This window comes from Poeciliopsis prolifica, unplaced genomic scaffold (assembly GCF_027474105.1).
Source record: "Poeciliopsis prolifica strain line A6 unplaced genomic scaffold, Auburn_PproV2 SCAFFOLD017, whole genome shotgun sequence".
Classification (NCBI taxonomy): domain Eukaryota; kingdom Metazoa; phylum Chordata; class Actinopteri; order Cyprinodontiformes; family Poeciliidae; genus Poeciliopsis; species Poeciliopsis prolifica.
Genome location: NW_026562392.1, coordinates 7,481,305 through 7,536,701, shown reverse-complemented (window position 1 = coordinate 7,536,701; position 55,397 = coordinate 7,481,305). Strand labels below are relative to the sequence as shown.

Sequence of the window (55,397 nt, the reverse complement as noted above, 5' to 3'; positions counted from 1 at the left end):
TGACACAGCGTAAGTATTATCCAAACACTCTAAACTTTCAATATTTGTTGAACATTAACTGAAAATTTAATCAGTGAGCTTTTTGGAGTCTGTAGCAAAAAAAAAAAAAAAACCCGTGTCCTAATGTGTTTGAGTCTCATCCATGGAACCAAAATGACATTAAATGTTTATATAAACGTGAGTTATAACAGTCTTGGAGGTATAACTTTTCAAGTTCATCCTCTCTCAGCCTGTTTCCGGGTTATCCTGAAACCTGGCAACCCGATGGTCAGCCAGTAAAATGAAATGGGCTACATCTCTCCTCTGAGCGGCGTTTCTACACAAAGATTGCGTTAGAGAAGAAGCTTCCTTTGGGCGGTTGTGACCTGCAGCTACTCCACGAAGTCAGGTCTCCTGTAGGGAGAAGTACCATCCGTGTAAGTCGCAGTACTTGTCACACTGTGTTTACTGAGTTTGTCAACTGTTCTAGTTAGTGTGAAGTTGGCTAGCATTGGTGGTAGCGCCTTAGCTTCCCAGCTAGCGCGTGCGCTGACGTTCGTACACGCAGATGCTAGCGTCACGGGTTTTTTTTGTTTTGAATACCACATTGCTAACGATACTCGTGTTTTCTCATGAATAGCAGCGGCGACAACAATCGGAGTGGTCTGCAGCTAAACTAGACGAAGGTCAGTGAATGTCTTTATTGACCAGAAATGTAACCAGGACAGAGCGAATATCGAGGGCTTTTCATTGTGACAACATAACACGCTGACAGTTGGAGCTAGCGAAAATGGTAAACACCACTCGACACGAGAGGGTACAAGGCCCACATCAAGAGTTCTGTGAGAAGTTGAAGCTCATCAGACAAATTGGCATTTAATGAAAGCGAGATGTTTAGATCGCTGAGATGTGGCTGGTTGGCGCTGTTTTGGGGGAGTGTCGTTAACTATTGTCAGTCGGATTCATTAGTAATACATCTGTGCAGTAACTCTTCAAGTGTTTTTTTTGTCCATGAAATGATCAAGCCTGTCTCTGCTCAGCGTGTTGTTTCTGCAGAGTGACTGTTTTGTCTTGTGATCGTGTGTGATCTCTGTCCCCACATGACACGTTTGACACTTAACGTGCTCCAGAGCAGCAGCACTGTTTAGACAATTCATATTTTTGTCCTCAATTGTAAGCACATTATCTTTGCATATTCAGTTAAAGTGCGCAATGGAAATGAAACACTCAGAGATTGTGTTGCTGATTTCCTATCCTATCACTTTGTAAATCTCTGGCCTCAAGAGACAAGGCAATCCTACAGGTTATTGGACTTCCACAAACACAGCACAACAAAAAGAGAGAAGAAACCTAGCTATGCCCCCTTTTCTGGAAACCTAAAAATGAAACGAGCATGATATCATTTGGTATTTCTTATTTCAAGATTTTTTTCAACACCAGTGTTAAATCAGTTATTCATATGCTGTAACTACAAAGGAGCTAGCGATGGGTGGATACCACTTTGAGCCCCAGTGAGGGCAAATATGAACTGAGTAGGCATGATTTTCCAAACCAGTGCCTCACCTGGGGCATGTCCTGTATGTCTTGTTCTAAAATACTCTGAGGGTTGATTAAAACATACCAAAGTTGTGTTGATTGCAAAAAAATGTAGTTTAAAACAATGCAAAAAGTCAATAAAACAACAGATTATGATAAATTTTAATGATTATTTATGAACTGTTACTTATATAATAACATCCAATCTCCTTTATAGGTCGTTTCTGACATCCTATCACTGAAAAATGCTTTGCTCTCTGTTTAACATGAAAACTCAATCTTCCCTGATGACTGTCACTGAATGCACCCAGTCCTTAAACTGTTTTTTACATCTTATTTTATTGACGTTAATATTACAAATTATAAATAGCAGGCTGTGTGTATAAGTCAGTACCCTTATCTTAAATGTGATATTTCCCAAACATTTCTCAGTCCAGCATGTGTCGTGAAACACAGAAATTGACTCTTCCGACAGATAAAGCTGGACAACTTTACTGTCACATCTTCAGCTTCCTGTTACCTGTTGATATCTAACTCTCCATTGTGGCAGCTGAAATAAACAGGTTATATGCCTCTGTTGAAAATCCGGTTCACAACTGATACTCCCTTTTGTGCCATGCCTGCATAGTTCATTGAGTTCTGATTAACAAACTGGAGTGTTTTTCTATTGGTAAAGAAGAAGATGCACTCATTTCTTTGCCTTGTCTCCTCTCCCTCCATTGCTTAAATACAAAGCACAAGATTGTAATCAGATAACTGAATGACACGTGACATGACTTGAGGTCATCGGTAGTCACATGACTAACAACTGAGTGTTATTTTTATTGTTGGTGGAGTTTTTTTCTTTGTGTGTGTGTGTTTACACTTATCTCAAATGTTTTCCCTAAACTCCACTTAGCTCCATTCCAACCAAAGACAGAAATATGCTGGACAGAGTTTACATGAACATTCCTGGCATCCATAATTTTCATGCAAGCTCTTGATTCGCTCTATCAGAACAAATTTCCGAGCTTTCCCAGCCAGCATTCTGCCTGCTGATAACAAGCACCAAAGCACTGAGAGGTGTAGACAGTTGAAACTGCAGTTCAAGTTCTGTGTCCCCAGGGAGCCACATTTATCCTGTCTGTATGTGCCTGGTGGTGGGGGAGGGAAAGAAATTTGTGTTTTGCCAGTTCTCATGTCAATGCATCTGAAATCAAATTTTACATTGGTGGACTCTGTTTTCCTTTATCTACGTCAGTAATTTCAGAAGACAGTAGATTGCAATTCTTTTTAATCAATGCCAATGGGACTGAATATCCAAAACAATACTTAAAAAACTTATGTTAATGTCCTTCCAAATGACATTTACACACTGGTTTGTGTTACTTTACCATATAAAATCCACAAAGTATGTGGTTGTAATCTGGTTGTAATCCGACAGTGAAAAGATTCAAAAGGTTGTGACAAGGAAGTACACAGTATAAAACTAGTTTCTGGCAATAGTATTTTCTATATGTGGAGAAGCACATATAGCACATGCATTTTGTCCCCATGATGCAATTCTCTGCATGATGTCCATCAGATAGATACCATGTACATATCAGCCTCTCGGTGCCCAAATCGTCAGGACCATATGGTGCTCTGGTGGAAGCAGAATGCTGACTTGCTGCATGTTATTCCCCATGTGGAGCTATGGTGCTTTATTATGAGTTCTGGCCTCTGTGGGAGGGGCAGCGTTGGCACAAGGAGGCGGAAGTTCCTGGTGATGCTAAAGGAAGTCTTGTCCTTCGCTCTGTGTGAGCTTTGTGCGCACTATGTTCAGTTATACAAAGGGGGGGAAAAATCGACAGAATTTCAGCGCACTGATGATGCTGACACTAGTGTTGGTCGGAGAGAAGCTTGAGCAACATTGAGGATGTATGCTTATGGTAATTTTTGAGTTATTAAGGCCTTGTTGAACTAAACAATATTTTCTGTTGTCTCCTTTAGGGCATGCTGAACATGCAACATGCTGGCTTATTTGACTTGAACAGCTTGAAGAAGAGTTAAAACTGTGGCTGTGCTTCGGTGAGAGCTTGAACCCACAGCTGGTGAAGACATGGGGAACACTGCGACCAAGTTCCGTAAGGCTCTCATCAACGGGGACGAGCTGCTAGCCTGCCAGCTCTTTGAGAGCAACCCACAGTTCAAGGAGGCTCTGGATCCCAATGCCACATATGGAGAGTCCTACCAGCACAACACTCCACTGCACTACGCTGCCCGGCACGCCATGATGCGCCTACTCAGGTCAGAACTCAAATAAAAGTTGAATTGTAAAGAAAACTATTTTTTCACAAAGTTGATTTAAATTTCCAGTCTCGTTTTTTTTTTCACTAGGTGAAGTCAGTGAGGATTGATTGATGAGGAGATAATTGCCTTTGCTTTATTTGAATAATTGTCTGGCATATCATTATGTGTGCAAAATGAATGTATTATAAGAGAAAAGTGTTGGTGTTTTGTCTCTATACGTCCCTTTCCCATCTGTCCTGTTGTACAGCCATCTGTTCTCAGGAATGCAACATGCTGGGTTGGAAAAGGTTTGGATTCCAAGAGCTTCTCCATCTTATAAGCTAACAGCCTTGTATTCATTTGTTGTTGACTCACTAAGACCATTCTTTTTCTTCCTGTAACTAAATTGCCTACACTGTGTGGCAATTTTACCTGTCTAAAATTACTGCAAGGTTATAAATTTGTTTTGTTTTGTAGTTTCCATATGAACTAAAAAGGAAACTAAAAACAATTTCATTTCTAGTTTTCAAAAGATGTTTTTGTAATCAAAGTAGATGTTTCTGTGAAGTCAAGCACAGTATCAACTTTTAAAGACCTGGATCTACAATTACAACCAGTGAATTAATCGCTAAAAAAAATCAAGTTTTTGATAGAGGGGCTTAAATAATAAAAGCATAATAATGGGTATTGAGAATTGCAAACTGTTTCAGGGTTTCCTCCAAGATTTTTTTTTAAACAACAAGGTTTCAATTGTGGGCATTTCAGACTGAATGTTTTCTGAAAAACACTTATTCACTGTATTCACACTGTACAAATTGTACACTGTGAAATTACAACTGTGCTCTAGTAACTTAACACCATAATTTGCAGCTTGGCAGAACATTGTATTTTTCTGGATTTCTTGAAAAAGAGCTCTAACTTTGTGTTTTATGGGAACTCATAATTTCTATATTTCTCAAAACTTGAGAGAACTGCATCCCAGTAAAGAACATTGAGCATCTCCATCCAACCTCAATGTTTTCCTCAGGTCCCTTGCTCTCAGGATGAGAAATGAGTCTCAACAGAATTATTATCAGATATTAAGCCATGAAGCCTTTTCAAAGTGTATCTGAAACATAACGCATGAAGGTCAAACTCCATTAATTAACTACTTTACTGTCATTGAGATGTGAACTAAACATCTGAACACCTTGAACTGAAAATGCATTCAATTCAACCTTCCTTAGGTACATTTCTTTTGACTTTTGTCTCCACCTACTTAATAGTGTCCAGAGGTGTTGCATTTTCAAACTAAAGTAAACTTTAAAGTTTCATGATATTTATATTTTTAAAAAAATTAATCAATTCTGGGTGTGGGAGCTTTTATTTTGCTGTGGCGGTGCGCCGCGATCGATTACATGTGGAGGAAACTCTGCGCTTATTGAAAAAATACCAAACCATATTTCCCTTTATGTTCTAGGTCGTTTCTCATAAACAAAGATGGCAATCCTAACAAGCGCAATGTGCACAATGAGACATCTCTGCACCTTCTCTGCATGGGGCCTCAGATCCTGACCTCTGAGGGAGCGCTGCAGCCACGGATCTCGCGGCCCTACGAGGACGAACAGCGTCGGACGGAATGCCTCCAGGTCGTCTTGTCTTGGACTGGGGCAAAGCTGGACCATGGAGAGTATGAGAGTGCTGAAATCAATGCCACTGACAACAAGAAAAACACCTGCCTGCACTATGCAGCCGCCTCAGGCATGAGGACCTCGGTTGAGGTGAGGTTTTAAAAACTTACTGTCTTAAACATATTCCCAGCGATAACCATAATTTAAAAACCTGAGTGTTAAATTACGTCGTTTAACTGACGTTGCTCATCATAAAAGTAACGGTAAGATTAACTTTGATTGGTCTTCCAAGAAAGAAGAAGAAAAACATCTATCTCTACGGTTCCTTTTAGTTCTTTATGCACAACAAGTGCACACATGCAATTTATTCATGTCTGGACATTTTATTGTTTATCATAAAAAAACACACTGCACTTTCTTATTAATCTGAATGATGTGTTATATTGCAGCTATATGTTGCATTGTTTTCAGTTTATTATCCCTTATACCACTGAGCTGAACTGAAAAGATTTTACAGAGAAGCACCAGGAGGAAGAATTTTTAAAAAGGCATATTCTGACTAGATGAAGTGAGAGTGACTCCTAATGGAGCACATAGATGAACCCTGCAGCTGGATCGCTAATGGATGCAGGGCACCACTTTAAGTCAGGCGCCAGATGGGATGGAAGATGGCAGTTTTCATTAAGAGAGAGCTTGTTGGGCATTTTTAGGTCTAAAAAGGACTGAAAATCAACTCCCAAATCTGTTGTCAGCATCTTGAAGATGCTGCCCTGAAGCAGTGGTACAGGGGAGAAATGTACAGCACTCAAGAGAGTGGACTTTTTATTTCAAGACAGTACTCTACCGCTTGTCTATCTCTTGGATGGGCTGTATTGATGACGTCTGTTGTGAAGTTGCAGTAGTATGTTCTTATTTTTGTTCTGCAGTGGTAGAGTAGCGCACAGAGTGTTGAATTAAAAGTATTCTGGTTTATCACATATGTATTCACAAGACAAAGGCCAAAATCTTGACAGAGTTGAATTCAAATCAATCAGACAGATTTAACACTTAACCGTTGCACTACGTGACTCGATGCCGGTTGAAGTTCCCACTAAAACAATGCACTTACCAAGTGTCGGATTTGACATTGAGTTGTTGCAAGATTGCACTGGTTCTGCAGAAAACATTTGTCAGATGCCGAGGTGTGTCTGGAATCTCAAAGAAACACATACTGATAGAATGACTGCTAAACCACATTATTTACCACAGAATTTAGTGCCAAAAATGATCAGCGAGAAGCAAAGAAATACCAGATGAGCAAAACTGTAGTCCGATTCTCTTAGGATGTTATCATTTTCTTTATCTACGTTGTGCTGGAAACTAGAGGGAATATAACTGTGTCAAGTACTGGCACTTTGGAAAACTGCATTTATTTCTGTTATAGAATCACCAAAAACCATTGGTGCTTAATTAACCTAAGTCACATTAGATCTGTTTGTGTTGTAAGTCCTGACCATTTCACCACTCACAATCCCAGAAGCTTTTTGCATACCTAAATTTGTATGTCATGGGGACATTTGGGATGGGCTTTGAGTTAAAGTAACATTTTGTCATCTAGTGGTGTTCAAACTTTTTAACTGTCACCTTATTAAAAAAACAACCTTTGACCTTTCGGGGGCTGAATAAAATAATTTTAAGGGCCGAAATCTGGCCATTGGGAAGAATAATACATTAAAATAGGGTGTAATATAAATCCAATACTATTGGATTTCATTTTACATATGATTGGATTGCAGTTGATTGGTCAAGATCTGATATAACCAACAATCCCAGTTTTCTGACTAAGTTGAACTGGTTGCCCAGTTTTAGGAGCTCAAGGCCAGACACAAAGCTTCCCACAGATTCTGTGTAAGATGTGTAAAGTGATAACAATTTGCATCGCTTGTTGTGCTGTAAGTGTTTTCAGTCATCTCCTATAATTCAAGCCATTTTTTTTCTTTTCTTGTTGCTTGCTCAGTTACTGCTGCAGAGAGGAGCAGACCTGTTTGTGGAGAACGAAAACCGCGAGACTCCATGTGACTGTGCCGAGAAGCAGCACCACAAGGATTTGGCCCTGAGCCTGGAGTCGCAGATGGTCTTCTCTCTGGCCCCTGAGGCGGAGAGTATAGAAGCAGAGTATGCAGCCCTCGATCGAAGAGAGGTACAGAATAAAACCCGCAGAAACAGTTCATTTTGTTTGTCACTGCCTGATTTGATTTACAACATTGCCTGGACCATTGTTTAGTGTAGCTTTGTCTGTAGTGCTGAGAATCTAACAAAGCACTAAAAAAACGTTTCAGCTTTTTGCTCTTGCTCTCTCAGACACAGCTCTTTTTACAAGTTAAATCATACTGGATACCTTCCACTTGCTAAACCCAAACAGTTGGGGTCACTTTGTTTGTTGGTGGTGTAAAATTATTTATTTAGACCTAGCATTTCAAATGTTTTCTTATATTATCTAAAATTGGGTGTTGCATTAGCACACCCATGAACCCTGCTGCTAGTTAAGACAAACATCCAATACTAAAAATACAAATTACTGCCATATTTCTGTGTCAGATGCCTTGTCTAGACAATTCAACAAAAATTAGTCTGCGCTGATGTTTGTCATCTGTATCTTCTGTCTTTTATTGTGTCAATGTCCATGACTAAGTCATATCCCAGTAATCATTTACAGAGATTGCTCTGTTCTCTCTTTTTCTCAGCATTTTTGTGGAACTTTGATCTGCTTTTGTCACCTATTATCAAACCAATTCTCTTGGTTTTTATTTGGCTGCAGTCAAAGTTGTTGTTTTAACCTTCTAACCACTTTCAACACCTATCTCTTCCCTTCCCATCAGTAAACTTGGTAATTCTTCTCTTGTCTCTGACCTTTTTTTCTTTTTCAGTTGTATGAGGGTCTGCGGCCTCAGGACCTGCGGAGGCTGAAGGACATGCTGATAGTGGAGACGGCGGACATGCTGCAAGCCCCTCTTTTCACTGCAGAAGCTTTACTACGTGCCCACGGTACTGTGAGACACAAACACCAGCACATATCTGAGACCTCTGTTCTTTATATTTATGGAGCAATGGATCTGAACAAGTAGCTTATATGTCTAAATAGATTGCATGTCTAAAACTACAAAAACAGGAAACTTTTACTGAACATGAGCTTGTACTCGGCTACATGGGTATGTAAGGAACAGAAGTGTATCACACTGGGCATATTTGAGAGAAGTTCCCTTTGTGAAGGTTTGCAAAATTTTACTATTTGTCTCTGAGTGTTCACATAGAATCCTATCTTAATTTGGCGATTTTACAAGCATTCCTGCTCCATGACATTGGCTGAATTCTCGAAAAGATAAGAACAGACCAACTCTGGGTTCAATGTTTCTGTTATAAGTTCAAACCAGTCACTAATACTGAAAAAAACATTTTTCTACTTTCAGCAACAACTTTTACACTGTAGAGTGATGTTGCTAAGTTGAAGTATTTGCTCAGCTATATTAAGTTCATGGACCAGATTCTGACCAGCTGGGAACACATAACGGGACTCATGCTGATTATCGCTTGTTTCCCGTGTCCAGCCTGTTTTTCAGTTCCCCCTGCAGTACCATCCAACAAAAATACTGATCAGAAAAATGACCTCAATCAATTTCTGACTCAAATGCTCAACTCTTCATCTATGCTGAAAAATCATGCTCAAGGTTGATATTTTTGTTATTTTGCTTGTTAAAAAAAGTCTGGTTCACATAACATGTTGGTGTAATTTGAATCTGAGCTTTGACAAGCTGATGACCCATTCCTTTGTGGGTTTGTGGATATGGGCTTTGAAGTATGACCCTATGTAAACTATCAACATTGTCTGATACAAAGCAGAATTATTTGAATCCCTGAGAGCAACCTTTAAACTTTCATGACATCATAGTAGCATCAAGATTGCAACATATCAAGTTTCTTACTCTAGTCAGATTGTTTTCAATACCAACCCAAAACTTGTTGAGCAAACTCTGACCAGAAATGTTTAAATGTCTGTTTTTAATAGATTTGTGAAAAAAAAAAACCCATCATCACAGATTACAAATTTGACTTTCCGAAACTAAGATATTTATGGGTATCTTACAGGTTTTGAAAATATTGTTGATTTATTGTTTATTTCTAAGTTTCTTCATCTTCATCAGATACATTTGTGGTAACATAAGCATCCACAGACTTAATCAGTTAATTAGAATATTATTGGAAAGTTAATAAATTTCAGTGTTTGTTTCTCACTTACAGATAATAACACATTTAAGATGAGAATATTACATCACACTAATAAAAATATATATCAATACAGATATATGGGCTTAATGAGAAGTATATTTAATTTAGGTATGTTTAAAAGTTATTTTCAAAATGCAATTGTAATTTATTGAATATGAATGTACATATATTTGCTTAGGTATGTTTCCAACTAAATTGTCCTACTTTTACATAATTACAAAAAAGGGAAGATTTAAAAAACTTATTTGGCTTATTTTTGTCAGAATCTCTGTGTGAACTAGTTCACTCATTCCCTTATCAAGTTGATTTGGACTAACTACTGAGTCCGGGTGTTAGAGCTCAGATTTAATTTGCAGCCTTTAGACACCAATTCTCAAAGTGGATTCACTTAACATCTGCCATTTGATACAACTTCTAAAAAGCTTGTAATGTTTAAAACATTATTCAATTTGAAACTTTTCAAAATTGTCGTCTTTTTTTAATTGAACCTGGTTTAAATGCAGTAGCTGTCTGTTGAGTTGCAGACGCTACATGCAGGACACGCCTGTGGGAGCTTAGAGAAAATCAAGCAGTGCTATATTTACTCGCCTGTGTCATGGGAATACCGCCTGTCGGTCGGAAGAGGATGAAACCTTTCAAGATTTTTGTTAACGTCTAAAAGAACGGCTTATCGTTTGCTGCTTTTGGAAACTTTCACAGATTCCCACACTTACTGACTTCTGTTTCATTATCAGTCTTTTTAGTTGACTTATCAAGTTTCCTGCTGCTTGCCTGCTTGTCAGTCTTTCTGTGCTTCTAATAATTTACATTTTCTAAATGTGAAACAAAACTTTTAATTTCAGACTCATATTTAATAGCTGACGGCAGGAAGATAGGGTTATGCTCACTGATTGGTTTTAATTGAATGGAAATGGGGGGATTGTTGCGACATTCATTATCTAAATGAGGCCATTTGGAGTCGGAGGCATTTGATTGCTGCTGAAGCGTGTCTCGAGGCTGATAGTGTCCTAATTGGAGTTGACCCGGTCATGTTCCTTATTTTAAGAGGGGAGAATATTTGGACTGAGGCACGGTCTGCAAGTCACTCCCAGTTTATCCTCAAAGACTCTCAAATTGCTTTCTGTGTTTCTATAAGTTGGGGAGCTGTTCTAAAACACAAAACCAGGTGGCAGCAAGTTTCTGTCCAATGAAAACACTAAATTATGTCAACTTTAATTTAGCATCGCCCGAGCAAAAGGGCTAAAATGAATGTCTTAAGATGACTTTTTTGTGAATAAAATACAAGCTTCTTCATGAAACCAATTTCTTGGTTTCATGGGCCAAAACTAAACTGGGCCAACCCAATTTAGTTTTTTTTTTTGCATTGTAACATTTTTCAAAACACTTGATTTGTTTGTAATCTTGTTCGACTGCATTATGTCCATTTTATTTGTAGAAAATTATGTAATTGTGAAGAATTTTGAACTTAAATTGTAGCTTGTGCTATTAAAAATAGTTTATGGATTTATACCTCTTTGTTTAGTCTGTCCTTACAATTGCTTATAAAAGCTTGAAATCATTTATACTCTTAATTCTTCTCTTGCTTACTTTACTTGCTTGTTTTTTTTTAGAGAAACATGAATCCTGACCAATCACTTAACTAACTATAATTTGTTATCGTACGTAAAATGCTAAAAAAAAAAAAAAAATCCTATTTTTTAAATGCATAATTTTTTAAAATCTATTTTTGATCTGTAAATGCTGTGACCATCAGCCTGTACTTGGATACTCTTAAAGCATAAATGAATAAATATATGGAAATTGGACATTTTGTGTTTCATTGTCAGTTTGATTAAAAACTACCACAGCAACAAATGACCCTCAGTTTTTCTCTTTTATTGCCTTCAGAATAAGAAAAAATTGATTGTAAAAGTCTGAATTGGGAGGTCAGAACCGAAAGAAAAACAGTATGATGAGTTCATCTTTATGTTTTTGTCAGATTGGGATCGAGAGAAGCTTCTGGAAGCCTGGATGAGCAACGCAGAGGAATGCTGCCAGCGTTCAGGGGTGCAGATGCCCAACCCACCCCCTAGTGGCTACAATGCTTGGGACACACTGCCGTCGCCGCGAACACCTCGCACCACCCGCTCCTCCATCACTTCTCCAGACCAAATCAGCCTCTTGGCGGGAGATGACGATTCCTCTCTGGTGAGAAATTTACGGGTTTTTTTCCCTTTTTTTCCCAGTTTAGACGTTTGTGTGGCGCTGATCCGTTTAATACAGAACATTCAGGTTGGAATAAGGTTTCTCTTCAGTACACACCGTGACATAAAGGCATTGCAGCGCCTTAATACACTGCTTATGGAGGCTTCCATTACATTTCCTGTCGAAGTAGTTCTCTGTCTGTCATCAGCAGACTCCATGGGGATGAGTAAAGAGTTGTTTCAAAAAATCTGGAGAATAAATTGACTTGCATTGCTTTAAAGAAGGGGGTTGGAAAAGAAGGCCTTTTGGTATTTTCTTTTTATTTTAATTCAGAGAAAATCAGCTGTAGATTTAATGGAGATGTGCATTGCATAAGTGGCAGTCCGTAGAGAGCATAAGGCTTTGCTGAACAGTTTGACAAATGGCCCTGAGCATACTAGCCTCAGTGTAACATCTGGCTGATTTTGGATGAAGTCTCCATGGTTCCAAACACATTATTTTTTCCCAGACGATCATCTTTATATTTGTTTGAAGTAATTGGTGTGCTTGCCAGTTGTCTCACCCACAAATATAAACATTAACAGAATCCGTCCTCATCTTTCCCCAAGAGAAAAAAAAAACGGTTTTATTGATTTTGGTTTAAACAAGTTGAGAATCGAGTAAATATTGACACTCTTTCCGGAAAATGTTAGAAGGGCGAGATTTGGGTTTTTATTGCTGAATGACCAAGATGGCTGTGCTTCTAATAGAAAGATAAATGTGATGAAAGGCTACCTTATGCTACAGTTAAAATTGATAGCTCTGGAAATTTAAAGTTTAGAGTGTTACTATAAATCAAGAGCGAGAGATATATTTATACGTAGTTGGCTGGGACACTCAACGGCAGTTCAAGTTCGCCTTAAAAATGAACCAAGGTGTATAATTTCAGTAACTTACAAATGTAATTTATTAATTGTCTGGTGAGAAATTGTTCCATTTGACTCACACTATCTGCACTCTTGGCTCTTCTTGAGCATAAATACACTGTGCCAAGTGCACTCAAGGACTCATTTAAGTCTGCAAGTTGATTTTTATTATGCTCTCCATCCTAAATCAATAGTTTCATTGTTGAACCACACTGCCACCTCTTTGTCTTTTTGTTTGGGGCAGTCTTCCAGTAGAACAGCTCCTGTATGTCTGGCCCTGTTTGTTTTTTTTTTTTCGTGGGTGTGAGAAAATACATCTGCTAACAGAACAGTCATCTGTGAAACGCGTTGATTTCGAGAGGTCGGAATCTCAGCATAGTTATCTTTCATAAACCAACCTCTGTTATCGTGTGGACTCGCACCCACGGACATGTCTGATTAGGCACAGCTTTCCTGTCCAGTTATATTCCCAAGGATAATGAAGTCTGTTTACATTTCTAAATATTGTGGAATGTTTTCTCATAAAGAATACTCTTAGTGTTTAGGCTTAAATAAAAAATAATGACTGACCGGTGCATGTGTTCTATGCTAAGACTTCAAAGTTTCATTGTGGCCTTGTAGTCATCTTTCTATCTCAATGTTTTGTCTCTCAGTGTGGTATCTGCATGTCTTCCATCTCCTTCTTTGAGGAACCTGTTGACATGTCCTGTGGCCATGATTTCTGCAGAGCATGCTGGGAAGGGTAAGCAACAGAAATCCAAAAATCTGGATTTGATTTAAGTGTGGGTCTCCTACAAACACCAATGTCAAGGCTCACATGGATAGAGAAAAGCTGTGCTGTGTTGTCGGACAGGAAGAGAATGGTGGAAGGAAAAACAACCTGCATGTGTATTAATCAAGGATATGTTCTGTTGAACACTGTACAGTTTTCTTTGTACTTTAATTAACAGTAATTATTTTTGGTGAAATGAGTATGTTTTAATTCTAACATGCCAATAATATTATTCGGTGATTTATTTATTCTAAATCACTTTGTTTAATCTGGTCTGCTGTTGCACTGCAGCATTGTGGGAAAAATCCTGCTATGAACTGCAGTGTTTTCATGGACATTTTTTCAGGATAAATGTTCATTATTATTTAATAAAAAATAAAATACAAAGGTGCAAAAATACAAATCCTCATTAATACTTCAGATATTTTTTTCTCACTTGTGAGTTTCATCACAAAGGTGAAGTATTTCTGATGTGTTCAGTGTAAACTCTGAAGGTTGAAGCCTAGTTTTACTCCCCTGTCAGTGTTTACTCTGATTGTTATGTGAATAAATAACTTCTGGTTGCTTCATATATTGCAAAATGTATAAAGAAATTGCATTTTTGTCAACATTTGCTTTCAAGCTTTAAATTAAAATATCAATCTTAAAGAATTGAAGGGGAAGTTTAGTTGAAGTTAAGATACCAGTGAAGTTTTCATTAGTGTTTACATGCATAAATTTTTGATCTCTGTAAAAGCCGTGTCCTTTTGAAAGGTTTCTCAATCTGAAGATCCAAGAGGGTGAAGCGCACAACATTTTCTGTCCAGCCTATGATTGTTACCAGCTGGTGCCAGTAGAAGTCATCGAAAGCGTGGTCTCCAGAGAGATGGACAGGCGATACCTGCAGTTTGACATAAAGGTACATTTAATTTAATAAGCATCTGTATTATCGATGGAGATGAACTCTGAGGAAAACGCCTCAGAGTTCAGGTCAAAATCTTGGAAACTGTTGTTAGTTCGAGACTCTATTTGTACTTCCACATTGATTTCTATAGATAAGTGTTTCTTCTCAGAAACAAGCTTTTGTATATATTTCTTAAGAAGTAGCTCTCACAACTAAACAATAATAACTCTGTCCTCACCTGTCTACATGTGTGTTTTCATCAATACCTGTCTGTCCTTAATTAAAAAAAGGCTAAGATCTTCTATACAACCCAGAATAGATGAGAAATCTCTTCATTAGTGTTAAAGGCATTCATAGGCCAAGATTAGGACTTTGTGCTCATGAAATTTGACAGCATTTCAGAGTCTGTTTTAATCTTTATGCTTGTACAGTGGTTTAATTCTCTTTAACCTCATCAGCTAAAGCACCAATGTTTTGTTGAACTGCTGACCAATTTAAATTTTCTTTTCTCTCTCCCATTTTAAGGCTTTTGTGGAAAACAATCCAGCAATACACTGGTGTCCTGTTGCGGGATGTGAGAGAGCAGTACGACTAAACGCTCAGGGCCCTGGAACCTCCAATGCGGACCCTCTAAGCTTTCCCCTACTTCGGGCCCCAGCAGTAGACTGCGGCAAGGGCCACCTCTTCTGTTGGTCAGTAGATGAATAGTGTTGCTTTAGATTTATACTGCTCATAAAATTGGCAGACTTTAGTTAGACTAAAGTCTTGGCTTTTCAAAATTAGCTGAAATTAGCTAATACTGGTGAAAGAAAAGTTTTTTTTGTTTTAAGAGCACTTGTTTTAAATTATTTTTCTCTTGTTGAGAAGATGGCTTTCTGTGAACTGAAGAAAACCTTAAGATAAGCTCATTAATTGCTAATTCTTTTTGAAAGTTTGGAGTGAGTTCTGTTTTTCATATTCATCACTGCCCTTGCATTTACCTTCCTGCCCACTGGTCTAACCTCAAACCCACCATAATTAATCCTTCCTGCTTATGATGATGATATCTTAGTGCACCTCGCTTCATTATAGCGTTCTTGAAAATGGCTGGTGGGTACCCTCAGGAGTTTAATTGACACAACATTTGTTAGGGGAAATGGATCTAACATGGGTTCAGGTTTATCCATTTCCATAACAAGGACAGTGTAGAGATGAAATGCAGATTTAGCCGTCTGAAGGTGAATCAAGGCTTTTGCAGCATCTTTTTTTTTTTTTAAGTCCTTTCTTGTTTGAGTGCTTTGTTTTAGATTTTCTTCATGTTTATTCAGAATATAAACTATGCACGTCCACATTTTTTATGTACTTTATTAGGGAGTGTCGAGGAGAGGCACATGAACCCTGCGACTGTGACACATGGAAGTTGTGGCTTCAGAAGGTCACTGAAATGAAACCTGAAGAATGTGAGTATTTATAGCTATTTTTGATCTTCCATTAGTTTCCAGGCGTGTTGCGTTGTTTTAGTTTTAACAGCTCATACACAATTCTGACAGTCACATGTGGGTAATTTGTTCTCTTATTAATTTCTAAATGGTTGTACACAATAACTATGGAGTGTGTACAGTCTATTAATATGTTTTTTTAGCTTGTCCAATTAATCTAGGAAACCTATTAGATTGCTGGGTAGTACATTACTATTACAGAATAGTTGATGTGTTATCGCTTAGATCGTTTATTTGTCTGCAGAATACTGATAGATTTGGGAATAAATTGCCTGGTACTTCTTCATAGTAATTACAAGCAATTTGGTAAACAAATTAAATTGCACCATTTTTGTGACAAATTATAAATGGAAAAAGATTAACCCATGTATTGGAAAATTGGTGCAATGTCTAAGAGCAGTAATTGGACTGAAAGCAATGTAACAGATGATTTAAGATGACCCAAGTTGCTCCTCAGTGCCAGTTTTGTTGATGTGACAGGAGAAAAATAATGGCAATTATTTTGTTTTGGTGCCATCTCCTGTTCGAGTTCCCCTGATTCTCTTTCATGCTGGCATTTCAAATGACAGATCAGAGATGCTTTGTTAATGGCCAATTACACTGTTCAAATGTGTGTATGTGTTGAGAGTGGGTGCATTGGCATCCTGGGAGACGAATGTGAAATACCTGAGCAGCACACATTGCTCAAGGAGGGCAAGATCCCATTCAGCGTAGTAGTTTGTATTGATGCTGGTGTAATAATCTTTCTCATTTGATCTCATTACGTTTTTATTTGTTGTGTTTACTCCTTCTCTCCCCCACTCTTGTTGCAGTGGCTGGTGTAAGTGAGGCTTATGAGGATGCAGCAAATTGCTTATGGTTGCTCTCCAATTCTAAACCCTGCCCTACCTGCAAGTCTCCAATACAGAAAAATGAGGGCTGCAATCACATGCAGTGTGCTAAGGTATGTTACAAAACTATGGTTTCCACAAACCTTTTACCAACACAGCATCTACTGAGCATGAGTTCTGTTTTCTTTTTGAGTTCTATAAGTATCTAAGAAGTTCTTCATACTGCGTTCTTTATACATGGCCAAAATTAAGAGATCAAGAGAAATTATTCATAATTTCATCTTAGCATAACTGCTTGAGAAAATTTGAAAGTAATTTGGTACGTTTCCATCAATCTAACAATGATCCAAACTTAATCAAAACTGGAATATAACTGGATGTATATTCCAGTTATAAAGCCGATTAACATAAACCTCTTGGAGTACAACTGGATTAGACAAATGCCCGCCACCAGTGCGAATATTAAAGGGCAGGTAGGCAAATGTTGGAACTTTTATGTATTATTTTGTGCATTTAATTCCTGTTTTTAAAATTCATTGAAGTAAAGTTGTGCAGTAAATTGCAAATATATGATCTTGACAATATCAGTCGGTCCAATATTCACATCGCAAATGACTACATTGCCTAATATGTTCCAACTGCTCTGAATTTGCATTTCGAAGGCTAATGTAACATTTAACCAGTTGGCGTTAACACCAAATGCCAACGGTTGTTGACGTTCACATCAAATAGAAATGACATTGTTCAACATGCTAAAGGTCACACAACGTAGGAAACGCAGATGAGATGGGGAAGGAAGAAGATAATGAAGATCTGAAATAGGCACTGCAAGACTTTGCAGCTCTGTGTAGAATTGTGTATTTTATTATCAACTCAAACTGAAAAAAGAACATCATAAATGACTAAACCTGATGAAGAAGATTATGAGCGGATGTAAATCTCAAGATTATATTGAGAAAACAACTTAGTCTGAATAGATAATTCATAAGCTACAACTACAGCCATTTGACATCTCCTATGCTGACACACTTCTTCCTGTTCCTGCAAATTTAGGATCCCTTTAAGCTCTAAGTGGAATATTGTTTGATAGCAATACATTTAATTTTTGCTTTGATGTTTTATTTAAACCATCCAGGTATATTTTTCCAAGTTTTTGCAGTTTTTCAATTATACGATTTGCAAGCAATGTGTTTAAGACATGAGAAGGTTTATTTAATCTTACGGAGCAAATTATTTACCTGTTTTAATATTTGGAAAAAAAAAAACGGAAAAAAAACCCAAAACGCTATCACAACCCCTTACATAAAAAATAGTTTTGGAGTTGCAGACTAAATACTTTTGACTCTGCTGAACACCTATGGTGATTCTGAAGTGTCGATCGTCTTTTGAAGTCTCTTGATCCATTTTCACACATACAGACTCCATCCTTGAAACTGTTGAGATGTTCCAGAGGGGTAAGATGTGGGAATACTACATTTCCTTTGATCCTCTTGAGAAGTCAAGTAATAACTCTGCAAAGTTGCAATATCTGAAGGAGTCAGTGATTCATACTTTTTTTCTTCATTTGTCTTATCTGTATGCAGCTCAGTTTCTGCTTAGTGCTATTCTGGCTAGTCTAGTTTGGAGACACAAAAGATAAAACTACCAATGTGAATTATTAACTTTTCCCATCTCACAGCTCAACTTAATAACAAACGGCTACCCGCTGACTGTGAATCAACAGCCTGAAGAGGACTTCAGGTTTACATGTTTACAGAGAACATGATTCTAGGAAGAAACCAATTACACAAATAACAGGAAGAGGCTACTGAAGGACCATCCACTCTGGCAATGACTAACGACAGTCTTGTACGTAGTCAAGGCTGAAGAACTGGTGAAAAGCGTTTCTCAGACAGATGATCAAACTAAAAATTCTTATTGCTAAGGCAACACATCTAGCTAAAGATAAATGATGGTTTGGGGGTGTTTTGATGCCGTTTTAGTTTACAGATGCTTTTAATAACATTTCAAGGCATATTCAATCAACATGTTTGTTACTTTGTCAAGTTGTGCTGTGTTTTACCTTAAGGAACTTATCTGAAAGGTTTCAGTGTTGTCAGGCTGAAGGACGGTGAACTCAATCCAAACTCTGCTGCACAGCAAGCCTTTTAAAAGGAGGATCGTGTTCTGTTAGTCATCTGACCTCCACCTTTTAAAAAGGCTTTGGGATCAGCTTCACCAAAATGTTCAAATCCTTCAGCCGATAAATCTGTGGGAGGTTTCTGCCAACATACTTGCAAGTGTGACGGAGAGACTGTTTCCTTTAAAATTCTCAGCTATGATACTTTACAAAGCTTTGATCAGATTCAAGGGTTGTAACTTTAATATTTACACTGTTTATACCAGTAATCTTATTTAGATATTGGTTCTCATTTTCAGAGAGACTTGTTTTCAACAAAAATACAACATGACATGGTAAAAGTGTAATATATGATTATGAAGACTATAGTTCAATTCAAAAATACTTTTCATTTCCATTTGGGATAAATAATATTATTATTTATATATTTCACGTTTCATCAACAAGTCAGATGGGGATTGTGTGGGCAGAAAGGATCTCCGGTTGCAGACAGTCTTACAACAAATCCGTAGAGAGCTCAGACTAAAGACTTTCCCTAAAAGAAGCAAACTCCAGAGAAAACAGAGTAAGCCAACTAATGTAGTGAGCCAAGCTAAAAATATGTGCTTTATTTGAACTGTTAGAACATAAGAGCTTTAGGTTCTTCTTTGAAGAGTGTTTATTTTAAAAGGTGAGTTTATAGTTTTTAGGAGATAGAGTGTATTCACTTTGTAACATATTGGGTTTAAAAGATGAAAGCTGTTTTGAAATTAGATGGATTTCTCAGGGCTCTCTGTAAGCCAGATTCTGTGGATTTTTCTGTTTTTTGCAGATAAGATTTTTTTTTCCCTCTTACTTTTGCAAATTAATTTGTGCAACATGAATGGCCTTGTACCAAGTGTTAGATTTTACACAGCTTGTGAAAATTGCACAAATAGATGAAAATCTAAAGATTTGTTTGTTTGTTTTTTTGTCTAAACTTTCAAGGTTTTTAGTGTCAAGAATATTTTTGGAGAAGAGAAATTGTGATGGTATGTGACTTGATAAGTCCAAACTTCAATCCCTGCTATCACTGTTGCACGTTTTCCTAAAAGAAGCACACAACAGTCATACTGGCGTGATGTTGCTTATGTGACAATCCTGTTGCTTCCTCAACTGGGGCTGACTAGAGACTTGCGATTCACTTTGGTGAAATGGAGCTGCCTTCGCGTGCTGAAAGGCCATCTGAGGCCGAGCCTCTTGACCTGTTATTACCTCGTAAAAAATGGTTTTAACCTCACTGCTGGGAAACATAGGAGACAGTGTTGCCAAGGAACTGCCATCTTCTTCCTTCTGTTCTTTCTTTGCACTTTTTTCCCTCCCCTTTTGTGTGTCCATTTTACACCCTCTTTGTTTGTGTCTGTACTTCCATTTACCACTTCCCCTTCACCCGCCCCTCCCCCCAATTCTTAGCTTTCGCATTGGTTTTTCTGAAGTGTCATGTAAGTGTAGGGTTACCAGGACAACACAGATGTCAGCCCTTTGTGTCGGCTAGCTTGTCACCCATAGAAGCACTTGTGACATGGAGAGAAATTACTTAGATGCAAACACGCTGCAGATTCAAGCACTTGATGCATTTGTTATTCAGCAGTGCCGATGGGACTGGTCGCTAATGTCGTCGCTGTGTCTTCTGGTGGCAGCAGACTGCAAGGAACTACGACATCCTAAGAGCTACTTTTATGATGCAAAACATAAATTTTCCTTTATCCTCTGTCTGTTAAGACAAATAAATGAGAAGCTTTGTTCAAGTAAATAATTTTACCTTCTGACTAAAAGTTTTCCATTCGCTTATCTTTTGTAACTGATTGTAATTCAATTCATTTTCAAGGTTTTAAAGTGGTGGGGAAAAAAAATCAATAGTTAAATCAATTGAGCTGGATCTCAGCTTCTGATTTACCACAGGGTAGGGTAAATGAATATTATTACTTTGCTCTCTAGTCTCAGGAGTAGCATCTAACTACAGCAGATGCTGTAAACGAGACTCTGCTTTTCTGCTCTCCCAGTGTAAGTACGACTTCTGCTGGATCTGCCTGGAGGAGTGGAAAAAGCACAGCTCTTCAACCGGCGGCTACTACCGCTGCACCCGTTACGAAGTCATCCAGCAGGTGGTGGAACAGTCGAAGGAAATGACAGAAGAGGTACTGTCACACTGGAATTGGATTCTGTTATATAAGAGTTGTACGTTATTTGCAGTGATTCCATCCCAGTAAGATGTACTGTCTTAAATAAGATTTCACAGCCATGTGTGACAACAGGGAGCAGACACGGTTGCGTGACGGCAGCTGTTATTTGAGTAGCCTCCTGTTGCGATGATGTAAAATAAATATTTTGCAGGCAGCCCAGGCTTCTTCTCCGTTTATTAGTTTTTTGTTTTGTTTTTTTCTTCTCGAAAGCATTGAGCTGTAGAACAACTCAGTATTTAATTTGATAGTTATGAACAAATGGAGAGAAGGTACTGTTTGCACTGTTATGGTAAAAAGAACCAGAAAGGGGATTATGAGAAGGCAAATATATGTGCAGTTGATATTGTTCATACATTTAGTCCAAACACTCAATAAACTATGCCAGCAAAAGCAGTGTTTTGTTAAATTATATTGACAAAAAGGCAATTGTAATACACTGGCAGGGTTTTTCTTAATCCTCTTATTTATGAAACAGAAAGAAATATGTAGTAAACCACATGAACCTCATATTTTATTCATTAAGGGGTAGCCAAGGGCAGCTTTTGTTGGGAGAAAAAACTGTTGATTTTATCATTCAATACCTCATCAAAAACTTAAAGGAGTGCTTCTTTTTTTGCTTAATAGTGTGAGCGTAAAGTCATTGAAAACACAAATTGCACACGTATCCCGTCACAAAGTCTCCCGTCTCACAGGTGAAAAGAAGCTCATTCTTAGTCTCAGTTTGCATTCCTCCCAATCATCAGTACAGATTTCTCCTTTGACTCCTCGGATGCAAGGTATTAACACTTTGTCTGTTAGGGAGAACAACATGTTCAGGAGTTTATTGACTGTGACTGTCTCGTCACGGTTTTGCAGGCAGAGAAGAAGCACAAGAGCTTTCAGGAACTTGATCGTTTTATGCACTACTACACACGCTTCAAGAACCATGAGCACAGCTATCAGGTAAACTTTGCCTCCCTCTGTTGTTTCATTTGCATATTATTCTGACAGGCATGCAGGCCAAGAAACCTTGGGGGAAACTTATCTCGCAGACATGCATTCATTCTTCAGTCCTAATCTACAAAGGTTAAACCTTTTTGTGTTAACCAACTGTAATGTTATAATGTACAATGATATTAAGTAACAGCTGAAGTAATTAACTGTTCTTTTTTTTAACCTTGGTATTTGACATCTGATACCATGTTAACATTTTGAGAAGTCAGTGTACACAGGTAATTGTAATAAATGTTGCAGTAGAATCTTTTCTTTATTGTCCTAAAAACATAAAGAAGAAGGAACTTTTCAGGAAACAGTGGCTGGTTGTCATTTTATGGCGTATCAAGTCTATAAATCAATCTTATTACAGAATTCATCTCTTCTCTGCACTGCTCCGTTTAACTTCATCTCTGTCCATTGTTTGGCGAGGCAAAGTTCCTAATGCTGTTTAACGCAACAATACAACATTGTGTCTTTCTCGTAGCTTGAGCAGCGCCTGTTAAAAACAGCCAAAGAGAAGATGGAGCAGCTCAGTCGAGCCCTCAGTGGAAGTGAGTGTTCAGTCTACCATGACAGTGTTCATTTTCATCACACATTTATCTACAATTTTGTCTCCATCTTTGGTAGTAAACATTGTTAAACTGCGGTATGAGAGTAAAAATACCTAGGAACGTCACTTAATTAGGCACATTTGTAGTATTTAACAGGGTATACTGAGCTTCTGAAAAGTACAGTCGGATTTTCTGATTTTTTATTTACTTGGACTTTGCCATTTTCCAAATTCCAGCTCTAGAGCATAATGGAACACAACATAAATAGCCAGAAGCATTTCCTGCTGATTTACTGCACAATGCTGTGTTCATTAGAAAAGCTCAAAATATCATCAGCTGCATTTTAAGATTTAAATGATGCAATAACTGATGCTTATTACTACCACTCTTTCACTGTTTGCTTATATTTACTTTGCAGATAATTGCACCCAAATTCCCTGTGAGCACCACTGAATGTGTCAAACATTACCACAGATCCATGACATTTGCTCAAACATTTTTCTTTCAGATATAGAATATAATTTCAGCACAGTTTCTAGAAATCATCCAGACACATTTTAACTCAAATCTCTAAAAGATGCTTCTGGTTAGCAAAGATAGGTTTTGTTTCTAATACAAAGCAATTTAGTTTTATTATAATTTGATGCATAAAATCATGTCGTCCTTAAAGTCGACCCCCAGATAGTTGGAGATGCATGTCCAGTCATCATATTTACTCATTAGTATGTTCCATTGTATAGATAAAGATCTGAACTCCAAAAAAAGACTGCCTTCTTGCATTTTTCTCTTTTTTTGTAATGTAAAATGTAGTTTTTTTTTTTCCTCACAGAGCCCTCTTGGGGAAGAAATGTATTCAAATTAGACAATTAGAGTCAGCGTAATGCAAGAGAATTGAAATTCATAACACATAAATGGCAGTGCACCTCTTGACACTACATATGCAACTTAAAAGAACGAAGCCTGGAATTAATTTTGTATAGGTGCTTTGTTTCTCGGATTTCTAAAACTAAAGTGAAATAATGTAGGTGGGATCAAAAGGCTGTGCTAAATTGTGTTTTCTGACTCTTCCTACTTGTCTTGTTTAGGGGAAGGAGGCCCCCCTGATACTACGTTTATTGAAGATGCGGTCCTAGAGCTGCTGAAGACTCGCCGCATCCTAAAGTGCTCTTATCCTTATGGGTTCTTTCTAGAGCCCAAAAGCACAAAGAAGGAGATCTACGAGCTTATGCAGGTTTCAGAGCATTTTATTGAAAAGAAATACCAACTTCCACAGGAAGGCCATCTTACATAGGCTATTACAGATGGGGGGGCTAAAGATTTATAGCTCATGATCTTCCCCACACACCACTGTTAAAGCAGCACATCTCATCGTTTTGTTATTGGGTGTATGAATACTAGTACTGACACAGAATGGGCTTTTCTAAAGTATTGCAGTTAAATTAAAATACAAATGTATGATTATTTTATACAATTAACAGGGACTGAAGAGGTTTTGATGTCAAGGTATGTTGAACATTAAATGGTCGGCAGAAGAATGTTTCTATACCGCCAGCATCTGATGTGTCAAATGTAGCATTGGGAGGGAACAAGGTTAAGTAGTGAAACTCCTGACAAACTACTTAGTTTGCAACAGTAATACGATTAATAAACTAAGATACCAACTTAAATGTGACGGTATAAATATTTTTCTTTGGAAGTTTTGAAGATGCTACAACAACAACTTGAAAACCCTTTTTCTAGCTATTCTCTTGTTTGCTCTTAATTATTTTTTAAAATCAAAATGAGTGATTCTGTAAAACAGGATTTTAATAATATTTTTTAAAATAAATACAAAATTATTAAGAATTTAACATTTTAAATCTTTGCATGTTAATTTAACAAGTGTTAGTAAAACAGCTAGCATTAGTAAAACAGAAGTCTCTGTGTTTATTCTAAAAAAAGTGTTTATTTCCACCTTCACTCTGACTTTTCCAAAACACTGCTAACCTTTCCAAAACATGTTTCATGGCACAAAGATTAGTCATAAAAACAAAACAGAGAACCTTCATTGTTCTCAAATATGGAGAAGGTCTTGCTCTCTTGCAAGCTGAATCAGTTGGAGACATTTTTCAGTGTCAGAGACACGTAAATACAGTGTAAAGTTTTATGTTTTAATTGGCTTCCTACATTTCTCTGCTGGCTCTGAATTAACTTTGAGTACCTCCCCGTTGTGAAAATGATTCGTTTTTAGTTTTCTATGCTTAGCACCAACCCGTTTACCAGAGTGCTGTTTGGAGTGACCTGGGGATGCATAGATATATTGAACATTAAACTAATTTCCTAAAAACACTTAGTTCACTTTCCTGGGAAGCAATCTTTCAGGCCAGCTCACCATCTTTTTGCTTCTAGACCGACTTGGAAATGGTGACTGAGGACTTGGCTCAGAAGGTCAACAGGCCCTACCTGCGAACTCCTCGCCACAAGATCATCCGTGCTGCATGTCTTGTACAGCAGAAGAGACAAGAGTTTCTGGCCTCAGTGGCAAGAGGAGTGGCCCCAAATGACTCTCCTGAAGCTCCCAGACGCAGGTAGAGAACAGAAAGGCAGATCACTAAATGCTTTAAATATTTTTATGATGTTAGTTGTGCAGAAGTATTTTATTAATAGATATCATTTTCTGTCTTTTTCCCAACAGTTTTGCAGGTGGAACATGGGACTGGGAATATTTAGGCTTTGCATCACCTGAGGTAAAGGAGGGTTTGTTTAAAATACCTACTTTGGTCAAGAATATACTTGTTTTACTAAATAACAAATTCAGCCAAATAATGTGTATTCCACTCATACATATAATTGAACTTTACCATAGAACTGTTTATGTAATTTTCTTCAGATATTGTTAAACCGTGCACTGTGACAGCTCTCAACTGAGAAATTGTAATTTTTGTGGTTTCATTTCTTTTAAGTGTAACCCTAGACACCCAGATGATTGGAAGAAATCTTTTGACCTTTTGAAGCGACTTCTAATTATTGCAGTACATCTTAGCACTTGTAACCAAGTCATGCGTGTAAAGACAAAACAAAAAGTACATCACAGGAAAAGTTGTGACAAGAAATCAGCTGCCACTTTTATCAGTCAGTAATTACCATTCTCATATCTTGGTTTGATGTATAGTATAAGCTTTATAATATTATTGTCAGTTTAGATATTCAAGTCATTTTCTTTGGTCTGAACACATTCATTCTTGCTTTAAAAATCGCTGAATATACTTTATGGAAACCTTAAAATACAAAATTTCAACATGCAAATCAACAAAATGTAAATGTTATTGGTTGCTTGAGCTTAAAAACTTCTAGCAAAAGATGCAAGCAGTAGCCAATGTTTTATTTCGGCTCAAGTTATTATGTGAAAAGGTCAATGGCTGATCAGCAAATTGATTATTTTGACCCTAATGAAAGGGCATGAAGTAACAAAGGTTTAATAGGTGTAGTACACATTTTTACCCAGTTCCAGTATTTTTATTTATTTATTTTTTGTCATTCAAAGCTTGATCACATCTTTTTAACATGTTCGCATTTGTTGAAATTGTCTTCAGTAATAATAGTTGGCATTGTCTTGTGATTTTCCAAACCTTAGTGTCTTCTTGATAGTAAGAAGGGTGACTGGTGAATGGTGTTTTGGAACCAGCTGAAGTGTTAGGTCTGTGTTTGTTTGCTGGCAATTTCATCTTAAGAGGAGGCCTCTTCGAAACTGATCAGTTTCACGTCTCAAACACTTTGGTAGCTTGTTTTTCTTATCAGCTACCAGGTTGTGCAGGTTATCCTTTGTTGCTTGCTCAAAGGTCACTTTCAGAAAGGCATGTGCTTTTCTTTCTGTAGTTCTTGGAGAAGGTCTGTCTGTAGCAAATAAGCTTTTCCAAAAAAAGACTGGAATTATGTAACCAGTCAGAAAGCTGGCTAATCTCTCAGTATGACTTGTTTGCTGTAATGCCAGGAAATTTACACTAGTTTTTTTATTTTACTTTTTTAAAGGGTATAAACAATTTTTGATGTTTTTTTTTTTTTTTTAAATAGGAACATTCTGTTCATTTTTACATTGTTCTTTCTCTCGAGATGCAGGTTTCATTTTCTATGAGAAACTTCTTAGCGAATGAAAATATTCTTCAATTAAAAATGTCGGGGGTGGGCCAGTATTGACCTAGCCCAGCACTCTTTATAAACTATGTCCATTGTGAGTGTTGAAGACAGTTGCGGTCCATCCAATTAGCCAAATATATTATTAATGTAAAAGGTAAATGTACAACATCTCTTAATTATTACACCCCACCAAATATTGAGTCAAAGTAATCCTTTGCAATTTTTCACACTGATTTGCTGATTTGAACTAACCTGCCACAAGCTGCTTTGCTCCAACACCTATGATTTCTTAGTATAAATTATTATTGATTTAAAGGTGCTTCATTTGCTTAATGTATTTGTATCACTTCTCTATTAATATCACAGCTAATGACAGTTAATAAATTGTTGAATTAGTTGATTACTGGAGCTCAAGACCTTACGAAATTAAAACAAACATCTAAACCTTGATCCCATTCCTGTATAAAACATGTGCTTTGATGCAGCACTGACAAACCATGACAGTCCAAAGATCCCCATTGCTTTCTGCACACTGGAGCAAGCCAGATGGCACAGTGTTCCCCTGTGCGCTCTTCAATGATTAAAAGTGTCACACTAATGCCTAAGCCTGAGTTTAGGTCTCTGGTTAATAGCACATTAGTTACAGATATTTGTGGTCAACACTTAGAATCATAAAACTATCTGCTTTGATTATCATCTCTCAGCCTTCACCTGCACAGTTAGGTCAGTACATTTTGGTTTTCACTCAAGTTGTATAGATTGATAGTATGTAAACATACAGAGTCATTAGTTTTGTTCTGGCTCTTGTCTTTACATAATAGATTTAGTCTTAATTTCTCTACAATGTAAGGTTGTCATTCCCTTGTAGACGTTTTTTATTTTTTGTATAGTTTTAAATTTATGGGAAAAAAAGATCAATGTTGATGTTTGATCAGTTCTATTACATGACTTAAAAAGCTGTTTCAGTGAAAAAGTAGCTACAAAGAATGATCTCCTTTGTCTAAACTGTGTCCATCACCAATACCTCAGAGTTTTTCCCTCTCCGCTGCACTGCAAGTGAAAAAGGTCAGCTGACAAAAGAATAAATGTCAAGAATTTTTCTCTGGTGCTTGTTAAAAACATATATTTCTCCTGCATGCTCAGCAGAAGCTATAAATGCACATGCCTGTCCAAACCTACTTAAAATATAAAATGAAATCCCAGGATTTTTTATGTTGAATTTTCATATGTGTTAATCGCATAGTTTCCCATTAAGTTCTCAGACTTAATGGAGAAATCTACTCCTTTATGACAATTCTGGTCTGAAGTTTAAATACAACCAATATAGACATGGTTTTTAGATTAATTATATTCTCCATGTATTTATGAAAAGTGTTTTTGTTGTTTTCATGGTGGACCGATAATGTACAACTTAGGGAAGTTTTGAAAATAAGGAGGTTTCTTCAATCCACTGAAAGCTAAAGTTATACATTTTTCCTGATTTGTATTCAAATGTCCCTTTAAATTGGTTTGTTTCCTCAGTTATGAAATATAGGGTATGTGTGTCAATAGGATTGAGGACAGGGCTCTGTGGAGATTAAACGAGAACCTATTTTTTTTTATTAAACCTTAATTTAACCAGATAAAAACCTGTCACATTTATTGTGACAGAGGTCTTGTCTGACCAGGAAGTCATTGTGGACAAGACAAATGGGCAACAATAACAAAAATAAAAGTGGAATATATAACATGAAAACAATTTGACAATAAAATGTAAGCCTTTTACAACAAGATGAGATGCTTTGTCACTATAATTTATTTTCTAAAATAGATGCAGTTTCAATGTGAGCTAATATTTTGTGCAATATACAGATTTTCTTTCAAAACTTCTACTAAATTAGTAGTCACCAATTTCAGATTGTTCTTTGGTCTTCCATCACAAGTACATATAATAAGGGAGCCTTTAGTTTCAGCCACCAGACTAATAATTGGTCTCGGTACTTAAATACTGATTTATTAATTGGTTATTTTAAGTAGGTGGCTCAAGTTGAGCAGTGATTGCAAAACATTATTATCTTGCATGTGTTTATGTATCAAAACATGAATGCCAATATTAGAACTGTAATAATATGTTTTAGTTTAGCAGCCACAAAATAAATAATGTGTGTAAATTGAGTGTTCCCGGATAATGACAAACAGAAAATCTGCCAATAATTTCTTTGCAGTTGTCCGTAGATAAAACAATAATAAAACCCACAACCAGAGCTTATTTAGCTGAAAGCTGGTATCAAACAGCTCCCGAAGAAATAAGGGGAGAAAAAAAAATTCTTTGTTGCTATATTAACATCGTCTTTCATGTTTTATCTCAGCCTCTCCGCGGTAAAACTGACAGCAGAGTGTTTCCATGAGGAGGCTCAGACATTTCACTCCTTCTCGCCGTGCATCTCCACGCAGCACAGGGACTGTAATCTTCTTTCCGGGAGAGCCGGGTTTTGAAAAGTGTGGATCACTTAGGTTGATGTTAGGGTGGAAAAATGCCCTCCAAATTGGTGTGTAACAATGTCACCTCTGACTCGCCTGCCACGGCGCTTCAGTTTCCCACAACGCATCAGTCACCGTAAATCCAACAGAACAAGATTTTACAAGACTATTATCCATCACTCTTTAAGATCGTTAGGATCATTTTTATTTTAGTAAAGTACTTTGTAATCTAAAGGCCATTTGAAGCGCAAGTACACAAAACAGGAGAACAGATTTAATGAGCCAGAGAAGCGTTGCTCCTCTTCAAAAGAACAAATTACCAGTGGACTCGTAGATCAGATGATCATCTCACCTCCTCCCCTTGTTCTCTCGTGCTTCTACATAACAAACAGGGCTGGAGGCTACTTTGTTGTCAGATTAGTATGGGCTTGTGTTTCTAATAGCACAAAGTAAATATTCTCACCAGATGCTTTTTTTAAAATATCCGTCCCCTGATTAAGAGCTGCCGTTTCTCTGCTGCAGCAGCTAATTGGAACACGGTGGTAACTAATCAAAGCTGGCTGACACCGCCTCACAGGCACAGCTACAGATGGGCCCGCTCCATGCTTCTTACAATGCCGCCACATCACTTCATAGTGGGGCTATTTTTAGCACGGTGGGAACATAAAAGACAGAATTTGGCTGACAGCCTTTTGATTATATATGAATGTGATTCGGTGACTTTTGCTAATGAATGAAAAGATTGACTGAGAAATACTCTTGATCGTTTTTTGAAGTTTTAAATATCGGGTTCTGAAAAATGCAGGACGTGTAACTTATTCATGAGAACCCTAACTAGTTATGGGAGCGTTATGGCAGATGTATTGAAATTTTTATTTATTTAGCATTCGACCATGTAACAGCTCCCAAACTCAGAGCTTCAACTCCAAACTGATATCAACTTGTGATTACTGTGAAGGCAAATGAACATTATTTTTTCATTACTTTGTTGAACACACACACACACACACACACACCCACACACACACACACACCCTCACACACACACACACACACTTACTGATCAGAAATGTTTTGTTATTGAATCATTAGTAATAATTATGGGATATCCTTTGATTTTCTGGATTATACTTTTTTTTTTAAAGTTTTTATCTATTAAATTAGGTGCATCACTCTTATAAAAGACCTGCAATTCGTATATGTCATAATTGGCTCGCAGTCCTTTTATTCTTACCATATTAACATTGCTCAATTGTTACTTCTCAGTAAAACGTTTATAGATTATCTCCCAATTAAAACTGCGCATTCACATTAAGAGATTTGCTTAATTGATTCTGCAACATTTATGCTCCAGTGAGTGGTACATTTCATTAGTATCACTTTGCACTGTATTTTCTTTCTATAATGATCATCTGCAGCACAGTTTCTCTCCCTGTAATAAAGAGAAATACTGTATTAGAAAATGGCTTTTTGGCTAATTGAACGCTGGGTGCTATATTACTTTCTGCCCATTAGAAGTGAATCTGTAGCAAATGTCAAAGAAATGGTACATGAATTGTAAGGTTGGATGTTCAGTTTATGACCGTTTCATATATCAAACGATAAACTCCTGGCTCAGCAGCTGCTGCTACTGCTTCTTGTTTCTGGGAAAGAGGGAAGTGTCTATAGTGCATGATTGCTATATGCAAATCATCAACCATCTGGAGGTGCATTCAGTATGTTTTTCCAGTTGTAAAATAACACTAGTTAGAAATAAGTCAAAAAAATATTGAGGTATTACCCTCACTGCTGAGATGAGTTAGTTTTTGCACAAGTAGACCTTTTTACTCCACTTCTTATGTTGTGAATCCAGTAACTCCAGCTCAAGTATTTTCTCCCTTTCCGAACAGGACCGATGCGTTCAAAGCCCATCAAACTCAACATATAAATCAAAGTGGCCGGTTTACAGCTTGTTTTTGATCATTAATGACAAGTGCTACTGGGGTTAGTTGTTCTAATGTTAATGGCATTGCCTGGTTTTGCTTAAAGGAATATGCGGAGTTCCAGTACAGAAGGAGACATCGGCAGCGAAGACGAGGGGACATGTCCAGTGTCCGAAGTAACACACCTGACCCTGACGATCTCAGCGACTCCACTTTAGGTACTGCTGTTATTTTCTTGTCTGCTTTTGTTATGTTTAATGTTAAAAATCAACAGAGAATCATCCTCAGCTACTAGCAAGATTTATTCTGTGAATTCTTCTTGATTTGTCACATGCTACTCGCTTTAGTTAAAAGAGTTGCTTTTTTTGCTGCTGGTTCTCACATTAGGAAACTTTTCAAGACTAATTGAACACCTACTATTGATAATTATATGTATTTAAAAAAGGGCAAAGATACATATTTGTGGAGATTTGAAGTGAGTTCTGCTATAAGATCACTGTAAAGTTGTAGGAAAATGAAAAACCATGATCCTTTTTTTTATTATTCCATCTCTAATGTGATATTTATTGGGACTTATTAAAGAGAAATTAGAAGAAGTCTCTAACTTAACTAAGGTTTTAGGACACACCCTAAATGCTACCTTTTGGGTGTGTCCTAAATATTACTTAGAAATGCAACTTTTTTTAAAATTCCCTTTATTTAACCAGGTAAACCCTATGGAGATCTGGATCTCATTTTCAAGAGGGCCCTTCTGGGCAGAAGTGTGCGACACACAGCGAGCTGGCCAAAAAATAAAACCAATTAATAATACCATTACTTTTAGTAATGGTATTATTATGGTATACATGTTGAATTTGTAATATTTTAACACACTATTCCAGAGACTCTATAGGTTTCTTTAGTTACTCTTAGTTCTGAACCATATTTTATTTAGGTGAAGACATTTAACTGTTTATTTCAGATATAAACTTGATGAGACTGGAGACGGTGGCCGAGCTTTACTTTCATCCTCTTGGACCAACTAATATGAATTTGTACAAAGTTTAGACCCCAAGAAAGTTTATCCTGCAAGTTGGATTATAACTGCTTATAACCATTTAGCACTTCTCTTCGAATATCCTGAACTTCAAAGCTAATTTCCAAAGTAATCCAGGATTTTTTTTCTTTATTTGAATAAACAAAATCAGAAAAATTACAACTGAGCAGCCCAGTATTTTAAATCAGTCAGTCTTGTTCATCACATTTATTTTGTTCGTGTGAGGTGATTTGCCATTTTTGAAGGCTGCAAAGAGGAACCGCTGTGCCAAGGACCATTTATTCATTTCAGTTAAATGCTCATAATTAGTCCATTTTCTGCTTAAACTCTGAAGGTCAGTATTTTGCCAGGTGGTTGTAGCCATGTGCTCTAAACTGGAAATAAATGGAGCACATGTGATAATTGCTTATGAATTAAATTGCTGTAGAGTCAGCTTAATGACTGTAATTTTGACTCGTGTGTTTTTTTTTTTTGTTTTTTTTGTTGTCTATTTATTTCCAACAAAAGAAGCCCAGGATGTCGGCGGTGGCCGCAGACAAGGTCATTTGATGGTGAGTGCACATTTAACAGGGTTCATATGAGCTCAAGGCTTTCAGCTGGGAAACCATGTCAGGTTAAATAATCAATATTTACAACAGGTGGCATGCTCTCTTTACTTTGGCATTAGCCTAATTAAAATGAAAAGAAAAATTGGCTTAGTTTTGAGTTACTATTCTTTAGTAAACCTTATATTTGCAGACTTGCTTACAGAAACTCACTGACAAGTGATAAAGGCTTCCTACCAGGTTCCAACTTTTTCCATATCAATAAAATATTTTTTAAAAGTTTATATTTTTTAGGATTAAAATAAAGAAACATGAAAAATGATGTCTATCTTTTTTTGTTTTTTCTTTTAAATCAGATTTCTGTAGTGACGAGAGACACGTCCTAACACATTGCTGGTACTTCTAGTGTTTTCTTTTAAGGAAGTTCAGTGCAAGTATTTCAGAAAAGCACAAATATAAACCAACTAAAAATCCTGCTTTTGTTATTGTATCTTTATTTAAAAGCATTAGCTTGTTCCTGTCCATTTTTAGCCAAAGTTATTAAGAGCCATTGTGGAAAGTGCAAAAAGCCTCTTGTGGCTTCAGAGCTGCAGGTTGCAGACCCCTAAAACAGACAGTATTTTTCAGCTCGCGTTGTTGACATCCTGCATCCTGTTTGCTCTTGCAGGGTCTCGACTCCCTGGATGAGGATGACCCAAACCTTTTACTGGCCATTCAGCTCTCTCTCCAAGACTCGAGGATGACAGAGATCGGCTCCAGTCACGATGCCCTGGCCAACGAAGCCTCGCTTGGTGCGATCGGTACTTCCTTGCCTTCCAGACTTGAGCAGTCCACTCTGGGCGTTGACGTCCTCCCCAGAGCTTCACTCAGCAGCTCAGAACTGCTGGAGCGAGCCGATAACTTGGCCAGGCTGGGCAACATCAGCGGCCAGTACCCTCCCGGCCCCAGTGGCGCCCCCTACGTGGAGCACTGTGACATCCGACTCCAGGTGCATAAAGCAGCCACTCGGTTAGGCAGCAACTCCTCCACTGGCCTTTTCTCTTCCTCCACAGACTCGAACACGTGCGGCAGCAACGAAGCGTCGTCGTCGTCTGCCTTGACAACAAACGCTAATCTGCTCGGAAACATCATGGCTTGGTTTCACGACATGAATCCGCAGGGCATCACCCTGGTCCCACCGACTGACCCCAGCGTGGCTCTGCTTCCTGAAGGCAGAGAAGGATGCGCACAAGACGACGAGAAAGGCGGCTTCATTGTCTTCCCCAATGACAGGAAACCTCAGGAGGCGATGGCAGACGCGGGGTTTTGCACGCAGAAGCCGAGCAACTCGGAGGAGAAGGAGAGCGCTGTCGCCGAGAGGCCCACTCAGTTGGATCTGGTGGGGTTGGACACCTTGCAGCTACCTTACACGGCGGCGCCTGACAGAAGTGGAGAGCATGGCGAGTGTGCGAGCTCTAAGAGCTGCCATGTTGACAGTCCACCGTCTGACTATGCCTCTGACCAGCTGCCCAGCACCAGCTCTTCTGAGTGGGAGGACCACATGCACTTGGCTTGAGTCGCCTGGCTGGGACGACGAGGAAGTTCACTGAAGTCCACAAACCACTACAGATTGGAAAGCAGCCTGGCTGGAGCTGCTGGTGTCGAATGTACTGCGAATGAAGAATATATATACATTGGGAGGGAGCATGTAAAGAAGCATTTACAGTTTAAATCCAGTGCAGGAACTGTAGGCCAGCAGTGAAAACAGACCACTGATTATTTTATTCTATTTTTTTAGTATTGTGAGCACACACTGCAACGACACTAAGATGATCTGAAACAAATTAGAAATTCTATCTTGATGAAAATGAAATATGTTGCTATAATATTCATACATCATCTTTTTATATAGGATGCAGATCAAGAGATGGTTCTTGTTGCCGTCCAAATCTGCTTTCTTCATAGGTGCCAAACACTGACTAATAAAAGCACAGTTTGCAGTCACCAAGTGGATTTTTTTTAAAAGCAAATTGTGCCTGATTATCACAATCTCAGAAACCCTAAATGTGAACATCCTGAGCCATATTTTTATTTGAGCTTGTGGTTCAGTGTTCTTTTCAAATCCCACTCACTAAAAGCTTTTGTGTGCTGTGTGACACTGAATAGTTTAACACTGCAGTGGTAGTGGATATTATGAGAAACTTTGAAGAAGAGAGAGAGAGAGAGAAAAAGGTTATTCCTTCAACTGAAAAAGCAGGTGGCCTGCTCAAAAATATTTCAGAATGGTCTTGACAATGGATATTCATCTCCAAGGATCAGGCTGAATAGGAAGCGTTCTCAGAGCTTAAAAAATGAGAAATGCTGACAGATCCAGAGGAGGGAGGGGGCGAAGGGGAGCGCTCTGTTTGATTCAGCTCCCACGTTCTGCAGAGAATGCTTTGAATTCGGTTGTAGATCGTGTGAAAATGATGTTTGCGCTGAATGTTTAATGCGAAAGACGATTGGTCCGGTTCATATGCACCAGGGAAGGGCAGCCAATAAGAAAACAAGGCAATCACTCCCAGTCTTATTTTTATTAATTATTACTGCTCAAGTTGTGCTTCGGTGTATTAATCTCTGCAGGGTAGTGCATAGAGAAATTCCCCAACTGTGTGAATGGGGAATTCATATCTTTGAAGCACTTCTCTGTGAAGCTGAAATTACAGTGCCTTCATGTCAGTCTTCATGATTCGGTTCTTTTTCCACCTTTTTCTGAGTGCTGTCCACACAGACACAAAAACACCTGTTACCTTAAAGGAGTCTCTCTCTCGTGACATTTGGCAGGAACACAAACTCCAGTCTTTTTTGTTTTATTATTAAATCCAGATCTTTGTAGCATGAGGATTTTTGCTCATTCACACAATACACTGATGGACAAAACAGGTGGTTAAATGGTTTGATAAGATATGTAACTGTTAAAGTATTGTGAGTATTCTGTGCCCGATGTTTATTTGATTAAAAAAAGGCAAGTTATTTGTATCATTGAAATACAAATGTATGTGCATCATGTATCTGAGGAAAGTTGCAATATAACGTAGGTCTTTCTGCTTTTATTAATGACTTGTGAGTAACTCAACATGAAAAACAATCATGTTTGACTTTAAGGAACTCATTTTGTTTATGTACAGACTCATGTCTGATTCGAGTAAATTATCTTATAAAAGTTGACACATAGAGGAACACTAAATCTAGCAGCATTTTTTTGTTTTGTTTTTGTTTTTTGCTTTCATACAAGGCTCAAGAATTTAAACTGTTAGTGCCATATGGATGATGGAAGTGATGATAGATTCAAGGGTCCTGACCACAGGAGACATGTTTGTTGGTCAAATAGTTTGCTGGGTTTGTAATGGCTGCAAATCAAGAAGAAGGTTTTACTTTACTTATATTTCACCTTTGATCTCTAGGTGACTTATTTTAAGAAATGATGACTTTTTGTAACTCATTAAGATTTTCTATTGTAAAGCAACTAATTCTTAAAATGCTGTTTGCACTTTCATAGCCTATACTTGATACATTTCCTCTTTTTATGAAAACTGTTTGGTGTGTGATGCCAATAAACTGTTAAGTTTCACTGTGTTAATAGTTATGACTTTTTTTTTTAATCTTTGAATAGTCAAAGAAGTCCTGTTCAGATAAGTTGAGTTCCTTGAGTGCAGAAATATTTTAAAGCCAAGAAAAAAAATCTTAATAGGAAAAAAAAAAACATCCTCAGAATTGTTAGTCAAATCAGACAAGTTACTTGAAATCATGTTTTTTGGGGAGTTTTTTACATAAAAACAGCCTTTTGAGTCCCACTCCACTACGACACATGGTTGATGACCTGTCATCGAACCACACAAGGTGACAGCCTATTGTTGCAAACTAAAAACAGATTGTTATCTTGATGGGAGGGAAAAAAAACACCCTTTCAAAAGGAGTGGCATCAAATTGGCACCACTTACTGGCAACTAAGGAAAAAAATAGAGTGAGCGCTCTTACTTCCCCTAAAATTTCTGTGCAGCAAAAGGCGGTGAGATTATTAAAGGTGAAAACAACCACTCTACATGCCCTGAATATGAAAATACTATGAAGTTGGTTTCAAGGGAAGGAATGACCCAAGAATGAGACGAGAAAATGCAGCACAGCCTATGCCACAGAGGACAGACTGCTCTGATGGAGCCGAGACCAACAAACTTTCAATGGATGTTGTTTGCAAAAACATTTTCTAATGTGTAAAACCCACTAGAAAAGTGAGGTATACTTTTTTTTTTACAAATTCACCATATTAAATAGATCAGAGGGTTACCTGAAATGTTCCTCCTACGTGATTATATAAGTGCGAAGTGAATTTTTAATTTTTTTTTTTATCAGTGTCTGAGCCAACCGAGTGAGAAAGTGTTTGACTGTAAATCAAGGATTTATCCCATGTATCTAGTCATCACTGCTTTGAAACATTCAGTTGTATCAGATGCCTTGCGCTTGTTTTTTTCTTTTTAGTATTTTGATCTTTGAACATGGATATAAAAAAAACTTGCAAGCCACAAGCCAGACCACAAACAAACAAAAAAAAAGTTTAAAAAAGAAAACACATTGAATGAAATGTATTTTATTTTTAAGTTTTTACATCCATTTATATACAAACTAGGATATCAACAAATATTTAAAGCTTCAATAATGTTGCAAAGCTTACGGTATTCAATATGACTGGAAAATATTTCAAAATTCTGATGCATAATAAAAGCTTCATCATACCCACACTGCAAATGTTTGAATTTAAATGTGACATAACTACCTTTCGTCATGTAATATGAGGTGTATAAAATGTATAAGAAGAAAATAAGTTCAACGACAGAAGTTAATGATTTGCAGCAGGAGGAGGAACAAGGTAACGATGTCCAGGTAGAGGTTGAGAGCAGCAAACACGTACTCCTCGGGAGAGATTTCATACTTCCTGTGTTTCCCCCCGAGAATCAGCTGAGTGTCGAACACCAAGTACTGCAGAGAGACAGGCAGACAAAGACGCTGTTACATCCCTGACATCTGAAGACGGCGTACTTACATGATGAAAGAGAAAAGCCTTTATTAGCTCGGCTCTGAAAACAAACGCAGACCTTTTTTTTTTTTTTTTTCTAGGGATGAGAGTGTGCATATAAACAACAAACATAAATTATTGTGCAGCTTGAGTGTTGCAGTTGAAAATGAGTTGTGACTTGCTGCTGACAGCATGTTCGGCTTTGCATGCAGGATGCAGTCTGTTCCGCTAGCTGACGGGACGGGTCACAACATTTGCTGTTAATGCCAAAACCACTCAGGAAATGTGGCTGCAAATGAAGCCCACTGCTGTTCTGCAGTGCATAATTGAAATGAAAGGGCACAGGGGGTCATATGAGTTACACTAAGAACAGGGACTAACCCTGGTGGCAGCCCGCGTGGCCTGGAGGATCAAAGCTTAGTCACAAGCATTCGCTTGACTTTAGAGCTTCTTTAATGTCAGTTTCTGTCTTTTGCAAAACTTGTTTGCATTTGATTTTTGATGCTGACCGCTGCAGACAATCTCTGGCTGTCGTGGGGGTATGAGTGTACTTACTAAAGAAAACAACACAGTTCCCAGGTAGGCGTAGAAGATGTAGAGAAACTGCAGAAAGAAACGAGAGGTAAAATAAGTGGGGATGTAACAACACGTCTTTGTAATTACTTATTCCACAAATGCGTGTAAGCACATTTAAAATTCAAATTACAACCAGAACAAAATGCCTTTTCAGTGTGAATTCTGTCAGCTGAATGTGTTTGGTGAAAATTTGAATGGATGTTGGAAGGAGGGTTGGAATTTAACTCCAACTCAGCCCTCCATCCAACCGTTTTTCCAATCCTTATTCCAAGTCAAATCCCAGCTCCACTTCCAACCCCAATCCAGAGTGTTCTTCAATCCTCCTTCCAACCCTAATTCCAAGTTTCCATCAAAGCCATGGTTAATAAGGCTCTATAAAAATCAGATCAGAGAATTTTCTAGCCTCAAATATGTTTTCTTTCAGAACTTTGTGCTCTTGTCATTGACAGGAATTTAAATAGCATTCATCTATTTCTGTTAGTTTTGTCTTTTTCTTATATCTGTCTTGTTTTTGCAGGATTGTGTTTTTGACTTGTGGATGGAAAAGTTAAAAATGAACAAAAAATAATAATCTAAACAAAAAAGTATCTCTTATCCATCTACCACTAAAACGTACCTGTCTGTTCTTGCATAAGGAAAAGGATCCCACAGCATGATGCTGCCACCATCATTATGTGACTGGGGCGCTCAGGTTGATGTGCGGTGTTAGTTTTACCCCCACACGTAAGGTTGTTCTTTGTTTTGTTTGTTTGTTTCTGTGACTTCTGGAGGTGTTTCATCTGAATGTGTTTTCCTTCCACTTTACAATAATGCACAACTTTTTATATTTCCATAAAACACAAAAAAGTAGTCACACTTTAGTAGTCTTGTTGCTAAAATTTGTTGAACAAATAAACTTGACTTGCCTAACTTTGGTCTATCACTTAAGCATTAACATTTTTACAAGGCACTGCATGGAAAGAGAAGTCAGAGCTGTGTGACCATCCCTTTAAGATTGCAACATTCGTTTTCAGTTCCATTTAATCAAATTAAAACACTAAACACTGTTGATATTTGCTAATTCTCTAAACATTATGACTAGCAAATGCCTAAAACAGGGTTTTATAGTGATATGCATCATTCGGAGAAATGTGTCACCCCCTTGGAAGTTTAAGAAGGCGTGTGTCCATCTTTATAGTAGCTTATAGGTCAATGCAGTCAGATGATAAAACCAGGCAGACTGTAAAACATTTCTCCTGCCCTGTCTGGTCTTCCCACAGACATGCATGAGCGCGACATTGTCACCTGTGATCGGATGATGGCACACATCAGTAAGAAGGAAAATAAGGACCAGGCAAACATCCACAAGCACCCAGCTCCAGCGGTAAAGTCCCACTGACGACAAGAAACAAAGGAGAGGAAAAAAAGAAAAAAAATATTATGAAAAAAAAAATTTTTTTTCATTAATAAATAAAAGCTGCACAGGAATTCTTTCATTTATCCTCAAGGCCATCTGTGGTATTGCGGCTAAGCTGAGGGGCTCTGCAGGGAGAGAAATGACAAAGACATACTGGAGCGCCACATAAAAAGAACATCCTAATAGCTCTGGATATAATTGTCCAGAGCTATTAATCAACAGTCTGCAGACGCCGAGGAGGACAGTAGATATGACCTACTGGCCCGTGTGGCCTTTTCATACGGACAGTAAAAAGATGGCCCCTGTAGAAAGAACACTGATCACCTGAGGAGCTACGAGCCAAACAGGTGAGGTGGCCTGTTTGACATTTATTTCGCAGTGACAGAGATCAACAGGCTCTGTGCATAGTGTGAACTGCAGTCAAAGACGTGTTGGGAGCTGCAAGATGAACGACCAGTTGTAAAACATAACTGGTTGTGACTGTGGCCACTCGCTCTGCCGATGCAGTCCGAGCCGGGTGGTCACTTTTCACAACACAGAGTTTGTATTCATTTGAGATCTACATTGTTTTATTCTTAATAAGAACAAGGAGCATTAGTAACATTAGTAACATACACTTTCAGAGCCCTCCTTACTGGCATTCAGTAAAAAAAAAAAAAAAAATCATAATCATAAAAACAGCAGTTTTTACTAAATATTCAATCTATAATTGGGAATGGAGCAACATAAAGGCTACATAATAGTCATTTTGCCTATATGTCATGCAAACAAAATGAACTTAATTTGAAACACATATCAGCTTTGTACTGAAGTATTTTCATAAAGATGCCTAACACGGTTTTTCCCCACAGAATATTTATTTTCTGAATACTTCGTACTACAAACATTTTCCATTGACGTTTATCTTTGGTGGAGTCTTTTGATGTATAAGATATTAATGGCTGCTGATCAAGCCAGAGAGTAGTAGAATGATCTATTTATCTGTGCGACAAAATCAGACAACATAAAAGCACTTTAAATGGTCAAACTGGGTAGAAAAAATAACCCGGCAAAATAAAAGGTGTTGAGGCGGGTGGCTGCGTTTTGAACAAAAAGAAATAAAGACCAGCAACTCCACTAACTTACTTGAGTTTTTTTCAAAATTACATTTTCTTATGTAACAACTCAAAACCTTTAGCAGACACAAAATCACAGCAGCACCATTCGGCTCCACCACAAACTAGAAAATTAGCTAAATTTGGAAAATATGAAGAATCGACTTTGTGTGATATATATATATTTTTTTTTTGCTTTTGTGTTGAGGCATTGTGTATCTCACTGCAGAATGTGTCTAAACAAACACATTTCTTTCTAAAGCAAAACAAAATCTGCGTCCAGGAGTTCTTCAAAACCTGAATAGCTGCTGTGTTTTCCCGTTGAAACACAACACCGTAATAATTCCTCAACCTGACCAAAATGAATCCCCAAAATAAAGTTATAGCAACCGGTTTGTCTCTATTGGGCCATGATTTTCAACAACATTTACAGAACATATAAATATCCAAAATAGGCTTATTAATCATATAGATGGACAGTAAATTTCCATCCCCATCATAATGTTACAAAGAATACACACACATACACATAAACATATATTGCAGCAGTCTTCAGGTAAATTCTATTACTGATTGCATGTGAGTTACTAAAGTAGAAAAATCTCTTCTCAAGTCCTTTTTTGAGTAAATAAATTAATGAGCAGATTCATTACAAATGCTGTGACTTTGCAAGTAATCACAGATTTACAGTGAAAGCCTCGGCTCAGAGGAGTTCAGGCGAGCTGGTGGATGGGAGGAATTATTTGACTGACACCAACACTGATTTCAGCAATAATCATAGTTTTGCCTGGACAGCAATCCCATCAAAGCATTATACCTCAGCCTGCGCTGCATCAGGAAGCCTGGCCAACATGTTCCAGATGACTGCGACGGAAACACATCTCGCAGCGCGGGTATTTATGAGCGGCCGATAAGCCGCTGTAGTTTATAAAATGTCACTTTTGGCTGTGCTGCAAAACACAAGCCCAGAGTGTGTGACTGATCTTACCTTTGACTGCATGGCAAATAGACTCATGCCAAAGGAAACAAGAGCCGTCGCGCCCACAGCCCACAGAACTGCCTCGGTGTCATAGTACCTGCAGACAGATATATCAAACAGACGCTGCGTGTTGGAAAGGCATCTTGAAAATAACCATTTGTCAGTAAGTAGTTGGCATTTAGCAAACACAGTTTTTTTTTTTTTTACCTGGGATTTATGTGCAAGATTGACTAGTACTAGGATATAATTGTGAAGAGATATTAAAATGATTTATTGATATTTTTTTGTTACTAAACCAGATATGGAAATTGAGTCAGAAATTTGGATCCTGCCTCTGGACTCAGTGCTTTGTAGAGCCTCTTATCACAGCAATTACAGCTAAACATCTGTTACGTTATGTCTCTCCTGTTTTTTTGTTTGTTTGTTTGTTTTTTGTTTTTTTTTGTTGGCCATTCCTCTTGGCAAAAAACCTCAAGAGCATGAAGACGGTTTGTCAACAGCAAGTTATGCAATAAAAGGAGATGTACATTGTGGAATGGTAGACTGAAGAGTGATCTGAGGGTTGTTGTTTTACAACCTAGCCTGACTTTAAACTCCACAACTTTTCTCCCTGACCTGTCTGCTGCGATCCTGGATCTGTTGTTGTTGTTTTCTGATGCAAACCTTTTATGTGTTTAAACAACACCAGTATTTACACTGAGATTGAATTACTCACAATATTTAAACTGAAGATATCACACTAAAGGTGTCTGAATTTAAATGCATGCCACACTTTTCAGAATGCTTAAACCATGCATTATTATTACTCCGCAGTTATGAGGTGCTTTGTGATGGTCTACAACTTAATGTGCCAATACAACTCAGTTTGTGGTTACAATGTGGCAAAATGTGTGAAAGTTTAGAGCTATATATATATATTTTGCAAGGCACTATATCTAAAATTTGAGCAAAATACCATAAATATGATAATTTCACAGGGTTAGAGATAGTCACTCCTGGGCTGATATGTCTGACAGATTGACTTGTAGGTAAGAAAAGAGATACCAGACTGACAGAATGTAATAAATAAATAAATAACAGACAGATTCTTCTGGTGCAGAGAAATTGGTTTGAGTCCGTCATGCCTCTGGTTCATTCCCAGCCAAAAGCTCAGAAAATGTGATACCGCATCCTTCGCTTTTGGATGGCCACCAAAAATGATATCTAGTTTGATGCCTTCAAGCTTGGCGTCGAACACGTTACCAGATTTGGATCAAATCGGATTATTATTGTGCAAATGAGTTGGTGTCATGTGGAGGTTATCCTCTGAAACAAACACTCACGCTGCCACAGATCCAAGCATCAGGCCCTCTGCAACAGTCTGAGAGAGAAAAAGAAGAGACGGGAAAAAAAAAAAAAAACATTAAACAGAACATGGATGGTGGTGGCTTAATTTGCTGCCTGGATGGTGCTGCTTCTACTCACAAACAAACCCAGAGCTATAAAATTGAGGGGCACTTGGCGACGGATGTTATCGCAGCAGGACAAAACCAGAATAAGGACCACCACCACTGACCTGCATCATAAATATCAAATAAGCAGCCTATAAAAAGACAAATGCAGTGAAACCACCGCTGTGTCGCTGGTAGCTCTCTGGGTTGCCACGTGGAAGGTTTTAATTAACTAAAAAGGGCATGGATCAAGGATCAAAACGGCTCAATCAGAGTGTCTTGACTTACATCATGGTGTAGGAGAACCAGTTGTTCTCATGAACCCACGTCTTCAGTGTGTCCCTGTTATTTCATAAGAAAAACAGAGCACTGTTCTTTAATAGAGGCATAATTTATTTAATAGAAGCAGAGGAACGAATGTCTGGTGCAAGTGTAACACAGGACTGAGCATTTCACATGCAGGGTATGAACATCATGTCAGAAAATGCTGTTGCAGCCTTTCGCTGCGAAACACAAATGCTTCAATCTAACGCAAACTAAAACATAATCTCTACTGTACCATTAGCTGCCACCGTAGGATATAAGCCATGATGTTGCTCATATATCCATGGTGGCAACTCTGCTTTTGTTACTTTTGCATGAGGCATGCTTTCACACGCAGGCAGGCCACGCGGCAGCTATTTTTATGGAGGGACTTCTGACACGGATTCAGAGAACTCCTGAGGGAGTCTGAGCCTCACCAGTAAAGAAAGGCGCAGATGATCCCAACAGTGAGCAGCAGCTGAATCATCAAGGTCAGGTAGACTTTCCGCACAAAACCTGTGAAACAGAAGAAGAGAAAACGGAAAGCAAAGCAAAGCAAAGCAGAGAGAAATGAAAAAGACAACAACATGGAGAGTTTGTCAAAGGAATGCAGGCAGGAGGATGTTTATGGTGTGCACTATTGAAACTTTTTTATTTGGTTTCAGTGACGATGCAGAAATCTTGGTCGTGAGAAAAACATTCATCCCTGTGACCTTGTCTTTCTCACCTCGCCGTATCGCAGCCACACTGAAACCAATCTCCTCTGATTCGCTGGCGTATAGAGGCGGAGCCTGACCACCATACTGGTCACCTCCAAATGCAGGTGGGTCCTCCGGACGGACCATGTTGTTGTAGGACTCAGGAGGAGAGATGACTGCAATGTTTCCCTTGCCAACCTACAACGTCGGTCAGAAGTTTACAGAAATTCATCATCAGCAAATAGCAGGTCCAAAGTTTATGCACTCATGTTATATTGCAGAAATATGAAATTGGTGCATAATTTTAAAGTCCTTATACTAATGCTTTGTTGAAGTATGTTTTGATTTGGTTTCTGTATAGATTTGATTCTTGATATCAAGCTGATGAGTCTTGGTTCTCAGATTAAAAGTACTTTTTGAAAACACCAATCCTTAAGCAGGTACTAAACATTCTTTTTAATAAGCCCAAAGTTCTGTTTTTATTTTTTCTATTGCTCTAATGTCATATCTTGACTTTGAATGTCATGTTTTCATTAGCCGTTAGCAGATTGAGAAAATTAAATTAAGTGAGTTTCTATCCTAAAAGTTCAACTCTCTTCTAGAAATATAAAGTCATTTGATTTTTCAGTATCACTCAAGTATCACACTAGTTGACAATTTATTGTTTGTGCTTCAAAGTTGGATGATTGACAGTAAACCAACCGCTTCAAAATAATGTACATATTCCCTCTAAAAGAGTGATCAACTACTGAGCCAAAATTATGTTTATATTCACAAAACATATCACATTTCTCTCAAACAAAATATTTCCCAGTGTGGCAAATGAATAAGCTTAGATCTGGGCACACAGTCGCTGTTTTCAAAACGCAATACCATCATTTCATACCCGAAAAAGGATGGTTCAAATGAAAGCTCGACAGTCATTTTCAAGCTATTTGTTTGTATTTACAAGCAGTGTTTATTTGGATTAAATAAATGTTTTATGATCTCACGATGACGATGTGTTTTACTGAGATTATTAACCTTCAATTAAAATACAGTTTACTGCGTACATTACAAGACTGCCTGTGGTATTCAGATGTCACTAACCTGGTATGTCATTCCCGTGTAGGAGCTTTGATCATAGTTCAAAGGGCTGTAGGGAGGAGGGCGAAGTTCATGTCCTTCGCCAGTGCTGCTATTTGTTTGCTCCATTTCACTAATTGCAATAACCCGATTTGTTTTCCGTCAACAAAACTGACGAGAGAGAAGACACGACACACATGAAGGTAAGTTAGGGTGATGGATCAGGACCAGAGGCATCCTTTTAGACAATATCTGGGGTTTCATCAGTGATGCTAAACTGGCAAATGGGGCGCTGTCAGCAGGGAACAAATAAATGGGTAATTACAAAATGATGCATTGCACAAACACACAGTGAGCCATGACTAACATCCATAATTATGGCCTTAACCCCCCAAACTTAATAGAGCTGTATGTATTGTTAATGGTCAGAGAGAACGTGGTTAATTGATCTCAGAGGAAATCCAGCTGTCGTCATGAAAGACAAGGCACACAGAACAGATAGAATAATAATAACAATAGAAATATTGGGAATTCGGTTTTATAAGTAGCAAGTACATAAAAGACATGTTTTCCCTTTAATCTGGTATTTGAGCAAGTCATAATTAGGGCATCAATGAGCAGTGCTCTGCACTATAAAGTGGTGGAAAAACAATGATGACGAACAGAGAGCACGCCGAATAGCTTCAAACAGTAGCACTTTAAAATAAACCCACCAGTGATACAATAACGTTAATTCTCTGGGGGTGTTTTTGTGAATTGATTCATCTTTTGCTCTTATAAGGAATCTTCTAAGAGATAAAAATCCTCTTCTGTTCTCTACTCGAGCTTCGTCAGGCAGCCGACACAATGAAGTGAAACTCGGTTTCTGTTCATACTCAAAAGCGTCATTATTTTCAGAATGAGGAAAAAGAAAAAAAACTCCTTTATTTTCATTTATTTAAAGAACCCTTTGTGTATTTAAAATCTTCTAAGATATTTAATTAAGGATATTTGTTGAAAGAAGCTCAGTACAACCGTAGTTCATAATGTATTGCCTTACCTCTGCTGTGAAAACCAGGAAGCAGTTGTTCCTCTCTGGGGCAAAGTCTACCTGCTATCAGCAGGTTCCCACAGGGACGGGACTTTAGCTCCTGAGGGAGAGGATGGGGTGCGACATTAGGCTTAATGGGATATTCAGATGAAGAAAGCTGACACTGAGTCAGAATAAATTAAGCTTTTCTTTTTTGTCTCTCTCTCACCAACATTGGTTTACTCTGACCTTTAGAATAATTTCATATGCATCGCTTACGCTTGCTTTAATAAAGGTATGTTTTTTTTGGAGCCAATATCCTTTCATCCGACACTGCTCACTGTTAGAGATAAGTCTGTGGCTCTGCCGCTTTGCAGAACAGAGAGAGAGAGAGAGAGAAAAAAATAACAATGGCCGTCTTTGAAGTAGTTTGAGTCATCTGGCCTTCATGGTTCACCTTGGTTACCTACTGATAGCACTCTGCCTGTGGAAGTCATCCACCAACAAGGAAATGGATGAGTGATGCATGCCGTCCTGTTTTAAAAGATTACAGCTGTTGGGTCACACCAGGGGATAAGGATAGCTAAAAGAACGACTTGAAGCCAAAATACATGAAATAATATAGGTCAGTACAGTCTTAGTGCTTGTTCACGGAGAACTGCCGCTAAAAGGGTTATTCAGAGGAATCCATCCATGAATCAGAGAGCAGCCAAAGCGCGGACCTGCTTTCTATAAAACTCTCTACGACAGTTGATTACACACAGTTTAAAAGATGTATAGCAGCAAATGTTCAAGGAAATTTCACTCAATCCCGTTCCAGCAAATCTGCAGCCTGAGCAGCTCAGGTTTTGATTTCACATTAAGAGGTGTGACAGACATACACAGAGACCTCTCAACAATTAGACTGACGATTTCAGAGCAGCACAGAGTCGGTGTACGGAGACGATTCCTTCCTTCCAGGTGATTCCACCCAGACAGCCATGTTTATGTATTTATACATCAAGTGAACACTTGGGGGCACTCGTCTCCTGCGCTTCCTCTGCTAATTGCAGTCATTTGATTGTGGCTGTGGCCCTTCACATGCCGTCACCTCCCCACCCACCCGACAACTCCAAAATCCTCCAGAGAGCTCTCTTAAAACCCGGCCGCCTCTTCATCTTATCTGCCGGATCAAGTCCTTCATTTCAGTCGCGAAAGATGTGATATTTGTGCTCTTCTCCAAGCATTGGCAAAGTAAAAATAGATAAATAAATAAACAAAAAATACAAGAACAAATCACATCGTTTCCTGTGTTCACAAAGCGGTAAATAAATAAATGAATAAATAAGACAAAGCGAGAACAAAATGAAGACGTCATATTTGAAGGCACAGGCTGCGTTTTGCGCCACGAACAGGCTCTCGGCTCCTGTCCGCGGCTGATTGGCGTGTCAGTCAACAAGGGCCGGATTTTGCGCTGCCTGCTCAGACCTGATGGGCCCCGCTGCCGCCTCCGCGTCGGATCCCGGCTGGATTTGAATGGGCGGCACAACAAACACAGTCACATTTGAGCAGGCAGTGGAAATCACGCCGGTGTCGACATGCCAATCAGTGGGAGGCCACATTTGAAATAGATCGTCCGAGCCAGAGATACGCGGGGCCCGTGAAGCATAATGTGTGATGAACAGAGAGATATTGTCTGTCCAGCCACCCATCAATCAGGCTACCTGTCGACATGTAAAGAATAGGAAGGATGCAAGAAAAATAAAAAAGATGGAGAAAGGGCGATAGAAATACTGAGGTGTATCTCTAGTAACGTGTGGTGACAGTCCTGTTTTGTCTGCTGTGATGCTCTTTGGGGCTCCTGGGACCGGCAGAGGAGAGTGTTACAGTGTCAGCGGAGGAGAAGAGATGCAGCCATCATGAGAGTCCCTCTTTCTGCTTCCCTATGCTGCTGTGACTAACTGCTTCGTGGCCCGGCCTGCCCGCAGAAGGATTTATTTGAAGAATTGAAAATGTGGCTTGTGTGGCCTCGGAGGGCCCCCAGCGCCGGTCCACGGATCCCTGCTACAGGACGACCCTTCATTTCTAATTTACGGCCCTTCCGGAGCTGCTAATGTAGAATTTCTCCAGGATGTATTGCTGATGAGAAAGTTCAGCAAAGGCTCATGCTATACAGTGTGTTACTGTAAATTAGGTGGCATTCTGCACTAATTTACACCTCAGCTCCAGCTCCATCTGGTAAGTGTAGTTTCTTTCACACCTTTAATGTGTCCTCCATGGCTTGCAACAAGATGACAAGAACTTGTGTCTTTCTTTCAACATGGCCTTTCTTTCTGCCCTTGATGCTGTTTGTTCAGTAATGTTGTCTAACAAACCTCCAAAGTCTTCAGAGAACAACTGTAATTTGCACAGAAGTGGTTTTCTAATTAAGTCGAGTGAAGTTTATTTGCATAACGCAAATTAGTTAATAAGTAAATCATTACTTATTAGGGGATTTCTGTCAGCACCTGTTTCCTCTATACTGTATTCATGATTGTCAGAGTGAAGGAGGCTGAACGCAGCCTCATATTGTATCATTGTTATGCTCTAGTTTGTTAGTCTTTTACCTAAAAACTTGATCAAATATACTCATGGTTGCTGTTGTAATGTGGCAAAATATTAAAAAGTTTGTACTTTTGCATGCATTTCGTCAATGGTGGCATTTGATCAGTCTGAAACTGATAAACTCACAGAAAACCCTTTTAAGGAATCCCATTACAATCTCACCCCTAACAATGTAAATGGAGATGGATTCAAACAGAGCGCTTCTGGCAACAAACTTTTCTGAATCACGGCAACTTGGCTGACCTTCAACTTTAGTACATGAAAGGAAATACTGGTCCAATACATTTTTGGCACAACCCATCAGTATTTAAGCAGTGAAAAATTAAGGCTATTATACATTTGCTCATGCATTATGTAATCAAAAAGTGTCAGAAGGTAGAAAATTGTGGAAAAAAAGCTTAAATAATGAGGATTGTACAAGAAATTTGTGCGAGTCAAAAGCTCAGTTTACACAAACAGAAGGGCTGTCTGCAAGTTACAAATATGAACATACAATGTGTATAACATAGGTTTGTTGGTATGTTAATTACAGTGGGACTATAAAAAGAGATGAGTAGAAAAGCTGATGCTGACCAAGTCTACCAAAAAGATAAAATAAATACAGCCACACAGAAACACCAGTTGCTGCAAAAAGAAACCGAGCTCATTTGATTTAACCTGTTATTTGCTTCGTATCTGTTCAATTCTTCCAAACATCTGGTCCTTGAAAATTTAACTCCCACTCACAGAGTGTGCCCATCCATTAAAGTGACAGGATTCAGTGCCGACTTGTGTCGCGATGAAACCGAGGCTCTGTCTGACATACTAAGACTGCTGTCACAAGCTGTAGCAGAAAAAGCACCATGACGCTCATTTAAACATCACATTAATATGTTTCGTTGCCGCCAGAGTGATGGAAGGCACGGATGGGCCTTTATGTTCTAGTTGATGCTGTCAGCTCTAATAATCGACTCTTGGTTTGGACTCGGGCTGCTACAGAGTCAAGAAATTGCCATTTCCAGCAGTTATGTTTCTTGGAAGGTTTAAATTTTGATCTTGAATTTTCTGTGAAGACAGGAATAAGTTTTCAGAAAGTTCGAAAGGGGGAGGGAGCTTGTTTGCAAAGATGAGCTGACAGAGCTAGGGCGAGATGCTTCTCTTTTCTTATTTCTCTCGTGAATCATATTCAAAACAAGCTCAGGAGTGAAAATACTGACCTTGAAAACACTGCAATAAAGTGTTGCACTGAATTTATCAAGCAAATGGCACTTGGTGCCTTCGGATATTTAAGTGCACGTGACATGTCAGAAACAGCAACGCTGAAAATGATCGATCCTCTTCTTTAGTGCACCAGATAATACGTACAGCAGTAAAAAAAACACCCTCAAAGCTACACAAAACGTTGATACTTATAAACATCAAAACAAACGCAGGAAAAATGAAAGTCTGAAACTGAAACTTAAGTTGTTTGGAGTTAGGTCAACAAGATGGATAATGTGTGTTTCCGAAATGTCACCATATGCTTTCTGTTCATTCCGATCATAATTATTCATTTAGGCCCAAAGATTAACCTGCGTTCGTTCGTATTTATATAATCTTGCTGGTTATTACAGTGAGAGTCTCAGGAGGACGTTTATAGTTTCGGTCGATGGAAACAAGAGGAGCTCCATCCCTGACCGCAGCTGGGACAGACTGTAGCTGTGATCATGACTGCAGGCTTGGGGGGGGTGACACAGCTGTCACCACGACCGTAATAACGACAGAGCTTTGGCTTGTTATGACTCTGGCTGTGACATTCGTTTTTTAATGGGTGTCGACGGCTACACGCAGCAGCTGTGTGAGGTTGCACTGACTGTGTGTGCACTCGGATCTGCTCCTGAGCTCATCGAATAAAAAAAGGGGGTACGTCGTTGAGGCCCCGTTGGTTAAACACGGACATCTGGATATCTCTAGATCGCCGATGAGTAAAGGAAAGCAGCAGCTGAAGTTCAGAACATGAGTCGTTATCCGACTGCTGCTTCGCCCATGCCGATGAGTCGGAGCAGCTACATGGAGCTCGGTTAAGCAGCAGCTGGTAAATGAGTAATGAGCAGTGTCACATCACCTTTGCTTGATTTTTCAGTTTTATGCTTCCAGACTGACAGAGTATCACAAGCCTACAGGAGAGAAATAAAATGAAACTTTGGACGGTATGCAGCACTGAAGTTTTAATAGACTTTGAGTTCAATTTTCTTCCAAATGGTATCAAGGAGATATGTTCTATATTTTAGGTTTGTCAGTCTTGTCTTTTTTGTTTATATATAGCTATATACACAAAAACAAAACAAATATATATATATATATATATATATATATATATATATATATATATATTGTTGTTTTTGTTTTTATTAGTATTATTATTATTATATATATACATATAAAATAAAAATAAAAATAAAAAATTCCCTTCTCACTCACCTCGGGTGGTTCTTATCCTCTGAAGACGGGTCCTCTACCTGGGAGCTTGAGGGTCCTGCGCAGTATCTAGGCTGTGCCTAGGACTGCACATTTCTGGACTGACGTTCCTGGGATCTGTTGTAGCAATTGCTCTAGTTTGGGGGTGACTGCCCCGAGGGCCCCAATGACCCCAGGCACCACTGTGGTCTTCACCTTTGGGGGTGTTTCCCACTTTGATCTCGGGGTTTCCAGTCCATATTCTGCACAGATGTTTCTGTACACTATGCCTGCCACTTGGTTATGTCGTTCCAAGTCCTCCCAAATGTCTTAAGTTAAATGTCTCATGTTAAGTCCTCCCAAATGTCTTAATTTAAATCCTCCCAAATGTCCCGTATTAAATGAGACAGTTGGGAGGATTTAACATGAGACATTTGGGCTGTTCTTGGCTGACGACGTTGAAGAAGCACCTGGGCTGTTTCCTTGTCATCTTTGTTTGTCTTCCCACTTTTCTGTCTGAGCCCTTTCAAATAAAGGTCACTGGAGCCATTACAACTTAAAAAATGGATTTATTAAATCGTACATATCTTTCAAATCAAGCAAAGAGAAGTGAATAACTTTTTCTTTGTTGTTTGTTGATTAATTGTACCGAAAAGCAGAGCTCTTATGTGCTGTTTGTCCATGGACAAACTCCTTAACAATCACGTGGCAAAAAACTAAGAAGGACGCTCTGTGGGAGGAGTCTACAATCAAATGTACAATCATAAAAAAACCTATCCATTCATTCATCCAACCAAACATTTCCTTTCACTCACACACTAAGGACAGTTGAGAAGGAGGAATACTTACCTTACCGCAATGTTTTAGAGTGTGGGGGAAACCGGAGCACCCGGAGGAAACCCACGCAAGCACAGGGAGTAACATGCAAACTCCATACATTCTGAAGTTTCTGAGCTGGTCTTGAACCCAGAACCTTCCGACTGCAAGGCATCAGCGCTACGGGCTGCGCCACCGTGCTGCCCAGTATATTGCAGAGCTTCTATTAATATATCTTTGTAGCTTTTGACATCACCGCGGTTCTCGGCTGACGACGAACAAGAGTCATCCATCCGGGGTCTTTCCTCGTCATCATCCGGGCCTTATCACATTACTTCCGCTGACAACAACAGCACGTGAGTTGCCCATGAATGCATTAGCTGTCACTACCGCTCACAGCGGAATTAAAAGCAGCTATCTATCACTTCCACCTCGTTACAGCGTCACTTTGTTTCACTGACACCAACACCACCGTCGAACTAAAGTACAACATGAACTAAAGTGACCTGGTGTCACGAACACAATATGGACACACAAAAAATGACATAAAACATAAACATACCTCGCTGGCCGACTCTTCCTCTCGCGTTACAAATGAGGTTATTAAATCAATTCCTAAACTTCAATGACCTTTCTACAGTCACTTGCTAAAGCTACGCTAACATATCGCAATCATCTCTGGTTGTCTAGCAACATGCTGGATTCCACTTCCTATTTTGACCTTTCAGAATAAGAGTCGTGATTAAAAAAATATAAAGAATACAAAATAAAACATGTCAACTAAAACTATGGCAGTGAAAGCATCATTTATGCGGCATATAAATACAGAATGGTTGAAATCTTGTTTCCACTAAACTCCTTAACTGATAAAGAGGCTCTGTGGAAGGAGTTTCCCTAGTTAAATGTGAATTTATGAGGAATAATTTTACTACGGTAAGTTGGTCGTTCAAAAAGACAGAAGAAAAGAAAAAAGATTAATCGATTAAAAAAGATATTAGGTGGGTTGGACAAACCACTGGACAATTATGACAAGATAAAAGTGTAGAAGACGTTAGTACGCATGCGTGTTTGGATGGAGAAAAACGGACCAATTCATGGAAGGACAAATAAATGAATGGATGGAGAGACAACAAAACAGACACGTTTGTGGATATATTCTATGATGGATGTACATTTTAGACCTACAGATGTTACTTTATCATTCATGAAGTGCAAAAAAACCCTACAAAAACTCATATTTTCATAGTTGTTTAATACAAAGTTTCTCTGGAGAACGTATGCACCAAAAGCTTCACAACAGATCCAAGTCCTTAAAGACTGTCAAATATTTCCAAACTAAAATATTCTTAACAAGACTTAAATCTTTATAAAACCAGAATGTAAGGATTCCAGAATATCTACACATGAGCTGGAAAAGAAGGTTACAAATTGACAGACAGTCCCAAATGTTCAGGACTTCTTAAAAAGTTGTCATAACTTCACAGTTGACAAATTTTAAGTATTTTACACTGAGTGTACTGGGTGTTACTTAAGGTATTAGGAGTTTGGGTAATGGCTGTGACAACTACATTTGCCGAGACACAGATGCCTTTGACAGCATGTTAAGCAGTGCTCAGTTTTCAGGATTGGCTGAGCGGATATCCACAGTGGCCTCTGTTGCTCCAGGAAAAGTACATTCATATTCAGGTCCAGTAACTACGATGCAAGAGTTTTTATTCTGATCTCAGTTGAGATCATGATAACCTCTGATGGATTTTGGAAGACAATGGATGGCAAATGGTGGAGGAGCTGCCTGGCCGACTGCTGTGAGGGCATCAGGCTGAGGTTAAGGGGGTAAGAATGCAAGTTACTTTCTCCGACTTGAGACATAAGGAGGTGGGCTTGGGGTCCAGCATTCCCTTAAGTGAAGCTTGGTTAAGAGTGGGCCAGGAATGAATAGATCCAACTCTTCATTTTCTGCTAATGCTCACCCCCTGGATAACTTTCACCGATCAAATAATGTAAATAAAAACAAAACGTTCTGTTCCATCAAGTTTTCCATCTTAAAAATGTCATTACAGTTCAAAGATTGGGACGGATGATCTGAATATGCAGGAATAAGGTGAATATATTACGCTAATCTTCCACACCATATGGGCAACATGACTAACACATCTGTGACTGCATGCTGTTTCATAAGTACCCTCTCAATTAATTTGAATGGAACATGGAGAGTTGCTTCAAGTTTGAAGAATGGGCCAAAAAAAAAAAAATCCCAATAACTTAATGCCTACAATATCAGAACATTCTTAGTGTGAAAAGTATGAAATATTATTTATAAAAAAGAATCTGAAATGCAAAACTGGAAACTCATAAACAAATGAAATAAAGTCATTCAAGCAAAATATGAAATATTTTAAATTCACAGTCTGTAACTAGATGAATTTTCTTCACCGTTGCATTTATTTCCCTATTTGAGATGCCGGGAGAACACCACCTGCATCAAATTAACCTAACTGATGTTGAGAAATGTCAAACTTCTTGTTTATTCCACCAAAATAACATCAACTCCAGCAATGAGAATGCAAATAAATATGACTTTCCATGTTTCAGTCATTCTGAGTCACCACACAGAAACATCTAAGACTGTTGATCAAGGACTTAGGACATCTGGTCCCCACTTCATCTGTCGTTTGGGTGGATAATTGAAGATAATAATTAAACTGGAATAACACTAACTTAATTTAAGAACTTTTCCCTTTGTTTCCACTGGCATTATTGTGATTTTTGCTTCCTTGTTGAGACAGTTTGTAATTTGCAACAGCATAGCATGAGCCTGATCTATGAACTCCTAATCTGACCATCTGAACCAATTGTGACTGCTTGCTTTTCCAACCACGTCAGGATGCTGAGCTGCTGAGGGATGTTTGTTCTGACTCAGAGTGGAATGGAGTGTCATGCTACAAAAAGGGTGGGGGGAAAGTTTCTTCAAAGCCACTGCAGAGTCTGACAAGCCGAGAACATGCTGCCAAGTCAAATACAGGCTGGAGCTTTGCGAAATCCCTGCGGGTCGAGCCCAATTGTCATCACGGATAATTCTTCCCCTTACTTATGCTCCATTTTTATGCAGCACACACACAAAACAATGACGAAATTACTGATGTTTGTTACTGTATGAATGGCAGCTAATGATATAAAATCCAACAGTCAATAGTAACATTAAAGGACATAAGAGATGCTGCGCAGACCACCCTCCCGCTGCCAAAACATAACAGACCTGTCAAGGTTTGAACTGCGCCAAGACCTCAGACGATGTCGGGCACTGTGATGTTCTGAGCACTTCCTTTAAGTACTAGAAATGCGAAGTGGGATCTCCATGGACTGGACTTGTTTTCCACACACTCCATCAGGCT

At 38.5% G+C, this 55,397-nt stretch overlaps 2 protein-coding genes across 4 annotated transcripts; one reads left to right on the top strand and one right to left on the bottom strand.

Moving 5' to 3' along the window:
* The first annotated feature begins 276 nt into the window (after window positions 1–276).
* Window positions 277–36,201, top strand: LOC129367506 (ankyrin repeat and IBR domain-containing protein 1-like). 3 transcript variants are annotated; one of them, XM_055042013.1, is made up of 20 exons: window positions 277–416; window positions 3,487–3,783; window positions 5,225–5,525; window positions 7,372–7,554; window positions 8,282–8,399; window positions 11,617–11,825; window positions 13,381–13,469; window positions 14,253–14,397; window positions 14,908–15,074; window positions 15,733–15,821; window positions 16,673–16,803; window positions 20,831–20,965; window positions 21,866–21,952; window positions 22,470–22,536; window positions 23,622–23,767; window positions 24,925–25,103; window positions 25,211–25,262; window positions 31,138–31,249; window positions 32,575–32,618; window positions 33,280–36,201. In XM_055042013.1, exons 2-20 carry the CDS (start codon window positions 3,596–3,598, stop codon window positions 34,165–34,167), a joined length of 3,330 nt encoding a protein of 1,109 aa, XP_054897988.1. In that variant the 5' UTR covers window positions 277–416; window positions 3,487–3,595; the 3' UTR covers window positions 34,168–36,201. The 3 variants fall into 3 exon arrangements, with proteins under 3 accessions (XP_054897988.1, XP_054897987.1, XP_054897989.1); XM_055042012.1 differs by lacking the exon at window positions 277–416 and adding an exon at window positions 585–665; XM_055042014.1 differs by lacking the exon at window positions 277–416 and adding an exon at window positions 3,332–3,414.
* Window positions 36,202–36,516: 315 nt separating this feature from the next.
* zgc:110410 (uncharacterized protein LOC553618 homolog) lies at window positions 36,517–46,274 on the bottom strand. The gene is made up of 11 exons (XM_055042023.1): window positions 46,222–46,274; window positions 45,207–45,353; window positions 44,147–44,315; window positions 43,857–43,935; window positions 43,405–43,458; window positions 43,151–43,241; window positions 43,009–43,046; window positions 41,696–41,783; window positions 39,502–39,591; window positions 38,197–38,244; window positions 36,517–37,604 (listed from the first exon to the last, which is right to left on the bottom strand). Exons 2-11 carry the CDS (start codon window positions 45,309–45,311, stop codon window positions 37,452–37,454), a joined length of 915 nt encoding a protein of 304 aa, XP_054897998.1. The 5' UTR covers window positions 45,312–45,353; window positions 46,222–46,274; the 3' UTR covers window positions 36,517–37,451.
* Window positions 46,275–55,397: the final 9,123 nt, after the last annotated feature.

Coding starts and splice junctions, on each gene's coding strand:
- zgc:110410 (XM_055042023.1), bottom strand. CDS start 45,311: ATGGAGCAAACAAATAGCAGCACTGGCGAAGGACATGAACTTCGCCCT. Junction 41,784..43,008: donor ATGCTTGGATCTGTGGCAGC/GTGAGTGTTTGT, acceptor ATCTGTCTGCAG/GTACTATGACACCGAGGCAG. Junction 39,592..41,695: donor TATTTGCCATGCAGTCAAAG/GTAAGATCAGTC, acceptor TCTTGTCGTCAG/TGGGACTTTACCGCTGGAGC.
- LOC129367506 (XM_055042013.1), top strand. CDS start 3,596: ATGGGGAACACTGCGACCAAGTTCCGTAAGGCTCTCATCAACGGGGAC. Junction 14,398..14,907: donor ACCTGCAGTTTGACATAAAG/GTACATTTAATT, acceptor TCCCATTTTAAG/GCTTTTGTGGAAAACAATCC. Junction 25,104..25,210: donor CCTGAAGCTCCCAGACGCAG/GTAGAGAACAGA, acceptor TTTTCCCAACAG/TTTTGCAGGTGGAACATGGG.